This window comes from Aphelocoma coerulescens, chromosome 1 (genome assembly GCF_041296385.1).
Source record: "Aphelocoma coerulescens isolate FSJ_1873_10779 chromosome 1, UR_Acoe_1.0, whole genome shotgun sequence".
NCBI lineage: Eukaryota > Metazoa > Chordata > Aves > Passeriformes > Corvidae > Aphelocoma > Aphelocoma coerulescens.
In genome coordinates, this window is record NC_091013.1 from 80,055,849 (window position 1) to 80,127,246 (window position 71,398).

The following is a 71,398-nucleotide window of genomic DNA, read 5'->3' on the forward strand; positions in this document are numbered from 1 at the left end:
AGAATAAATAGTTATAAATATTCAGACTGTTGTAAAAAAAAAAAAAAACCAAAAAAAACAACCAAACACCTAAGAATGCTAGAAAAATGTACCAGTTTTACTCCTGCTTTACCACCAGGCCACAGCTATGCTCCCTGTCAGATACGTGGTTTTGAGGTCTCTAGGATTCTGCTTCTACAAATCCACAGACTTTTTCTAATTACTAAGTCATCTCATTCATACATTTGAGAGCCCCTTCAGCTGTCTGAAACGTGCATCTGATAGGTAGTCACTGACCTTAGTCTGAAAGTTCTCCCATCCATGACAGTGAAATGAAAGCTGTATTTTATTTTCTTTGGTAATGTTCAAAAGTGGCAGCAGTGTACACTTGCCTAGTACAGATGAAGTAAGCAAACCACTCCTCCTCCCACCAGGAAATTACACTGTAGTGTCATTGTCGGATGGTGGCTGGAAAACTGCTGAAAAAGATACACACTCATGTTCAAGTGGTTTGCCTGCCCAGTTCACTGAGGAAGTGGGGATAACTTCCTGATCTCTGTAAGGATGCTTTACATCCCATGATAGCTCAGCCAAGCAAAGCCTTCACACAGTTCAACTGGGAAGTCAGTAAAGTTGCATGAGGTTGCATCCCTAAAGTGGAAGCTGGCAGAAACTGGTTTCAAGCACCGTTACAGAAATTTTCCTTTTCACAATTAACAATGAAATTTTTCTCATTAGGTGTAGGCACATTCTGCTCTTTTCTCTCAACAATTTCTCCTCCTGTGTATCTCCACCCATAAAATCTCATTGTTCAAGTAGCACAATATACCCTTAGCTGCTTAGTGTATTCATTTGTTGCTTGTTCACCATATGAAAAGTGTACTGCCATCCTGAGGTATGCTCCTGTCACACTTTCTTTCACTAATAGCATTAAAATCTACCCATTTCACTGACCCTTATGTACAGAGCCCTTAATGATAAAACATCTTTCTACATTCTGCCATTACACTTGGCTTGCAAGTTAGGGTTGTGCCACTACAAAATTACCTGGTGTGAACAGCCTGCTGGCATGTATGTACTCTATAAAAAATAAGTAAATAATCATGTCTTCTAATTTCATATGTTTCTCCTCAGTTTAATCTCATATTACAAGACAAAGTTGAAAAGAAACAAGGCACATATAAATTCATAAAAATATTATGTAGAAATAAAATAATCATGGGAAATGTCTTACTGAAATAGAGTCAAATTCTGTAGGGGTAAAAAAGACATTATAAGCCATAGAATAGGTCAGCTTTACACAGGTCCAACAGAAAAAAAACATCAATCACTATAAAAACAGTTGATCAAACATTAAACCAAATTTGCATCCTTAAGACCTCTAGTACAAACATGTGAACTTTGCTTTCATGTAACAATGCCCAAAGATTTAGCTTGGTGGGCATCTACAGAATTGTTTTATGATCAGCTGCAGTTTCTGATTGGGCACGCATGGTTCAGGGGCTTTTTGAAGCCTGGGGGCAGGTATGGCAAACCGTGGCAGAACTATCCAAAAGCCCAATCCTGATCTTGCAATTAATGTACATGCCCTCTGAGTTTTAGGTCAGATGTCCTAAGTGAAACTAGAATAGTAAGAAATGTTTATTTCTTCTGACTAACTATGATAATAAGGCAAGGAATTAATTGTATTAATTCTACAAATACTGGTGTCACCAAGGGCATGATGTAATTGCCCTTTAAAGATCTGGTGCTATTGCCTATATTAAGTGGAGAAAAAGCCACCCTTGCTTGCTAAAAACATTCACATTATTGAAGTTATTACTTTTTTTCCCCAGGATTTGGGAAGCTGTCATAATCCACAGTGCAACAGGCACAACAGCCAGTACAGGCTAATGTCCTGCTCTGACCTGGACAGAGAGCACATCCCTAGGGAAACACTGCTGCTTTCACTGTACACAAGAGATGAATTTCAGATAACTGTAAACTACAGAAAAACAGCTGTATCTCAACTGTGTAAAGCATACTGGGTTTGCTTTTCTTTTCCTCCTTGTCATGGTACAGCCATGGATCTGTTATTAGTGTGATGGAGTCAAACTCCTTCATCCTCTGCAGAACAATAACTGACAACTGCCCCCAGAGCAAGGCAGAGTAACAGCTGTCTGGGGCAAATTAATTCTGCCTTCAAAGGTGCTGCTCATTTTTAAGAAAGAAAAAAAGAAGATAAAACAAAAATAAACAAACACACACATCTCCCAAAAACATAGGCAAGTAGGGTAGTTTCCTCCTTCCATAAAAGTTTAAACTTGCATTATGTAAAAATGCAAACTTGATTTACAGTAAACTTCTGGGACACAAGATGAGGACTAGAGTGATTCTTCCTTCAACGTGCAATCTCCTGTTGTCACACATTAATAGAATGGATAATGAAAGATTAATACATACAAAAGCCTATTGTTCCTGACCTGTGATCAGCCATAGTCACCTGGCAGTGAAAATCGCCTCTGGAGAAAATGTAATGATGTCAATTAGATTTTAAAGGGCCAGGGTGCTGGGTGTGCCTCCAGGAGTGTTCCACTCCAGACCAGGTGCGTGTTTCCAGCCTCGCAACCATCTGCACTTGTTGCACTTGAGTTCACAGCAGGATCAGCTGGGCATGAGCCAACTGTATCCCTTCCAGATGGTGCTGAGCATTCCACAGTGGATGCTCAGCCTGCTGGACCAGACCTGAAGTGGTCTGGGACATCCCCCTCCCACATGAGCACCAAGGCCTCAGCACTCGCTGTTTCACCCTCTACAGCCACTTAACTCCTTAGTACAGAGATAGACTTTGGTTTACCCAAATAGGGTTTGGTTAAGCAACCACTCAGGCTAGTGAGCAGCTGCGTGAAAAACTTTTCTAAAGTCAGCAAGGCTTCTTTGTGACTCACTCCTCACTATCCCAGTGCTAACAGTCCTTATTTGGTTGTGCACTTTTTAATGGTTGGGTTGCTTTTCAATAGTGCCAAAGTCAAAACCCACCATATTGGAAAACTCATTGTAACTTGTTTGTGGGACTGCAACTCTACTCAAGGAAGGAAATTTTGGTGAAAGAAAACCTCAGTGGTATAAACAGGTTTACCAACAAAGTGATGGTATTGGCTTTTCACTCAGTTACTGGAAACCAGACAGGGTAATAGAAAGGGACCCATCCCACACCTGGAGCACCTGCCTGAGCAGCAAATAGCTTCCAGACATGAATCAGTGCTGGGAATCAGGAATCATTTGAATAGACACAATAACATAATCACACCTGAGAACTTCCAGGGAAGTGGTGTACAAATTTTCTTACCTCTGTTCGCATACATCTGGTTTCAGTCGTTTGCAATCCTCATGGCTGAATCTCAGCTCTAATACACATGAGATAAATCTAGCTTCTGCACAGGTCTTATATTGACTACATCCAAATTGAGTCTCACACTTTCTATACTAGAGCAGAACACCATGGAGGTAAGCCTGTAATTCCTCTGGAATTGCTTTACTGCATGTCAATTTACAACAAAATCTTCTATCAACTTTTGGTATTTCAGCACCATTGAATTTTTGTATAAATGTAGGATTTTGCAAATCAGCCTAAATGCAAACTTTTGGTTGATGTCATTTATACTCCCAGCACTTTTTCCAAAGACCTGTACAAGCCCATGAGGCTCAGCGCAGGTCAAGTCTGGCTGTGTCTATCCTGTCTTTCAAACCCTGGTCTCCATAATCACCAAAGCTCAAATTTACCATGCTGTCCCAGCATGTACAGACCCTTGCAGATCATCAGGATGAGTCAGGAAGAGCTTCAGACTTTAACTTCTCAGTTTGGGTTACAGTCAGTGCAGACAGACCGAGTCCAGCATGCCTCCCATGCTGTCACAGCTTCTCTGCCTGTCCTTGCAGCACCACTACATGCTCAGTCTGTTTTACGTGGGACTCTGCTGCTCATTCACAGGGTTTTGCTGCAGGATTACAGGCAGTCTGAGTTTGTCTTAGTCCAAATGCTAAGTTAGGGGTTTCTTACAAGAAATAATGTGGTTTTGCGAAGACAAGATGTATGCAGTGTTCTAGTTTACATTTTGTTTCAGTCATTTAAAGACAGTGTTGAGACAGACGTACAAATGGATGTGGACAGTCAGCTACAAAAAGTGAGTTCACAAATGAAAGCTGACTGTGGGAGGTTATGTAACTTTTCCTACCCAGTAGGGTTTTGAATAACGCTGCAGTGAAATGCAGCTGACTGACCTCTGGCCCTCTTCCCTTCCCCATGTCCCGTGCATTGCTTATGGAAGACAGAAAGACTGCATACAACTAAACATTATTGCTTCTATTTAAATTGAATAAATTCAATTATTATGTAGCCATTTCTGAGAGAGCCACGTCTGTTAGCTAGAGGAAACAGACCTTATCACTGACCAAAGGACCAGAAAAATTAAAGAATTGAGGGTGTCTGAAGGTCACGCAGGTAAATAACATTTACAGGAAAGCCATTTCCCTTGTGGTTTGTTGCTCAAGATCATTATTGTAAAATAATCTCTGTATTATCTCTATATTTGCATCTTTTTCCCACCCAATGTCCCAATTAACCTGTTGTAAATACAAATTAGAGAAACAAAGCAAAGCAATTCTAGACACTGTGAGAAAATGATAAATCCACAAGTTGAGATGTGTTAAGTTTGATTGCTTAATTATTAGTGACATAGATGTGCTAGTTGTCATCACATTGTTTGTGCTGAATCTGAACATCTAATCCCTTCCTCGGGCCTTTCCTTCCCTAAAGCAGTGGGATCTTGCTGAGAAATAGCTCAATGCAGCTTGATCCAGCCAAACAGGAGAGAAGAACTGGCTTGTCTTTCTCCCGAGACAAGCTGACGCACTGCTGAGGGGCCCTGGCACGACCCCGGTGCCCAGGCAGGAATGACTGGAGGGTTTTACCGTCACACAGCCTGCAAAAATGATACGTAGCCCTGTATCACAGGTGCCATGGTACTTCTTTGAAGAGAGCCCCCTCAGGGCTAAAATCTATGGAAATGGACCACAGAAGCCAGGAAGGTTCTGAATCAGACTGCGCCTCGTGGGACTTAGCCTCGGAAATTGCAATGCAAAAAACACCATTTTACTCTGCAAAACTATTTGCTGTGTTTGAATTTTATTTTTAGTTGGCCAAATTGAATACCCAGATAACAGAACAAAACCAATCATGTGTCCTGCAGATCCTAAGAAAACAGGTTTATCCTGTTTGGTAGGACTTTAAATACAATATTGCATAATTCACAAGTGACCCAAACAAGACATTCCTCAGAAATTTTTGGCAATTCTTTTTTGCTTGATATTCACTGTGGTGGATAGAAAACAGCCAACAGCTAATCACCCATACAGCCACTTACTCAGTCCCCATGCACAGTGGGAGAGATTAGGAAGAGCAGGCAGTTTAATAAATGAAAGACTGGGTGGAGGTGGAGGGAAGTGTTGCACAGGCTCACCACCTGCTGCAAAGAGATTGATGTCCAACCAAATGCTAGGCAATAACTGCCTTGGAAGACAACCCTCACCCCACCTCCTTCTTCTTCTTCTGCTAGACCAGTTTTATTGCTGAGCATGACGTTATATCATATGGAATATTCCTTTGGAGAATTCAGGTGAATTGTGCTGGATATGTCTCTTCCCAGTTGCTTTCCCACCCAGCCTCTTCCATACACTGTGAGAACAAAGTGTGAGCAGAGAAAGTCTTCACACTGTGGGAACACTGTTCACCAATACCCAAAGCATGGAGGTGTTATCAACAACTGGTTAAGCCATAAATCCAAATGCAGCACCATACAGACTGCTATGAATAAATCTAGTCCATCCCAGATAGATCTGTAACACTCACAAAGATATTTGATCAGCTCTCGACTTGTATGAACTCTGCTGTCTGCATTAATATTGGGCAGAATTCAGCTGAGCCTTCTGCCCAAGTCAAATGACCAAGACAGAATGATCATTCACTACTGAATCATTCAGTTCTACTTCACTTTTTCATCCTCATCTTGTCCAAAGGAAGCTCTGGTATTACTTCTTACAGAAGTATTTTTCTCTAGAACTCGAAAGGTCTGGTTTCTGTTAATGAGTTCCACATAAGACAGTTTCATGAAGCATCCTTGATCGCAGCAGGGTTACTCTCCTCAAAAATGTCACAGTGTAAACTTTTTCAGGGCAGTGTTGTGAGTTTTCTTAACAGAATTTACATCATGGAATACTTTTATCTTCACCATGTGGCTACAGCAACTTTTATTGTTAAATGTCTCTACAGTGTTACTTCTGATCTCCTTGATCATTGTCTACACAGGCCATATTCTCCAACATAGGCACAGGTTCTCTGCCGAATATGAGATATATTACTATGATTTTTGTGCAGAAAATTATTTTTCCTAACCCGTAATATTTTTTACCATTCAAGATCAAGACAAAACAATAAAGTCTGCAAAATTCACACAGCTAAATCTAAAGAAACACAATCTGTTCCTTTTTGGTATTGATCTTACTAGAATTAGATTGATTCATTCTGATTTTGAGCCCAAATAAATTAAAATGCTTTTCACTGAATTTTTTTTATTTCAATTCAAGCCGAATGTTCTTCAAAATCTTCTCTCTTTTTTGGGGAAGAAAAAAAGAAAAAAAGAGACCAGAGTTGGCAAACTTCCAGCAGAAAATTAAATACAACATAGAGCTTGTCCTTTTTCATCACGCTCTTATGTTTAAAGTCTCCTTTTTAGTTTTGCTCATGGCACAGTAAAAGATATATGTGAGTTTCTCAAGAGTACATCAGTTCTGAAGCCCTTCAGATTCCTCTTGTGTCTGTGAGGAAATAACCAGTCCCACACACTGGAGTCATGGAGTTCAAAGTGTTTGAAACACATCCTCATCTCCTGCAACCCAGACCCTGGTCCAGATCCAACTCTACTACCACAGTCAGACATAAAGGCAGCTGTTGAGGAAGAAAAAGATGAACCTGCTCCTAGCAATAAAATATTTGGATTTTTTTCATCAAGCCTTAACATTTGGACATGGATAGATTTTCTGTAAGGTATAAAAACATACAGAAATGATTACAAGTTGATAACTGGGCTGTTTTCAATACTAGGTTACAGCATCATTCCTTTAGCAACTGTTTCGGACATTGCTGTGTAGTACTTGCCTGCATAATTCAGCAATGTCAGGTAGAGATCATCTCTCTGAAATTCAATTCTCATCACATCAGTCAGAAGTGCATCAGAAATAAGCTAATTACCTACAAATGCTTCAATACATGTTCAGATATACCCATAAAATCTGTCCTAGTGTGAGAAATATCTATGTTCTTTCCTTAGTTATGCACCTTTCCTTTCAGATTAGAGGTAATAGGGTCACAAAACTGTGCACCCTGAAGTAAAAATCACAAACCAGCCCGTGGACTTGTGTTTCCAGGCCTCAAAAACTATCCAGTTGAACTTAGTGGGGTGAAGCTGAGACCAGTGTTGGTATCAGGGAGCCAGGGAGGTTATGGCTGCCCTGCTCTGTCAGTGCTTCAATGCACCTCTATCACATTGCACTGGTACAGCCGGAGGTCTAAGATAGCTCCATACTTGATAGGGAACGCTCCTCTCTTTTCCCTGAGAGCTTTCACCTGTTCTTGTAAGCTATGACTAGTTCTAGAGGACACTTTTAAAGAGCTGTTTTCTGATCTCTGTAAAAACCGCAGAAACCTCTTAAAGTTTACTGCACTGGGCAGTGCTGCTCGCGCTCCCTAGGTAATGGCAGTGGTTTCAGTGAGACAGTGCTCACATCCATCTCCTCCCTGCCTCTACCTCGACTGATACAGGCAGGCAGCCAAAGGGCTGTTGCAAAATGCTTTTGTGTATAAGGAACATGGGAAAAGCGCAGTGTGAAGTGATTACACAGTAACTGTACCGATAAAGTTACAGAAAGTGAACTTCCCTATGACCCTGTGGTTTCACTACTGGAATAATATGAAAAGAGCCAGAAAAGCTGGCTGCTAGCTGTGATGTGACATCAACAGGGAAGTTACAGGAAAGATTTGTTTAACATGCTTTTATTTACTTCTTAGAGCAGTGATGACATTACACTAACACCAAAAAGTGAGTCACACATGTAATTGCTGCTAGGAGCTATCAGGATCTATATAAGGGGTTTTAGCTCTGGTCTTGGGAGACAGAAGCTCAAACCCTTTCTGCTGCAGCAAGGCTCCTCAGCGAGATGGGCACCATGTACTACCTCCTGCTTTGTGCTGCCATCTTCCTACCTGAGGCTCCTGCTTTTCCAGTACAACTGAGACCAGAATCATGGACCAGCAAAGACCTTCAGAAAGTAAAGGTATGTTACATGCAGGAAACACAACTACATTATTAATAATCTGATTTTTGATTCAGTTTCTACATTCCTTTCCTATCTGTGTGTATTATCCTTGTCTTACATTACCACAACAGTTTTGGCAGAGGTGATATAAAACAGTTTAAACTCGCTAAGTAGCTTAGACATCCTAAGACTAACTTTAAAAAGAGACCACATTCCAACTGGTAAATAAAGGGGAACACATAATTTTTAAAATATCTCAAAAATTTTACGTGTACTGTGTTTGAAGGCTGTAGATTTGAATGCTCAATAAATTGTGGTAACTTTAAAGGATTTATTACTTCCAGTGTTTCATTGCCATCACAATTCTTTTTATATATGCTGGTCTATACTACTGAGAGAGCAGAATTTGGTAAATTGAAATGGAAAGATACAACTAAAACTAGACATGACTGCAGGGTGTTGAAACAATTCAACTAAGTGTAAAATGCAATTGCCAAAACATCACAGATACATGTATTAATTTTTATTTTTCCTCTCTTCTTCTAGGCATATCTTGATAAATTCTTTCCGATTTTTACAAAAACACAAAACCTAAGCATAGAAGAAAGGATCAAAGAAATGCAGAGGTTTTTCCACCTGACTGTAACTGGAAAATTAGACACAGAGACAGAAAAAATAATGAATCTTCCCAGATGTGGTTTGCCCGATGTAGCAGAATACCAAACATTTCCTGGAACTCCAAAATGGAGAAAGACACATTTAACTTACAAGTAAGTGATGTTTCAGGTTTTATGGAGAAGGGAATTGCTTTGTATTTAACTAGATTGGTTTCCTTCACGCCCTAAATGATACTAACGTGTTTTTCTTTGCTGACAGGATTGTCAGTTATACATCTGATCTACCCAGAACGAAAGTGGATGATGCAATTAAAAGGGCCTTGATGGTATGGAGTGATGTGACTCCACTGCGCTTCCAAAGAGTCTACACGAGGCAGGCAGACATTGAGATTGGATTTGCACGTCGTGGTGAGAATACATGTCATTTTTAGAATACAGTGGTCCATATTTTACTCAAAGCATGTATTTTTATAGCCATAGCTTTAAGAAAGAAAAAAGAGTTTGGAATTAAATCAAAGTCTACATATATTTTATCCTCTTTATATCATGTCACCAAATTTGTATGTTATGATTCAGTTTTACTTGTATAAAACCATTAGAAAAATCTTTTCCAAGTCACAGCTGTGAAATGAAGGGAGAACTCAGCTCCAGAATGAGACACTTAAATTTAGATGTTCAAGGCTCTTTTTGCCTTGATAAATAGTGCAAACTACTGGGAAGAACTCTGTAGAGCAAATCAGCAGGTTCTGAAGATCCAGCCTCCACAAGCTGGATTCAGCCAGGTTAAGGCAGGTTTACTTAGGCCTAGATCTAGTTTGGTTCCCACACTAAACAGCCTTTGGCAGCTGGGTTGCATTATGTTTGGCCATAGAGAGTGTATTTTGGTTGATTTGCTTCTAGAAGGAATTGCATGCTGCAGCCCAAGACTGCACCAAGGTGCAGGTCAAAGCATGGTAAGTGGGGATGACCAGAAGAGTCACTTCAGAAGTCTGTCTGTGATCGGGAGTAGTCTATGGATGTAGCCCTACCTTCAGCTTGTGCCTGGCATCTACACTGACTCAGCTTAGACAAACTAAATGCCTACTTTAAGGTTATCTGACTTGTTCATTAGATCCATTGGCCATGTTTACCATTATGCCTTTTCCTGGTCTTAAAATCAAGAGTCAAATGGTTAGAAGGGAAAAAGAGGGATTTTACATGAGAAAATAATGGTATTTCTTTTAAGGATCCTTAGGTACACTACGTCCAGGTCACATGCACCAAAATGCACACTGCAATGCACACCCACAAAAGATCTGGTATAATATTACAGGTCTTACTAATTAGCATATTTATCAAAGATTCTTCAGTGAGAGGCTTGAATGAGTCTCCTTCCTCAAGGAGCCTTCTACTGGATGGTTCTATCTTAGTTTATAGAATGTGTTCTGGAGAGGACCTTGGGGTCTGGGGCACATTACTCTCTACCTACAAAGCTTCTAAAATGTTTAGTTTTCTAGCTGAACAAACAAGTCTTAGAATGTAGGCAAAAAGCACTAAGAATACAGAAGCTGTAAACAGGTATAACAGGGGTATAAAAGAAAAGGCAAAAAATCATCATGGCATCAACTAGAGCTCCATTGACTGTAGGTGAAGATCAGACACCTGGCTTGCAAGCAGATGACTACAAGTGAACACTGAAATATTCAAAGCCTATGTGTCACTGATGGGAAGAACATTATGTTGCCATAAAGAGGTGACTTCATGTCCCAGTCAAAGTGAGAAATGATCCTGCAAGCTGGAATGGGTTTTAATGCCATGTCACACACTAGAATTAGGTCTCTTCTGGCTGTGTTAGTCGTGCCCTAAGGACCATCCACATGGTCTGGGGGAAAGGACACAGGACGGCATCTGGGTTCCCAACTACTCATCAATCAAGTCAGAGACTCACTATGAGGGAGGGGGAAATTTTCAAAGTTGGTACAGCTCTGATCCAGCTCTTGCACTCGAGGTAGGAAACAGTAATATTTCACCTGCACTGTGATGGAAGTAGACCATACCTCAAGGCTGGGGATAAATGAACTTACCTCTTCAGAAACATGGTTATCTATTTCAAATCACTGTCTCGCACTAAAATCAATGTAAGTGAGAATGTCGACAAGTAATATTGCCCAGCACTTTTCAAAATGGAAAGCATTCCGATGTTAACAACAATGTTGCCAAGCATTAAGTATTTATTCTGAAATAATCCCTGATTGCTGCCTCAGAACCACGCTTCTGACAAAAACTCAGGAAAAAAGTATTCAGCTCTTTCCAAAACATGCAGCAGCTTGAACTATCAAATACAAGATTCGAACTTAAGACATGAATTTGGAGTGTTCCCTAAGCCTCACTTCTCATTTTCACAACCTTGCTGCCATTGTAAGATTTTTTTTAAGGATTGGCAACCAGCAAAACTAGCACAAACCAGCAACATGCTTCAATTTGCTGAATTTAAATATGACAACTAATATCATCTGATGACATTGTTTTATTTCAAATGCAGAGCATGGTGATGGGTATCCTTTTGATGGAAGAGGTAACACGCTGGCCCATGCGTTTGCACCCGGAGGAGGCATTGGTGGAGATGCTCATTTTGATGATGATGAAAAATGGTCAGATATCAATCAAGGTAAAACTCACATGTGCATATGAAAGAGAAAGGCCAGTACTGTACATGTTGGAAGAACACAGCTACAGAAGTGCTTTCAATAACTCTTCATGCTTCAGTACCATTTCAGTATTAACATTTCTGTTCTTTTCAACTACCTTTTTAAATACTTGTCCTTCATTGCCATGAACAGCTACATAATGCCTGTTCTGTCCATATTTAAAGCACATTTTGCAGGCTAAACAAGGACTATGAGCCCTGTTTTCTATATAAATTTTGAAAAGATAAATTGTCTTGCTTCCAGGTATAAGGTTGACTAAAAGCAGAGTCAGGAAGAGACTCTGGGTCTCTAGATGCATATACAAGGAATCAGCAGGTTTTTTATAAAATATTATAGTTATATAAGAAAGTTCTACAATAATGGATCAAAAGCCTAGGGTTTCATTCCAAGATGAATTGAAATATACAAATTTTCCTGCTATTTCAATTCATTGTATTTTTAAAATAAATGCCATACCTTTAACATACATTTCTGTGCTTCTATGTTGCAGATGTCAATTTGTTCCTTGTTGCTGCTCATGAATTTGGCCATTCTTTGGGACTTGCTCATTCAAATGTCCGTGGAGCTCTGATGTATCCTCTCTATTCATATCAGAACCCACAAACCTTCAGACTTCCGGAAGACGACAGGCGAGGAATTCAGAAGTTATATGGTAAACTCACGATGAAATTTTATTTTTCAAGACAAAACCTACTGGGGTACAGGTTTCACTCTCCCTGATTGCAAGGGCCTCATCATATTACGAGAAAGAGAGGGAAGAAACTTGGGAAAAGCACACTCCTGCATACTCTGTCCCCTCACTATGTTTCCTGCAGCCTGTACCCACTGCAACCAAGGGGTGACAAACCAGCAGTGCACTGTCCTTACATACATCTGCATGCTGCCAAGCAAATCCTGTGGCCCTTGCTCTGTAAATGAGCTGTTTCAGTGAGTGGGGCTACTGGCAGGAAAGGAGAGGTACTGTGCCACTCACCAAATTCAGTAAAGGCAGAAACTCCTCAGAAGCACGGCAGCATAACTAGAATTGACCCCACAGAACAAATTTTGTCAGGTTGCTTTTCTTTAGGCACCGCCTTCCTCAGGGCATGCTAGAGAAACACTAGGAATAAAACATAGTTGTCTGCATTGTCAATTTTCAGTAGGGTCTCTATGTTTTTTGCTTCTTTTCCACAGGGAAAAAACGTTGAACTTTTGAAGGAAGTAGTTAATGAAGACCAAAGAATTCACATCTCATTGTTTTGTTGTTCCAAAACAATTTTAATCCTCTCACTAAACAAGATGGTAAACTCCTGGGCTGCACCTTCTCTCCCTGAATTTTTATATTGACTTATTTGCACTTTACACAGTTTCACCAAACAATAATAAAAAAAAAAAAAGTATACTCTGTTTTCTAATGTTTTCTTTTTTTCTTCTGGCATTTCACTGGGGGATTAAATTACTCCTGCATGCATGATAAACAGTCAGACAAGTATCTTTGTGAATAGATTTATAGGCACCTAAAAAGCCTGTGTGCATTTACTGGTGCAAGAACAAACCCAGCTCCTGGCTTGCTTCCAGTCCCCATGCGTATCTGGCACTTCGCAGTATTGACTCCTCAGAATCAGTGTGTTTCCCGTACAGCTCACACATAGAGGAGGTCTCCACAGTGCTTCCATCAGTGTGAGCTGGGATGTTTTCCCAAAGGCAAAAGCTTTTCATCATCATGTCCTCCCTGGCTTCCCAGAGAAGCAAGTTGGAGAAGTAGTGGACTGGGATTCCCATTGTCCTATGTGATACTCAAACACTCTTGGGTATTTTAAAAAATTTAAAAATATATAAAAACAGAAACAAAAACAAAAACAAAAACCAACCAACCAGAAAACCAATAAAAACCAAACCGCTCTTCCCCCCCGGATTCTCCCAAGGATATTCAAAATCTCCAAAATCAGCAAGGTAGAAGGTGTATTTATTAATAGCTTCCGACAGATGGCTCCCTGCGCACAGAGATGCGGAGCACCAGCACCAGCTCAGTGTCACGGCCAGCATCTTCATCGTCTCCTAAACCAGTGTTACCCGCTACAAGGAACGACCTTAACTCAGCCCCCAGAGGAGAGACAGCACAGCAGGGAACGTGGTGCTCACGCAGCGCAACTCGGAGAACACGCACAACAACTCTGAGAGCAAATAAATCAACATTGTGACCAGTGACTATTAAACTGATACAATGAAGACTTACAACAAATTTGGTTTAACATGCTCTGGTCAGATCTGTTGTTATCTTAACCCTTCATGCCTCGCATTGGGTGCCAAAAAGGACTGACACTGTTTAACCCGGCAGGTAACTAAACACCACACTGCTGCTCACTCCCTCTGCCCTCCTCAGTGGGATGGGGGAGAGAAATGGGGGAAAAAAGTAAAATTGGTGGGTGGAGACAAAGATAGTTTAATAAGACAGAAAAGGAAGGGGAAATAACAAACAACAACAACAATAATAGTTAGAATATAAAAAACAAATGATGCACAATGCAATTGCTCACAACCCGCTGACCAATGCTCAGACAGTGCCCAAGTAGAAACCCCTGGACAGCTTTCCCCTTAGTTTATATATTGAGCACGACATCCTGTGGTATGGAATATCCCTCTGGCTAGTTTGGGTCCCAGCTGGGTCTCCTTCCAGCTTCTTATGCCCCCCAGCCTTCTCACTGGTGGGGTGGTGTGAGAAGCTGAAAAGTCTACTTAATGTAAAGGCTGGTGAGCAACAACTAAAGCATCAGTGTGACATCAACGTTATTTTGAAAACACTCCCATCAGTTACCAGCCATTTCTTCCACACAAAGCTCAAAGATGAAGTAGCTGGTGCTAAGTGGATATTATTCTGAGGGCACAGGTGTCTTGAGGTATGAGAAAAACCTGAAGCCCCAGAATGGACGGTCAGATCCAATCTGTATTAAAGGCTATGAAGAATATTAAGAAGGGGTCTATGGTCTGTGAGGATGCTTGATCAACTTGGGTTGACCTGAGGGGTCCTGGAAAGATGCAATGTTGACAAAAGTACCCTGTTCCCTTGGCCAAAGTCCTCACAGGGAACAAAGCACAAAACAGAGACATGCCATGCTCTTTATCAAGCTCAAGTCACTTGCTAATGCTGCATAAAGAGAAAACAGACATAGAAGACAGGCTTCATGAGAGGAAAGGCTGTGCAGAAAGAGCCACTCCTAAGGCCACGTGGAATAATCCATGCACAATGCTGGAGGAGGCACTGTGACAAATGAAGCCAGGAAAACAAATGCTTGACTGAAAGTAGCAGATTTGTTTTCTAGTGTACAATTAATATCCATATGAAGTGAGATGAATGGGATAAAACCCAGATGTGTATTCCTAGGAATACTGTCCTGAAAATGGGACACATATGGGAGGCAGCTTGCTGTGACCACATGAGGTGACTGGCCTGCAGTAGGGCCAGCACAGGTGTCAGTGAGGCCCTTGTGTCTCGAAGGATACCTCTCAAGAGAGGCAGCAGTGCCAAGTTAGCATCTCCACAGCAAGTGAAATAAAATAAAAGCCAGGAATTTTGTCCTCAGAGACAGCAAAGGTACCACTGATGAGGCTGCCAGCACCATTTTACTTCTTGTTGAGCTTCTATTGCATTTCCATTCCTATACAGGATCTCCTCTTTGGGAAAAACTGCTGCCACTGGCACACCTAACCCCTCTTTGCAGGCGTGAGCTGTGCAGTATCTGTCTCCATCTAGTGGCACAGCTCGGCAAGCCGCACCCCGCTGTAAAGCGCGTCTTACTCGTCGGCAAGCACGCAGCTGAGGAGGTACTGCGTACACGCCATCGTTAGGGGAAATTAGGGACAAGATTTAGCAAGGGTGCTGCTACCTCTTCCTTCTCCACTTTATCTCACTGCATCCTGTGTCAGTTTTTACATGCTCCTTCTAAGCACCTTACGTTATTCACACAGCATCTTGTCTCTCCTTTTCCATACACAAGAAGAAATGGATAATAACAACACTTTTTTTGCTGGGGATTTGAATTTTTATTTGCTTTTACTACTGTTCTTTTAAATAAAGGTATACTTAAATGCATCTTTGCTGTTCCAGGTAGTACAACGAGCAGAAAATGAATTCTCTAATGTGTTAACATTTCTTTTGACCATGCACATATAAAGGATAAGCTCTACTCCTGTTTTAAGAAAGTCAGAGTTACTATCTAGAAAAGCTAATATGGGGACTTACCCAGTCATTTAGGTACCCTGAGCCCACTGCATCAACACAGAGTGATATTCTGAGAGGGCAAAGTCAAACCTGCAATATCTGGTATTAACAGGGGAATAAGATTCCAGAAGAATAAAATTAATTATATCAGCAGCCTTAACAATGCATATTAAAGCTGTCACACATAAAAAGTTCACAGATATGGGAAAGACCTGATGAGCTGCAAAAGTGTAAGTATGCCCTGTCCCAGTAATGTCCTCTTGACTTTTTCTTCACAGTGTTAACTGCAAATTTAGTTCCAAATCTTTAATCTTCAAATTTAAAGCATTTAAAGATGACTTTTTCTTTTTTTGCTTTTATAAAATTATATCTTCAACAAAACCTGCCTCAAACAAGATGCTCTTAATGGCATGAGTACAGTGTTTTCAGTTTCAGCAATGCCAATATGAAGTAGCTCCATTGATGTCAATGGAATTATTTTGGGTTTATCTATTAAAAATGTTAGCAAAGGGCTAGAGAAAATATTCTCTGTTTTAACTATTTTTACAGCAGGAACCACCACAAGACAGAGAACCGATAAACATTGTTTGTCGGAGAAGGCTGAGGAAAAGTATTAGGGGGTGAAAATTGTTCGTTTTCTGTCAGCCCTGAAAATAAAGTTTACAGACAATAAAACAAGAATCATAGAGAAAAGCAGCAGACTGCTCAGGTATATAGAAAAGTATGGAAGTCTATCCACATCAGGAAAACAAAAAACATTAGTGGTCTTCTACTTGGCCAGGTGAAGTGACCTGACAGAGCTGCTATACTGAGTGTAGTGAGAGAGTCAGTTTTTCTTGCATCACAAAAAGCAACACACTCCCAATTAAATGTTGTGGAAGGTTTTAAATGAAGGATGTACATTTTTACATAGCAAACAATTCAGTTGTGGAATTCATTAACACAGGGTATTCAATGACAGTGGTGACCCAAATTCATAAATGGAGTTTGGAGTTTAGATACATTTATGTAGCCTAACAGCTCCTAAACATGAGGGCATGGTGGCAAATGCTGAACACCAAAGGAAGAATCCATCTAAATGTATTCAGTTGTGCTAACATTGCAGGACTTGCTGTAGGGAAAAGGAAGCACCTTGTCTACAAAGGCAGGATAAGGATTGCATCTAACATTTTAGTGACTGCCTCACACTAGAAGATCACATGGATCTACTTATCTAGCAAGAATTTAAGGTCTTTTCAGAATCACTGTCCCACCACCAAGGCACACCACCCTATTCTAAAGGCCATAATGAGGCTGAAAGGGATCTGTGGTACTACTGTGGGCTTTCTCTAGATGAAGTCTTGCCTCAAAGCAGAGATATCTAGGAGCAAAGTAAGGTGGTGCCAGAAAACCAGTTTGCATTCAACACCAATCTACAAAGTTCAGGCATGAGTTACAGAATACAGTGTGAGTAGAAATACTCACAGGAATGCCAAAAGCATGGGAATGCCAAAACCATTTGTCCATTCCCTTAACTGCTGTTTGTGCAAAAATTCGGAAGATAAAATTAAATCTCTAATGTTCAGTATCTTTTATTTTCAATTACAGGAGAGTGCCATGGTAGTGTTCCTGACTGCAGACAACTTTTGACAAATAATTCACTCTGAGTTCAACCAGTACTCTGAGATCAATGGTCCCCCAACATAAAAGCAATTTGTTCATTACAAAAATGAGATTTGGAAAAGATCAAAAACATTCTTGTCATTTGTGATTGGACATAGGATCAGGAACAGCCTGAACCTGTACTGTCTCATCTTTCCTTGAAGGCAGTCATTCTCGTTATAATCACAGTATTTATGACTAGCAGAGCCTTTCTTTCTCGCGATGATTACAACAACAACAACAACAACTCCTAGGAGTTAAGGATGAAATTGAAAAATATTGCACAATACATTAAGAAACTGCCTAGTGTTACTTTAATGCTCCCAATGATGCTCTATTTTTAAATATTTGGGGGAATATGCAGTAAGAACTGAGATTGCTTCGAAGTAGAGAAGTATACAGTAATGGTGCTTTTTTTGCTGATTGCACTTATCAGAAACATTTTTGCCTCAAAATTCTTTTAATATGTTCTAGGGGTTCCAAATATGGATGGAAGGAGCAGTAAAAGAGGTGGGAAAGAATAATAATGTGCTGAAGAATTGTTTTAATTTTTTCTCTCTGCTTATACTATTTTCTTCATTCCTACCTCCAGTGCAAGAAATAGGAATGAGGATTGATTCTTTGCATAAAAAGATTTAAGCTTTTACCTCCTGGGAATGAAAAGTCAGGTAATAACTTGAACAGAAGTCAAAATGCTGGCACTACTCTAATATTGGCACAATATTCTTTCAAGTGTGCCTTAGCTTTGCAAATAAAACTCAACCACTTAGAGTTCTCCTTGAGACAATTTTCCAAACCATTAGGTGATTATCCAGTCCTGATGCAAAAAGACCCAATTTTAATTTAGCAGTGAGTAGAATACTTTATGATAATGAGAAATACGATTAAAGAAGAAATCACTTCCCTTGCTCACATTCGCTGTGGCTATGAAGCATTACGTTTGTATCATATCATTATCAGGCTACTTCCATAATTCCAACATCTCAGGGTTCATACACATTGCAAATCACCATCAAGATGATGAACAAATAACAGTCAGTGCTTTCAATAAGCTATTTGCTCCCACTATATGATGTGTACAGCACAGAAATGTGGGTATGGGACTCTTTGTACACACTCCATATATATAAAGTGAGGAATGGGACCACCTGTTTGGAAGTGTCTGCCAACTATGCAGATCTAAGCTGCTTGCCAGGGCAGTTCAATCATTTTTCCATGTTCTCTCATACAACCTTTAGAAAAGCCCATGCAAATTACACCCCCCATTATATTGCCCATCTTCATATTCTGGTTTAACACTGGGTTTCAACAAAAATGTGCTTAGGAATCCAGCATATCTATCACTTAAAGCACTAATCCTAACCTTTGCACGCTGTCATCCTGAAATTTTTATTGCCCTGTTATCTCTTAGCTCTAATTTCTGTTGTAAATCTTTCAGTTGTTAGCTGTGTTTTCATTATGTTTACATGGTATCTAAAATTATTGGCCCTCAGTTCTGTTTGTTTGGCCTCCTTGTTATTACGGAAGAGGAAGCAGTAAAAAATAATATTTACCCATCTCCCACAAATTAATTACATGCTAGAAGTAGTATCTTGGCACTAGTTTATTTAGCAACCTAAAAAATCACCTAGCAAGAACTTTACTGTGAATACCCTGAAAGAACTTGATCAGACCAAACCCACTGTTTTTAAAAGGATCCTGTGTCTAGAGTATTTTTGTCAACCGGACTGACATTCCTCCAGGCACCTGTAGCTTCTGAACTTCACATGTAAAATGTTGACACTATTTCTATTTGAATAAAATATATTACAGTGCAATCTACTTATCCATTCTGAGAATACCAGTTTTTTCACATCTTCAATCCCATTTATCACTCATGAGATCAAAGTTTTCTTTTACCAAGCAAACGATGCAAAGAACCTTCATAAAAGTAAACAGAAGTTCTATAAATCAAGGCTTAAAAGCCTCAATGCATTTTTTATTTCAAGCAGTAATTTAAAGAGTTGAAGCAGACACATCATCTGGTAATTTGTACTATGAGAGAGGTACAAACAGTGAAAGTTACCTTATTCCCTGTTGGCACTTTATTTCTAGGCTATGTCTATAAAGCACAGAAAAAAGTACCATTTTTGTAATTACTTCAAATTTAATTTCAGGTATCAGATGATGTAAATTGTGCATTCACAAGCTGACGTGCATCATTCACAGTCACAGATGCTTCAAAGTGTACCTTCTTCAGCATGGGCCACAATCTCTTCCATAATCACAGCCATAGACATTTTGAGATATGTTCTGGTGGGGACTTGGCCATGTCCACAGGTGCTTCGGGGTGTCCTGCTCTTGAATGAATTCATCCACAGGTCACAGCCCCTTCAATTCGTGTTCCCACTGGAGTTCCAGCCTGTCCAGCACAGCAATACAGACAACAGTGATGCCCTAGCCATCTGCCAGCCCAGATGCATTTCCCTTGCTGTCATCAAACTGTTCCCAGGCTCAGCAGAGTCAGATGATAAGCAGCACAATACTACAGCAAGCAGCAAAAGTAAAAAGTAGCCATTAATGAGCACTGGGCTCCAATATACAGTCAGGCAAACAAGCACAGGGGCCTGTCAATCAACAGCTAAATAGCAAGAAGAGCTATGAATTCAATCCACTGAATTTCATTTCATTTCCAATTAAATCTGTCATTATCTCAAACCTTCAAGCTCCCCAATAGGTGCCAAAAAGGACTGTTGCCATTTAACCTCAGGATTCCCAGGAATTTGTGTCAGCAAATGACTTAAATTAAAAAATGAGATTAAGAGAAGATGGATGTACAGGCAATCACAGGGAGAAGTTCAGATATTGGGAAAAGCTATCTCAAAGTACCAAGAATTACTGATGGAAAATAGTCTCTTGTGATACTGGTTTTTGCCTTCTTGAGTTCTGCAGCACATTTTTTCAGTTCAGGACCAAAGTCTGTTATTTCACCCTCGTTGGTTCAAGAGGATGTGTTTTCCAGCTACTTTGTGTAATTGTTCCAGTATTGGCCCATGTGTGCCAATATCGTGGTGCTCACAAGCAGCAGTGCATCAAAACCCCAAACAAGTTTGCAGCTCACAAACTGTTAATTCCCCTAAAGGTGACCCAGTCCACCAAACAAAATGATGGCAAGGCCAAACTAATTCCAGTATAAATATTTCCTCTCACTATTAGGGCAGATTTAAGCAGAAACAGAAGCAGAATCCTCTGGAATCTAAAACATTCACAAAATGAAGACTCACATTCCAGCATATTGCAGCAGTGACCTAGTTTGCATGCCTTTTCATAGCAGCCAACAGACATATCTGCAGTCTTTGCTTAAAAGACATCAGTCATAATTACTATCTGGAAATAGGATCAGTTAAAGTGGATGAAAGCATTTTAAGACCATCAATAGTGAGAGCATGGAACTCTATGACAGACAAAATTTACAGATTTTTCAGCTGCTAAGCCACAAACAGTATTTCTTGCTTTCAGAAAGAGTTTGGTTTGTGTTTTATATATCAGGACTGGTTCACTTGTCTCAACTGTTTTTCCTCAACAGAAATAAGAACAAAAAACAACCTATATGCAACCTACTAGAAAATCCATCTTATTTCAGGATACTCAATAACATTAAAATTTTAAAAATTAGGAAAAAAAGGAATAAAACTTGGCAGCCCTGTCACTGAAGTAGACTGCTCAATGCTGCCTTCCTTGCAATGCACTGTCACATAGTACTAGGTTCTGAATGAACATAGTCTAAAGTTAAGAATTCTTTGCAGCTGATCTAGAAAGCTTGGCTATTTAAAAATAAAAACAATTACATCTTATACTAATCAACAAACACTTTTAAAGGAAGCAAAAGGATTGCAAAGCAAGCTTATTAGATAGGACTGTGAACAATGGATTGGTCGTACAAAAGAATTATATAAGGATTGTTTTCAAATAGAAAAAGAGAAGTTTGAACAGTAGAGACAGGGATGGTAGTGAAGATCAGATAGAGCAAGCCAGGCTTGACAGACAAAACCTCAACTTGGGAATTTTTGAGGGCTTTAACTGTGGAGTTTTAATGTAGCTGTTCTTTAAAAGAAATTTTGTATGTTTCTGGGCCTTCCATCAGCCCTGGCTCCCCCTGTGCTGAGGTGGCCATGTCACAGTGAGCAGAATGTTGGTAGTGGCTGTGACAAGGGCCAACGTCCTTGAGTCAGTGGGATGAGGCAGGAGGCCAAGTTCAGCCTGTGGCACATGGACTCCATGCAGACCTCAGGATGGGGTCATTTCAAGTCCACAGCTGGGATGCTCTCTTCTCTGTCTCTGTAAATTTTCACCTAAGGCTGTTAAAGGAAAGCATTTCACCATCTTACATTTTTTCTCTTAGAAAACACTTGCTGGGCATGGAATTTCCTATAGATTCATCTGAAGATGAATACGGCTGCCATTCTGGATTTATTAATTGCAATATTACCACATAGTGCATGAAATCCAGGGCAGACTTTATTAAATAGTTAAATAGCTTTCCTCCAATATTTCATTACACAGATTTTAATCCTCCTCCAATTCTCAGAAACTCATAAATCTAAGTCAATGACAACAAGACAATACTGGTGCCTTATAAAAATATCTTGGTAACTTCCCAAAGTCATGGTAGAACCTAAATTTTGACAAAGCATGTAAGACAATTTTTTATGATTCAGGTGTCTCTGCAGTAGATTATGTCCTGAGAGCTGGAAAAGCACTATTTTAATTCCTTCTTAGTTGAATCTTATTTGCCATCTTTCTTTGATTATTTTTATTTGAATAAAAAGAATAACATCAATATTTGAATAAGAGAGACTGGTAATCAGATAATACAGTGCAACTAATGCACAGGAAGAGAATACTGTCTAGAGGAGGCTCATAGACTTACACTGGGAATTTAAACATCTGTGGTACTCTTTCCTTGCCCTCTTCTATGATTTTTGAAGGCACACTTCGCCCAGAAATGTCAATGCATAGAAAAGAAGTGCATAAAAGTCACATTTTTCAAAGCCAAATGCGACATCTTCATGTTACTCAAAGTGTTGAGAAAAGAGATGAAACACAGAAGGACTGTTGTAAAAAGATCTGTCAGATAAATATTAGTCAAGTTTCCAAAACACACTCTGAAATAGCTTTTTACTTTTTTAGTTGCAAGGGCATGCCAGCTTGTGAGATGGCACATACTACAGCTCCTAGTGAGCTTAAGCTAACAAATGCACCACACCTAATCAGACTGGCTTCAGGATTTTTGTTATCAGGATCAGTGCAAATAGAGGCCAGAAGCAGTAGCAGGGAGACTTCATCATATTCAACTAAGAGCATCCATCCCAAAGCAAAGAGTTTATCTGGCCACTCTGTCAGTGCAGTGCACCCATCTGCATTATCCAGCTCCTCTGGACTCTGAAAAGATCAGCCAAAGCTGCTTGCCCCACTTATTTTTAAATAACATCATCACTTAATATTACTTTGTTAGCAGTTATTATAATAATAAGTATTCTTATTATATCTACTGTTTCCTCAACCTATGTGTTTGCTCAAGAAATGAAAAGTAGAAATCCTCCCCAACCCAATATCAACACAATAGTCAGCTGGGAAAAAAAGGACAATTATTGCTTTCCAGAATATACTAGAAACAGAAATAAAAAGAAAGCATATTTTTTATTGAATTGTCGAATTGTCTTCTGCAGACTCTTCTAGTCCCTATCTGAAAGCTTTTTTTTCTTTTTTTTTTACTCAGTAAATGGCCTTGATGTCATTAATTTTCTAGTAGGTTTGCAATGAGGCCAAATCAGTTTCTCTGGAACCAGCATCTCTTCAAATGGAAGTTTTATTTGGAATCTTACTTAACTCTGGAACATTTTTTTTCACAAAAATTAACACAGCAATATCTTCATAACAGACATGGATGAATGTGTAATGGAAACAAGGAGGGCACTAGGATCCTCCTCCTTCCCAAACACAAGAGAAGAAGAAACCAAAAAATTTTAAAAAGTCAGTGAGCACAAGCCAGCCCCAGCCCCAGTACAATACAAGAGAGGTAAATACTCCTTGCAACAGCAGCAGTCATGCATGACCTGCAAAGGCCAGAATTAGGGCTCAGGCTCTTTTGAGCTGATGAAACTCAAATAATGCAAGGCCAAACCAACAGATTGGTAAGAAAGTCAGGATGGTTGTAGCAATGGACACCGTAAGGTGCTGAGGCTTCATGTGGGCACTGATTTTTAACAAAATATGGCTCATCCCGGTTGTGTCAATATAATTTAGAACTTAATTCCTTACTTTAAAAAAAAAAATTGCATGAAGAAACCCAGGTTTGCTAATGGCCTGGATGAAGGAGATTAACACTTTGGTCAACCTGTGTTCTTACCTCTCCTTTTACAAAGCTCAAGTGTTAACTCTGCATTGCTAAGAAGCAAGGATTAAAGCTGCCCTTGCTAGTACTTCAGCAAAACGTGTTGCATGTTCCTGTCTTTCCCTGACTGAAACACTTTGCTGTAAGATAGCACTGTTGCTCTAACTCTGATGAGTAAGAATATAAAAATTACATGAGATGTGAAGCAAGGTGTCATCTATTGTGTTTGGAATAAAGCATTTTGGGGTGGAGAATAAAACTAATTTAAAAGTGGGATCTGTAAGGCTGGGAGCGACTGCTCTGGTTGTAACCTAAATTAATGTTCCTTAAGAGAGTAAGACAGCCCATCAAGTATGTCAGCTAGGAGAGATGATGGATTACAGAAGTGAACTTCCATGGTACAACAATGGGTTACTAACTGACGAGATGTATAGAAAATGACAGTGCTCATAAAACTTTTAATGAGCAAATACCGAGTCCACAGTTTTGAACACTAACTGGAATTGGTACTTCGGGTTCCCAGGTTTGCCTTTGTAGGTCTTTCCTGAGGATCAGGTTTCACATGAATAAAAACAGCTTTCCTTCTTCCAACTCAATGTTTCTGGTTTTTCATTGATCGTTCTTGTGTGTTAACCCTATGCTGGACCTGTTTTGTTTCACCTTCACCATCTCCCCAAAGCCATTTTAACTTCTCATGGATAAAAAGGATCTGAGATGTTTATGCTTAGGATCCATGAATTTTGACAATTCTGTTGTGAGGCTTTAATTTGTAGTCCTTGTGTGAATGTCCTAGCAGTTACACATCCACCTCAACAACATAAGAACAACTCTTACCACTCAAGGACATTCCTCTAGGAGGTCAGATTGTACCTTTGAAAGAACTGCCTTCAGGCAATTCCTGTCAGAGTGCTCTGGCAAGCCTTAACCGGCAATAACAAGCTCTGACCAACTTCACCTGTGACCTCCATCCACATGTCTATGCCCATTCATCCATCAGCTCAATTTCAGCTCTTGCCTGAGCCTTCAGTCCCTGCTTGAGCTGCAGCATAGCTGTGCCTGTCCCCAGCTGCCCTGATTTAGAGACTGGTTTTGCTAAAGGGACTCCAGACTGACAAAGGTGGTAGCATGTCCCCTGGAATGATATTAGACTTACTACAGCCTTGTTTCTAAGCCCTGTCCTGCCCTTCTTTCCCAACTGGACTGCCTGGATCAGGCTCATCACCTTGTCCGAGGCTACTGGTGGACTCAGTCTCTAGCACCACCCTGCCCTGCTCAGGTCCTGTGGAACTGCACCAGGTGAGCTCCTGTGGTTACCCTCAGCACCTATTCTTGCTGCTCCCTGGATATCATACAAAACTGGGGGGGGGGGGGGGGGGGGGAATCCTCTCACCAATCTTATCTTTATGTGGGAATCTATATGGGAAATCATAATTTACACCATGTACCAAAAGTGCATGATTAGTCCTGCTAAATTTTCCCAGAATGTTTCTTTCTCAGTGTAGGAACAACTTCCAGCCACCCCAATATTTTGCCAGAAATTTGCCTCCCACAGAATAACAAACACCAAATGAAACAAGTCCATACCAAAGCAATCAACACAAGAACTTCCAACACCTCTGCCTTTACACAGCAAAGAGCCTGTGCAATTGTGCAACGTGCCTCAGTGCCTGCTAACTCATCACTTCTAGGTTAGCTACACACCTATCTCCCACAGCCCCATGACTGCTCTTTGTTCCATGTATCTTAATTACTCTTTTCCTGCAGATATGCAAGTTGAGCAATGTTAATTAGGATGTTCCCAAATAAGTTGTTTCCCGGCTGGTTAAGCCTGATGTTCACTGGAGTTGTGCAAGAGCTGAACGACTTAGATATGTTAAAGATACAGATAGATCTTATATAGAGAGAGATCCTCTAAATATATATAAATTTTAAAAAATGCCTTTTTTTTCTCACTATAAGTTTTGCCTCTGTAATCAAACAGAGGCCCTTATACTCAGTAACATACAGATTACTAGTATTTCTAACCTTTTCTGGAATTAGGCCAGCTGAAGATATTACTCCTACAGCATAAAGAAAAGCTTTGGAGCATCATCTCAGAAAATTCATAGTAAAAACGTGCATACTGATCCCTGGGTACCTCAGTCATGGAAACCACACAGGAAGCTCTGCAGAACGAAGGCATAAGAAAATGCTGGAAATATAATGCATGCACCTATTTTCACTGATTGCAGACTGTGGGACCTAATTAGACTTAAAAAAGAATAAAATATTTATTCACCATTTTAGTTCACTACTCGCTTACTGAGACTTACAGAATAAATGTGAGTCTGCCAGTATGGAAGTGAGCTAGGTTTCACACAGTACCCGAGCAGAGTTTCACAACCTGCCTGTGAGCTCTCAGGTGAGGCACCTCACCCTCTCTGGCTCGGATACGTGGCTTAACATGGGAACACCATTGTGATGCAGTGACTATAAATGTAGTAGTACACGTGAAATATTCTACTGCAACTTTGCTGCTGATCCTTAATTATCCACATTAAAAAGAGTTTTCTCTAACTTATTGGAAAGTAATTTGAATCAATGTGTAGTTTTCTTTCCTTTGATGAATATTTATCAGGTTGTCTTCACTCTTAAGAACACATTAACACTTATGTTATTAACATTTACTTTTCACTTGAAAAATAAATACCCAACACCAATTTTATGTTAGAAGTACCCATGGGAAATCTCAAAGAACTGAATATGTTTGCTCCCTTTCACTTTTCCCTATCACCTTCGTAGTCAGTTTCACAATTTTCTAAAAGTACATCGGGAAACTTCAGGATGCCTCCACGGCATTAGCGCCGGTGACTTAAGAGCCTACAACAACCAGAGGCTGTGTGACAATCAGCAGCACGCACACGGACTGGGCAGTGGCACCTCGGGAAGGCGTGTGCAGTGAACCCAGGTGTTGGTTAGGTGGATGTTATTAACAAGGAGGATAAATCCACGCAGTTGAGGCTCTGCTGGCAGATGTTGAACGGTATTTGGAAAACAGATCGCCAGACATCGCCAGACATCACCAGCCGTGAGCGCTGTTCGCAGGCGGCGCTCCTGGAGCTCGGCCCCGTTTCCACAGGTGCTCACAGACGGACGGAGCGCCGCTCGGGTGTCACGTCTGTGGCACCTGGTGAAGCACGGACATCTCTCCGTTTACTAGTCTCCCCTTACGGGTACCGCAACCCTTTGCGGCCCAGCCTGACCAAAAACGGCGGGACAAGGGACAGAGAAAGAGGAGCCCACCTCTCCGCGCCCACCCCCGGCCCGGCCTCCGCCCCGCGGGCCCGCCCCGGCCCGCCCCTCGCTCGGCAGCGCGCAAACCGCGCGGGCGAGCTCCGGCGGCTCCTCCGTGGCCATGCGGTTCCTCGGCGGTGCGTCCGGCGCTCCGTGGGCGCTGCTGCTGCTGCTGCTGCTGGCCCGCGGCTCCCGTGAGTAGCGCCCGCCGGGGGCCGGGCCGGGCCGGGCGGAGGCGCTGGCCCTGCGCCCCTCGCAGCCGCCCTGCCTGGCCGCTGCCGCCACAACTCCGCCGGGCCGGCCCAGGCCTCGTCCCGCCGCTGGTGGCCGGAGCGGGGCCGGAGCTGCGCCCTGACTGCCCCCGAGCGCCCCGGGAAGCGGCAGCGGGATGGGACGGGACGGGACGGCGGTCGCCGACGCTCTGCTCCGGAGCGGGAGCCGCGGTCGCACGACCGGCGTGTCTGGGTGCTGTGACAGAAACGGGGAGGAGGGGTTAATATTCGGGATGGTTTTTAAGTAGAAACAACAATTACAGAAGGACCCTCGAGGAGCGTTTGGGTTGGGGGTGCGCACGCCCGGAGGGATGCGCGCCCGGCGCGGCCCCGCCCCCGGCAGGCGTCCGGCCGGAGCGGCGCGGGGGAGCCCGGGGTGCCCGCTGCCCCCGGCAGGGCCGGGCCGGGAAGGGAAGGGCCGCTCCCTGCCCCTGCTGGGTGCTGCCCTCTGGGGCTGTCCTTGGGCTGAGGGGCTTCTAATGGAGGCTTCGAGCTCGTGGTGGCGGTGCGGGTGGGACACGCTGTGCTTTGTCGCGTTTCTGTCAGGCCCTCGCAGCGGTGCCCCTTTGTAGTTGCCGGTTCTAGCAAATGCACAGCCTCGTGCCCGGGCTCAGAACGCCACAGTCAGGGGATCAGCGTTGACAGGCACTGAAATAAACCGAGAAGCATACAGGTCTGAGCTGCGGGAGTTGCATTTTCAAAAGACTGAAGTGCCCTATACAGTGCCACACAATTTTCCAAAGTAAAGAAGCCAAAAGATCATGGGTACCAGAACGAACCTGCTGTAAATACTGTTGAGGAATCTCAGTCAGTCCAGCAGTGTTAATATGCGGTTGTTTAATCTGGTGAAGTTGTAATATAAATTCATACCAAAAAAATAGAATGAGGAATGTAAACAGCTTTATAATTGCCCTTCCAAAAAGAAGGGCAAGGTTTTTTTTAAAAGGAGTTAACAGGTAACCACATCTTGCTTTGCTAAGATCTTACGGCCTCTGTTTAGCAACAATAGCCTGTCATTTAATGTGATATAAGATTGCACTGATCTGTCTTCTGTCATGCTGCTTCCTGAGTGCATGTGCGGATTTCACTCAGAGTACAGTCAGTGCTGTGTCCTGGGGCAGGGGTGATTTCGTGTAACTCCTGACACTCAAATGTAGTCCTTTCTCTGTATGTGAATTGGTTGTCTAGAGCTCAGTTATGATACGTTGGAAGAAGTTGTGCCCTTTTAAGGCTCAGTTTAATGTATCTGTTGAAATAGCTTCCTCCCCCCCCCTCCCCCCCCGTCCATTTAGAAACTTCCAGAAAGTACTGCTGGGATTTGTGTTGATTTCAGCAGAAGTTTGTCATTGTCTAATCAACACTACAGGAGGGAGTGTGATGCCCATCTCTGATATGCAGAAAGTGAAAGTGGCAGTACATGTGTCCTCACTCTGGTTAAGATTTTTGTACAGACTGGTTATTTCATTATAATGCTGCTCTTTTGCTCTGCTGGTCAGTTTATTTCTATGCGTCAGTCAACTCAGTGGAAGAAACATCACCAAAATAATATGGTTTAGAAAAAAATCCTTCTCACTATTATGTAAAATCCATCTGGCTTCCTGGTACCTGAGTAATGGGAATCCCTCTCCCTGTCAGGAAGTGGCTTCCACCCTCTTCCTGCTGTGTTGAGAAAAGATAGCTAGCAACATCTTCCAAGAGCTTACTTGTATACAAAACTACTCACACTAAAAAAATCAGGAGCAGCAGCAGCCTCCAGGCCTGAAAACAGGCATAGTATTTTGATTTGTGTATCATCTTCTCTTAGATTCCTGGGTGGCAGCAAAAGGTGGTGTAGTTTTTCAGTCTTAAATTGATGGGGATTGAGAATTGGTTACATGGTCTGTGTTGTTTCCATCCATGCAGTGGTGCTTATGCTTACCTTTGCAAGACTGTGGAGTAGTTTCACAATGTTAAGGCATGAGGACTCCTTTGAAATGTTGCTGAAATAATCCTGCCTGACCTCTCTCTCAGGATGACCTAACTTCTTGGTGGGTCAAGAACATCAGTTCAAAAACAGGCACCTAAAGACCTTGTTGAATCAAAAGAAAAATAAAAGTTTCCAGAAAGCAAGGACTTGAAATTATAGTTTGTCAAAATTGCCTGGCAGGTGTTACAATAGATTTGAGGTCAGGGGCTTGCTTTTATTTCAGTCTCTAGAATTCTAATTTTATTCGTTTCAACTGAAAGGAGTGAGTATGCTGATGGTGGAGACTACCTAGGGGATGGTTATATTCATGTTGCTGCTCTAACATCTCTGCTTTAACCATGCACCTCCAGCAACTCATCTGGATTGCTTAGAGATTACTGAGCAAGTGGGTGATCTTTCTGATGGACTGCACATTGTCAGTGCTTCTGTACTTTTGTGCTTTTAAACCAACAAAAGCGGAATGACTTGGGCATAAAACTCCCCTCTGTGCCTGCTATGCATCAAGCTTGAAAAGAGAACATACCCAGAGAAAATTTTATATATGACTTTTGACATGTCCCCAAAATGAATGTGTAAAGCTGTGCTTAGTAAAAATGAAGGTTTATACACCAACATCTTCCTGCAGTGTAAGGTTTAGCTACACTAGACATAAAGTGTGTGAGTCCTTCGAAATGTGTTCATTTTTTTTGTAAAGGTTGGAGTGAGCAAATTGACCTTTGTTGCATGCGGGTAGTTGAATGAGTATTGCCATTCATTTGTGTAGGGTTCTTCTACCAGGGTTCAGCTATGGAGAATAGTAATTAGGTATGTGTCTGAGCTGGAGATGACAGATTCCAAACATGAATATTATCCACTGTGTTGATTTTTGCAGGATTTGGTAAAATCAAGTCCAGTTAACGTCCTATCGTGTTGATTTTTAGAAAGTATCAGAGCTATCCCTATCACTCACCCTGGATGTATTTGTATATAACACAAGCACAAATCTTCAGTTTCTGCCACTTGGGAAAGCCCAATTCCAGCTATAAAGCTGGAAGAACTGGACTGATACTGCCCTTTCAAAAGTTTGCTTATCCAAATTGTCTCCAACTCATGAAGTTTGATGACTAGAGCAACAAAAACACAAGAGGCCCTGAAAGCACTCGACATGCCAGACTCAACAGGGGCTTTCACAGGAAGCATGCTTGCCTTCAGATACACCCAGCCAGCCACAGTTCTGTGGTTTTTTAGCTGCATCTATGCCTGATCTTAAACAGAGCAAAACAGGGCTGTCAGACAAAAATCGTGTTGATCCCCCTTCCCTGTCGTTTTCCAGTGTGTGGTGCTCTGATCCAGTTTTAAGTTGGGTATATCCTCATGCTGGTTCTGTTTCATCATGAAAAATGAAAACAAGAGATCCTTTCTTTCCTTCCCCTCTCTTCTGGGTCACAGGGAGAGTAAGCCTCAGCACAGAGTTTCTCTGCTCAGGATTCACAGGCCTAGTGTTGCAGCTGATGCTGTGGCTCCAAGAGCTGTGCTTCTGCTCGTGCACAGGATGCTGCAGCTGGCTGCCGCCTCTCTCCCCCCTTCCTTCCTGTACCAACACATGCGTGTCTACACCTGGCTCAGTGTGCATTTCTAACCCTTGCACTTCTGCTTCCTGGAGAAGGCCAGGACCCCTCCCTGTTTTGCTTTGGGACAATTGAACTGTGAAGCCTGTGGTCTGGAATAAGAGGTTCTTCTACTTGTCAAAGCCATCACTGCATAAAACCTGGGGTGCTTTTCCCTTTGCTTAACCCGGGAGTCCTTTCTGCCTCCCTGTTTGAAGTCTCCTGCTTGTCTCTGCAGTGATACATGCAGCTTCAAATTTAAAGGCAGAGTCTCAGGATAGAGAACACTGGGAATATTTTAAAATTTCCTTATATCTCCCTAACCCATTCACTGCCACATGTTCCCATGGGGCATATGCTTCTGCAAAACCCCACTTAAGGAGTATTTGTATTCTGAAGCCAATGTGTGTTATTCAGATTAAGAAACTTAGCAACGTTTGGGCATTTTTTAGAAGGAAGAATTAAAAGTTGTATCTTTTAAGCTAGATAAGGTCCTCAGCATGTTTCAAGGTGTGCAGGCCAAGCTGATCTGAACTAAACTAATACAGTCCTGCTTTCACTTCCACCTCTGTTTCCTGCCCCTTTCTTTCATCTATTTATATAGGGAGCCCTTTCTGCTAGTTAAAATATTTCTGTGCAGAAAAAAACATTCTGTGTTGTTGAAGGGGGAGGTAATGTCAGTTTTGTGTTGGCTTAGCTTTTCCAATCAGATCATTATGTAATGTGGGGGAACTTGCTGTGATGTAGAACAGTTTTTGCAGGATTGGGTCCTCTCTGGGGAAGCTTAGTTTAGCAGTGTCCCATCCTTTGTTTGTTTGTTTTCCCTAAGTTCCCTAATTAAACAGCATAATATACCTTGCAGTGCTGCCCTCGGTCTTGATATTGCAGGGGTGAGGTACAATGAGTTATTTTGCCATTTGTATTTGCAAACTTTATCATTTTGAGACCTTGGCTAAGGTTTTGTAACCACTAAGAAAATGCCCTATTTCTGTGATACTCGGTTCCGGTTATTTTCTTGTCTTTCACACGATACTAGGTGATCAAAACTAAATTGTGCTTGGCAAAGGCAGAATCCACAACTGATCCTCTTCTATTCATGTGAATGCCAGCCTGTTGATTCTCTGTGGTTTATCTTTAAATTTTACCACTTTGTTCAAGGTATGATACTTTTCGGTCCCATTCCCCATCTGCCAAATGCTCAGTGGATGCATTAACATGCCCTTAGTCACAAACTGAATAATGCAACTTCTTAGTGGAGCTAATTGTGTTTTCATGTTGTCCATGTAGTGCCAGAGCAAGCGCCTATCTGCCTGCAAAGGCTTGGCAAGCAAAGCTAAAGACTTAAGTGAGAAATTCTTGCTCTTCTGTTGCAGGTGACACAGGTCAGGTGTTACTACTGAAGGAAAGTGCGTGATTTTTTGCCTCTTTTAGTCCCATCTTCTTTTTTCTCATCTCATTTGCCTCTTTTAGTTTTCATCTCAAGGAAGGTGAAAACTTGGGATGGAGATGATAGGGAAGATAAAACAGAGGATGGGAGGAGTTTTGGTTCATTTGGTGGTTGGGTAGTATAAATAGGTGTCAGTTTTAATGCACTCAGAGCAGGCTGTTGTGCTAACGTGCTTTTATATCATCATCATAACTATCCCCTGTCCATGGTAAATTAGTCATTTATATGCCCAAAGCGAATGGCAGATGCTGTACTTTCTTTTTTTCTTCTTCCACCTAAAACTATCTTCTTATTCCTGTTTTTTTTTTCTTTTAATTTAGGAAATGAAGGCACAAACAGCACTGCATCCTTTACTACGATTCCAGGCAGTAGGTTGCCAGGTAATACTTTTGACATTTCTGTTGCTGTTCCTCAGTAGCATTGAGAAGAGCGGTACATATTATTGTATGTCTTAAACCATCCTGTAATAATTTGCCCTTTATTTTATTTTATTGAATTGTGAGCAGCTGTAGGGCAGGAGGGAGGTACTCTGATTGTCCCATCTATTCTGGGACAACTAAAGATTTTTAAGGGGAACAGTAGAACACAAATCAATTCTCATGTCCTTGGGTACCCCAGAGCAACATTGAGAGGAGAAATAAAATGGGAAAATATTGTGTATAGAAATAGAAACATCTGGCAACATCAATTAACAGTTAAAAGGAGAACCAAGAAGTCTGCTGGATTAGAATTCAGTGATCTTCAGATAAAGGCAATGCATTTTTTCGTTTGAGTCATTTTTGCCCTGTACTACTTCAGTCATCTCATTTGCTGTTGGCTGACAGTACTCTGCTTGTTGACTCACTCTGTCTTGTGTTAATTGCAATACTGACTCACACCCAAATTCCAGGCAGTAGATATGGCTTCTTTTTACCTGTATGAACATGCAGTCCACATCCAGAGCTGTCCCAGGGTTGTAGAAGTAAGCACTTAGAACCTGGGGAAAGCACAAAGATATGTTCTGGTTACAGTATTGGGCCTGTGTGGAAAAGATTTAACCCCAGGCATATCCATGGCTTATGCTGGGATAAAAGCATATCCAAGAAAGAATGTGTTTGTAATTGTACAATCAGAGACCCTTTCTCAAAGGCACTTAAATCTGCAACTTAATGTCCCAGTTATGTCAGTATAAGGGCTGAGTGTGCAGTACACAGTGTGGGGCGCTGCTTGGCTGTGATTATACCAAAGAAAGAGCAAAGTAATTGCCTCTCTGATTTCACCCCTGCCCTCCCATTTTTTGGTAGGTGGTATGAAGATGTAAATTTGGTGCATTTGTTTTTAACCTGAGCTTGCTCATAACATGTATTCAATTGCAAAGAGTTACAGACTAAACTCTTCCAGTGGTAAGAACAGCAGATCCATTCAAAGGAAATAGGTATAGGTCTGTTTCTTGACTGCAGTAGCTGTGTTGCTCTCCTCTTAAATCTCTGAGGTTATGTGCTTTGTTTTTCAGCCATGCTGAAAAGCAGCAGAGCTGCTGCAAGGCACACAACCCTGCCAGTGTGGGAGTGTGCTGTAAAAGATCACTTACTGCAGAGAAAAGAATGATCATAGAATGGGCATTCACAACAGTGCAGAATGAAGGGAGAAAAACATGAGCAGTGACACTCCCAGGAACAGCCCAGTAGATCTTTGCCAGGAGGAAGAGACACTTAATCTATATGGAGAAATACAGAAGAGGGATGCAGCAATGAGGACAGAAGTGAGAGTGGGAGAGTACCTGAGAAACCTAGGAGTAGCATGAGGAGGAAGGAGGGCCAAGAAAAAGAGATCTGGAAAGGTAGAAGTGAAACAAAGGAGAGAAAGGCAAAACCACTAAGACTGGTTTACATTTTATGTGTGGAAACAGGTACATTCTTAGGACCCTTTTTGTGTAGAGAACAGTATGCAGTAAAATGTTTCACAGAGTATCTGTCTGCCCCTATTTGACTACAGTATATTTCTAGCATCATCCCAGTTTGCAACAGAGAGGCAACAAAATGAAAGAAGAGATCGAGGGACAGAAAATGTAACTGAAGTAGAAGAATAAATACTGCAAAACCACCCCCCCAAAGTGCATAAGTAGGTTAAGAAAGTTAGTGACAGTATGGCTATTTACAGCAAATGGGATAAAACATGACATAGACATGGAAGAGAACAAACAGGACATTGAAGGAATCACATGCAGACCACTTGGGCACTGCTGTGCATACAGTGTTAACCATATTCTTGCTGCACTGAGATCTGGAAACATTTTGCAGAAGGATAAAAACCATCTGCCTTGGTGTGGGCTACTCTGCTGTATTCCCAACTGTAGTCTCCAGACACAGATACCCTGAGGAAAGTACTGTGTTGTGGGTATACTTTCATTATAGTATAATAAAGTTAAAATGAATAATATTGATTTTCTTGTTTTGGTTTTTTTTTTCCTTGAAGACAATAGCAGTTCATCCACTGTCACTGCATCATCCACACAATCTACAGCAACATCTACAGGAGGTATGTGTCTGTTCATTACTATGAACCTAGAAGTTAGCTCCAAACCTAACCCTGATCATACCAAATTTTAAAGAACAGGCCATCAAAAGTGAGTATTTGAGACAGGTGTTATCATTGTAGGGCTGGGAAGCAACATGTAAAACAACTCTGTAAAGAAGCTATATTGTTTTTCAAATTTAGGTACCATATTTCATCAGTAATTACATTTGTGATGCCATTTAAACACAGGAATCAAAATAAAACTTCAAGGAAGTTTTCTTCTTCAAGGAAGAATTGCAAGAAGTTGGGTTTTTATGTTCACTCTTTGTCTAAGCAAACTTCTTCCATTTTCATGAAGTAAAGATGAATAGGTTGTTGTGCAAACAGTGCGGATCTGTTTAATGTTATTTCGCAAAAACCAGATTTGGGGTATAACAAAATCCTGGGAGCTTGGATTTCAAGAATAGGACTCCATTTCCTTTTACATAAGACTCATAGAATCACAGGATCCTCAAGGTTGGAAGAGACCTTCAAGATCATCTGTCCAGTTGTCAACCACCATAATCACCCATAAACAATATCCCCATGTGCCACATTCAGGCTTCTGTTGGACACTGCCAGAGGTGGTGACTCCACCACCTCCCTGGGCAACTTATTCCAGTGCCTGACCACTCTTTCAGTGAACTTTTTTTTTCTAATATCCCCTGGCACAACTTGAGGCCATTTCCTGTTGTCCTTCTATTTGACCCATGGCAGAAGAGACTGGCCCCCACTTCACTAGAACCTCATGGCACTTAATACCATAGAAAATAATCCTTTGAGAGCTCATAGCACAAAATAGTGCCATTTAAGGCAGTGTCAGTCAAGTGGAACAGTTTGTCACGGGTACATTTGCATTGTTCTAGCACTACCATACTTCCTTCACAACCTGGCAGAAGAACTGTAAGTAAGAATTATTTCCCAAGGCAGCAGTGTTGCATTCATGATGCTCCATCATAAGTCACATGTTAATAAAACACATCTTTGTAGAAAGAACAAATAGCTGTATTGGATCAACTACTAGAGTTTGAAAACAGTTATTTAACCTGGGACACAAACAGTTCATCCACTTATATTTGCAGTGTTCCAGCTGTTGGCTATGTCACTATGAGATTATTAAATAAGGGAGTTAAAAATTTCATCTTCTAGAAGAACTTGTAGATTTCACTGCATTAGTAGGGACTGGATAAGAGCTAATGTCATGCAGTTGTTCAGGCTGTGATGCACAGATAGAGTATTGTATCTGAGAGAAGCTAGTTCTAGAAACTGGGACACCTTTGTGCTAAGAGCCATGGGAAAGCAGGGCAGGAACTTTGTGTCTACTTAAGATGCCTTGTGTATTTGTGGAGTTTTTTGCTGATCATAAAGTCCCAGCTACGTCATTTCATTTCCAATACAACTCCTATATTCTAATTTCCAGATAAGCTCTGAGCTACCACACTCAGAAGTTGCTTGTTTTTTTCATTTAAGTGTAAAATGCTCACTAGGAGAAAAAAAAAACCCTCACCTTTGCAAAAACCTTCCTTTTGATAGCAAGCAAGTGATGCAGTGTCTCATTCTGTTGCCTACAGTTTAGCAGTTCAAGCATGTCTAACTTGGAAAGTGCAGAGGTTGCTGTAATCTCCTTGTTGCCTTGTTCCCCATAGCCTGTAAAGCCATTGTTAACCACAGTGTTTCACCCACCCTGTGCTCCTTCTGTCTTCTGCTCCAGCCCTTGCAGGTTTCTTGGAAAGGTCTGAGTTTTACTAGTTTTGGATAATAACAGTAAAAAGAAGCCTGAGCCCTTTACTGTTAGGTACAGCATAAACCTAACAGATAGCTGTGCCTTGCTTCACAGGGTTTGGTGATTCCCATCCTTCTGTCTTTTTTTGTTCCCCTTAGAAACCTAGATTTTAATACAGTGTTCATGGATTTTGATTATCTGTCTCAACTTCTTCAGTATAAAGACTATTGGGTATATGTACTTAATTGTGCCTAAAGTCTTTGCCATTATTTTTTGGGGGGAGAGGAAGGAAGCTCTTTGTGAAGAAAGCAAAAGTCTGTTTCATTCAATCATTTTCCATGCAGAGGAAAGTATTTATTTTACGAAAAGCATTCCATAATAATTTTGCATGTTAGCACAGTGCTTATGCAATTTGAGTTTTGTGCTCATTTTTGTTGAGTTAAAACACGAAGGGAGTAGTAGCACATGCTGCTAAGAATTCTTATCTGTATGCTATATATATTTTTTTTTAATTGATGGATACAGCATAGCTATTTAGTGCTCAAACACAGGTTGCAAACCATGTAAAATACTTGTGTCTTTTAAAAACAAAGCATCATAAACCTGAACTATATTACTGGCATGCATCCTTTTCAAGTAATAAAAATTAACTCCGGCAGTCAGGATTTGTTAAGTGTGTTCGATGAAGCCCAGCTGGTCTTTTGGGGGCAAAGTAATTAGGGAAATAAAAGATAAAAGGACAGATGTTGCTAGCAAATATTCTTTCATCTTCACTTTGTTTGTAAAATAGTACAGGTCAGATTTTTCAAAGATGGAGAAGAACAGATTTGTGCCTTTTTCATGTCAGCTTCCCAAAATGTCCAGCTGCTTCAGATAGCCTCCTGCTGATGCTTTGAAATGACTGATGCTAAATACATCATGAGAGATAGGTCTAGAGATTAGACAGATTTTACTGTTAGAGTTACATCACCAAGGGCTGTAATCTTGATTAAGTAAAAAAAATAGGATTGCTACTAGAAAGGAGATGGGAGAAAAGTAATGTGTGAATGTGCTGAAATTCCTCGTAGATGTTTGGGGTTTTTTCCATCATGACTCAGGTTTTCTGTAGGGCAATTTAATACCCATGGTATAAGTACCAACTTTGTGTGACATCATTTTATAATGTTACACATCTAACAATTAGCCATTGTATTGCTCAGAAACAGAAGGCTCTTTGACACTCAGAAATCCCAGCTCAAAAACAGCCCACAGAAAACTGCTTGACACTTGCATCCAGATTTGTCTTTCTTTGGTATCACTTACATTAGCAGTGTGGCTATGAGGTGTGGTTTCACATCATGTAACTGTAGGTAGTTTCCATGTAGACATTTCCTTGCTTACTTCCTACAGTGAGGAACCATTTGATATTTATGGATCATTGTGCCTTTGGGGAGTTTTACCTGTCAGTATTAAAATGTGCCCTGAATTTTATCTGATGTATTTTACACATGCTTCATAGAGGAACTGAATTTTCGTAACTGTAACAAGGTAAGCAAATGAATGTAGTGTTCCAATTGTTCCACCTCAGTGAATGCTCATTTCAAAGGATTTCCTGGGTTTATGACACAATACAATTATAACATTAAAGAACAGGAAAACAAATAGCATTTACAAAGGAGACTGTGTTTTGCTGTTTCAGTAGTTTTAATACTGCATGTCTCAGAAGTGTTGTGTAGGCTAGTTCCTTTCTGCATGTTTACATTGTTATATTGTTGCATTTCTTGAAGTTTTTGGTGCTTATATCAGTACTGGCAGCTATGATAAATCATAGCAAAGACACAGTTTTGTATGTAGTTTCTCATGTTTTACGCAACACAAAAATATTATTCTACAGAAGCATTTTAGATGCTGTATAAAAGGCAGAGATTGAATATCAAGGTTACTCTGGAATTGAGATGAAACTGTTCTTCAATTATTCTAATTTTAGACAGTTTCAAGTAAACATGGATATAATTAGATATTTTAATTTCCATATTGAAAAGCTTTTGAGGTATTTAAAATGAGCCCAGCTTGTATGAGACTATAGAAATAATACAGAAGTAGACTGCTGCAAAGGAGCTGTTTATTTCCAGAATTCTTTCATACATAAAAGCTATTTGCATCCTACTGTCTGCTTAGAGAAATGTTAGTTGCATAACAGACTCATGTTTCTTGTTAGTTCCTTCTTAGAAAAATAAGTAATTGTTTTAAAATTGTTCTATCTGGCTGCCTTCCCTGAAGGTTCTAAGGATTTTGCTGTAAATATCAATCTCTATTATTTTTGAGTTTTGTATTGTGGTATTTTTGTTCTGAACAATTCACTAGTGTTTTCTGAGGAGGGAAGGGGAAGTGTTAGGTAAAAATAAAGTAAAAGACACTGCATGTCAATGAAACTTGTGAACAGAGTTCCAGTCTTTGTTTCAATCTTGGCAAGATGGCTCACTGCTAAATAAATTACTTAAGCCAGTACATTTACTTTAGTCGAACTTCTATCATGTTCTATCCTTAAGCTTCACATAAATACAGAATTCTCTGTGGCAAGTTTTCATGTATATGGAACCCTAGTAATGCTAGTGTTTCATTCAAAAGCAAATGAAATATTAAATCATTACTAAAATTGGCAGGAGGGGCAGGCGGGGGCATTTTCATGCAAAATCTGTTCTTACCAGAAGAGCTTTGTTGTTGGAAAAAGCAGGTGCTTCACATAGAAAGTAACTCTTGATCCAGAACTTTATTGCATTTTAACATACTGTAAGTTAGGGATGATTCTATGGAATTGGGTAGTGTTAGCCAAAAAATAAAAAGCTTACTCTTCTAAAAGTTAGGATATATTATTCAGGTTTTCTTTACAGCCTTTCCTTCAAAAAATTCTTGACCTTAAGGCCCAGAAATCAGAAGTTAGGTCTTCCCAAAGGAAAGTCTGTATGCAAGCCTGGATACCGTGCAGTGGCATTTTCAGTGTCACTCTCTTGTTCTGTTTGGGCATGATAAATTCTGTCTTACTCAATGAGTGTGCAGTTGCTTATTTTTATGTATTTTTCTGTGTGGTATCACCAATAAAAATTTCCCAGGTATGTCCACCACCACTACTCATCTGACCAGTACCAGTCAGCCCAACACCACCACCATGTCTGTGATCTGGACAACTCAGCCCACCAAAAGCAGCCAGACAGTAACAGCCACCACAGCTTCACCAGTCACATGGCCACAAGCCAATATTACAGTGGTGACCACTTCTAAGACTCCTTCCACTTCTGTAACAGGTGAGTTCACAGTTCAGGAAGCTCATAAAGGCTTGGATGCACGTTCACATGGGTTGTAGAACAGTGAGTTTTGCAGCAGTGTAACAAAAAGAAGAAAGGTATTTGCATGCTGGAAAACCAAACTAAAGTGGGGTGTCATTACTAAGCTGGGTACAAGAATGTTGCTCTGAGCACTCTGCTTACTTAAATAAGGATGTACTTAACCTGTGACACCTGACAGATTTAGGGGGAGAAAAAAAGTGCAAATGGTCAGGTCCAGCAGCTACCAGCAAGGAGATCAGCAAGATAAAGGAGAAGGGCTTGATTTTGACTATTTTGAATACAACTTCTGTGTTTGTTCAGCTCTCCTTTTTGCAGTTTATTTGAACTCGTGCCTAATACTTTCTTTTTAACTGCTGACCTGTATCTCAAAATATGTCACTGGCTTGGTAAAAAGACTTGAGTTCTGTTACCAGTGTAATGAATATTACCCTAACGGAGAATTGAGCATGAGTGTGCATGAGTCCCCCCTTATATGAAAGTTGTCAAATACAGTTTAACTGTGCCTGTTAATACAGAAATAGCGAGTGCAGAATTCAGTATTTCCTTGCACCTGGCTGTGTTCCCATCACTTTATGCTTGTACCTCTAAACACATCAGGAGTGCTCATGTGTCAGTGAAGCATAGTTGGGTAGGTGGAGCTGTCACCAGCAGAACTTGTTTTTGACCATGTAACAATCTGTGTGTAGCAAGTACAAATAGAACTGGTCACAGACTGGGTCTTTAGGTGGGAGTTTGTAGCAGATGTTACCAGTTCTAGCAGCAGAACAGCTATGGCTTATCTGAGGTCATGTTGTCTGTGTCAGTGTTTGTGTTGGGCTGCAGAGCTGATCTCACTTGGGACAGTGAGGGTACAATTGCATGAGACAAGGTAAAGCAATCCCAACAGCTTATTGCCACCAACTGTTCTGCTCCCACCATGTAACTACACTGACTGACTTGGTGGCTGTTGGACCCCTCTTGCAAGGTGACTCAGTAGGCTCATCTGACTAAAAGCAACTTCCTTTTATGCTTGGGTTAATTTCAGGCCAGCTTAGTGGGTTAAATTGGCTCATGGAGCATATGAAAAACACTAGAATTGGCCTGTGAAGGGCAGGAACTCCCTGTGTAGAAGGAGAGGAGAGGAGAGAAAAGGCAGAGGAAAAAGGGTGGTGGAGAGAAGGAGTAGTCTGTCTTTCAGAGACAGCAAGCAGTTGGATCAGCTGTGCCCATGTCACCAGAATATGGCACTTAGAGCCCTAGGTTTCCACGTGCTTGACTTGTATCTTGTCAGTTGATCTGTGTTAAATTTGTCTAATTGGGTCTTTAAGTGATACATCAGTTGGGGGGGGAGGGACAGGGTGTAGAGTAGTCCCTCAAAGCACAATTTTTCAGGTTCTGTAAAATGTGCCTTTTGTTTTCTTCTTTTCAGCTACATCAAAATCGGATGCTGTCATAGCCAATACCTCCAGATTTGATGTGGGCAGTTTTGTAGGTGGCATTGTGCTGACTCTTGGAGTCCTAGTAATTCTCTACATTGGATGCAAAACTTACCACTCTAGAAGAGGCATTCAGTACAGAACCATGTAAGTTCCCAAGGGATTGTCCCTTTTCCATTTATTACTTTCTTGAGGGGAACAAGGAGAAACAAATGGTCAGAATGAACTCTGATACATTTGTTTAATGTATGTTACATTAATATCATTAAGAGATTTCATCTTGATGTTTTGTCTTTCACCACTTCTGCCATTCCTCATTAGTATTGTGCCATTCTTCTGTGCGTTTTTTTCTCTGATCTATTATATAAAATAACTGTTATTTTTAAAAGGATCCTCATCTTTTAGCTAGTCCATGAATAGTTAACATTATACTGAAACTTTTTCTGCCGATTTCTCCTTTTTTTTGCAAGATTTCTCCTTTCTCCTAGACTCTGTTTGTTCATTCTTTGGTGTTTTCTTCCCCCTTGCCATTAATTTATAGTGAATTCTAATCAAAATTGTACCATCTCACTTGCTGTTCATACTCAGCTCTACTCAGTTTTCTACCAGGCTTCAGAACTCACCCACATTTAGTTTAGGAACCAGGTTGCTTTTCTTTTCCTCTTCAGTATCATCCATCTCAGTCAAGAAGCTTGTTTTAAGTGAGGTGGTATCATGAGACCTGTTGGGATACTGGTGTTCAGGCCTTGTTTTCTTTCCATCTTGATTCCTGCTTACTGGTCATGGAATTAAACCAGTCCCTACTGCACATTTACCCCCAGTGGCATCTGTAAATGGGTATTGTAAAATTCACATCAACAGTAGCTTCAAAAAAGGGAACCTGCTGCTGAGCTTGTGCAGTGGCTTTGATGAACTGTTACTGCTGCTTATAGGTAAGACAGGATGAACTGGCCTGAGCAACAGCTGATGTAAGAACACATGAATGGAGCATGAAAGACAAGATGTGAATGAGGCCAGTGAAAAGCTGGAGGAGTGTTGACAAAATGGAGCTGTTGAGCTAGCTTCAGGCTTGGCTCAGAGAGGACTGTAACTCCCAGATCAATATGCCCTTATCCCTTCCTAGCAAGGTGGCTTCTGCTGACAAAATAACCTTCTCAGCAGCTGTTGGTGGCTCTTTCTCACGTTGACTGTTGCTTGTAGTGCAGAACATTAATTACTGTGTTTCTTTTACAGTGATGAACACGATGCCATCATTTAAAGAGACTTCAGTGAAGACAGTGTTGGAGACCCACCCTGTCACAGCTGTTGTAACTTCTGAGAGAGTTTCTTTCATAAAGATGATCACAGTCTCTGAACCTGTCTTGAGTGTTATCCTGCAAAATGTTGAGAAGCTTTTTAAACATCCTAATTTTTTATATTTGCTTTCATAAGAGGAGCTCAGCAGTTTGTAGAGACAGTATTTTCTTTTTCCAGTACTAGTAACCAGATTTAAAGAAAATCACATATTGAGTCATTTTAAGGTGCACACAAGCACAAAGCTCTCTGAAATAGCTAATTACTAGCACAGACAATTGCATCAGTGCAATTCTAAGTAAGTTTGGGCAGTTTTTTCTAAAGTTTTGTATTAAATTGTATTTATTTTGAAGTTTGATGTGAACTTTAGTTTAGAAATTTTGGATTTTGAATTACTCAGTTAATTTTTGATAGGCTATGAAGGAGGTGTGGTTAGATAACTGTATAGAAGGTGATAATAAGTACTTTAAATGTCAGTCATTAGCTCACCAGTGACCTGCAGATACTTTCCTTAATAGGCTGTATAAGGAGGGCAGCTGCAGGAAGCATGGACAGAATGGAAATATCCATCCCTTTTCTCTAAAAGCTTCTTTTTTTCTAGCATGTCCTAATGAAGCTTGTGCAATTCAAGCTTTAATAAAAATGGAAAAAAGAAATTTTGCCATCATAAATACAAGAAGATTCTAAAATTGGCTTTTAAGTTGAAGGTAGCAATCACTTGGCTCTTGGTTTTTCTTATTACAAAGCTGTCTGCAGTGTTTTAGCAGCATTTGATAATCATTCAAAGCTATATAGAGACAGCATTTTAGAAGACTATAAACTGCGTTTTCACAGCTGTTTTCAGAACTTGGTCCTGCTGCACAGATGTACAGAGGTCTGGTCAAAAACCCAGCTGAAGGCACTCTGAGCAGACCTTCAGCTGAAGGCCAAAATGCCCTGGGGGTCCTGTGCAGGATGGCTGGTGCTGCTCCCATGTCACTGCTGCAGGCACACTCAGGTAAATCTGCTGACTTCAGTAGATGGGCTCCTGACTTACACTGCTGTAAGGAAAACTAGAACAAGGATCAGGAAACACAGGCCTGCATCTCTGTAAGTCACTGAATGATTGTTCAGTCTTGCTCAGGCTTCACCTGTAGACCCATCCCCCAAGAGGGTTGGTGTGATGGGGTTTGACTGTCCTGGTCACTGCTGGCACCAGGCCCTCATGGTGGGCACAGAGGAAACGCTGACCGGTGAGGAAGGTCACAGTGGGAACTGCACATAGGTCTGTTGGGGGCTGGGGAACAACTCATCAGGGAAAATGTAACTACTCTGGAACAGACTATTTTGTTAAGCAATAGTTTATTCTGACATGCAATGTTAAAAGTTGCCATATGGGTTTTTTTCCTTTTTCACATGGAGTAGTAAAACTGTTGTTTGCAAGGCACAGCCAACTTGAGCAAACCATAGCTAATGAGTCATCTTGCTAGCACCAGCTACTCACCTGAGAAGGGGGTAACGGGGCTGTTTCATTTTTTTAGTGCATTTGAGGGTCAGGGGGGGAGAGAGTGATTTGAAGTAACTTTTTTTTTTTTTTGTATTGTTTGGTGGAATATTACTGGATTTGACTTGAAGAGTTATGGAGACAATTCTTTCATAGAACTGTAATTCCTTAATTTGTAGAAATTAAGATAATTAAGTGCAACTCAGTTACTGGGATTGCCTTACCTCTACTGTACAGACAAATAAAATTAAATCTTTGGAGTTACTACATCAATTTCAGTTGAATTTTTAATTTATTAGCTGGTTCTGTAATTCCTACAGTCATAAGCATTGGATAAGAAGTGTTCACTATGTATACTTTCAAATGCTAGAATACCAGACCCTAGGTCATTTTTGCCCAGTTTAATAATTTCTAATTTATTCTGTAATCTCATTACTACAGTAAAGCAAAAGTATGTGTTTAAGACTTCAGACATGTCAGTGCAAACATAAAACCTGACCTCCTTTCAGGTGTTTGGAATCTAGATAAAGGAAAGGGCAGTGCAGATGATAAATTTTATTTTTATCTTTGCTTTCCAGCAGTAAGTGAAATCTCAGCTCTGTTACTCATGTATAAAGAGAGGTGGTGCTATGGTCATTTAGCCCTTCCTTAACTGAGTTTACTAATACTGTAAAGATGATTCAGTTGTTTCTAGTCTGTCCCCTCAGGACTGTGTGTCGGTTCTCTTTTCAGTGCTGATGGCTGAGCACTGCAGTTCCTAGTTCTGTCTGCCTTAGGAGCCCCTCTGGTGACACATCAGGGAACTGCATTTGCAGGGTCGTGTTTTAAGCCCAGCACCAGCATTCGATTCATTTATTACAGCTCATTCACACAACCGCTATGCAAACCTTTTATCCTTCATATTCATGGCTTTGTGCTTCATGTTAAGTGTTTTTCATTTAATACTACAGTCAGTCACTGACTACAGAACATGGCCACCTTAGGTCAGCTATCATAAATGTTACTTTTGCCCTTCAAACACGTTAAGATTAATCTTATAGTCATCTCAGGGCTGCAGTATTCTGCCTTCATCCCATAGGCCTTTCCTTTTTATGCAGCTCTCCTTTAGCCTGTATTCAGTACCAAATCATAGCACTTCCAGCTTAATTGGTTTGATGGGCCTTGGCACCAAAGGCTTCACAGCAGTCTGGAAATGCTGCAGTGCTGTATTTGTGTTTTTATTTTTAAAAAGCCTCAAACTGTTAAAGCAAGATCATGTTGCTGTGATAATATTCAGTAACTTGAATATTATCCTTTTCTAAGTATTTCATACCTTTCTTCTTTGTTCAGTGCTCTTACATACTTGTGCCACTCTATTTTTGCCTTGAAAAGTTACATAGCATTCTTAACATGCTTCATTGAAAAAGATGTAAGGAACAACATGACAGTATGCCAAAAGCAAAGTGGAAGGGCATCAGAGACTGGAAGGTGTGTAGATAACTCAAGAGGTTAAGAATTTAGGTGTGATATGGAACCAGAGGGAACGAGAATGGACCTGTGGAGAAAGTAAATACATTTTCTAGACAACACTGAAGGAGTGCCAAGTGGTGGTCCTCACAGCTGCAGTGGTATTTTCAAAAAATGTTTGTGCTCCAGCTGGGAATACTGCTGTGCTCCAAATGCAGGATGTATGCAATACCCCAGAGACTCTTACGCTTGAAGGGTCCCGTGACAGCAGCGAGGAAGCTGGGCTGGAGCATCAGTAAACACGGCGATCACATGTTCCACTAGAGACAGAAATGCAGGACTGGTGCTTTAGTAATGTCTCAGGAAGTTGATTGTGCAGCAGTAACCTCTGGAGCAAGAGTGACAACAGTTATACTTGAAGTAGTTCAACAGAATAGAGAGCACCTTCCATGTCCAGAATATATCAGCTGCCTGAATTCACATACCTGAGGTGGGATATTCAGAAAACTGAATTTGCAAGTTCAGAGCATCTGCAACATTAAACATGACACTGCACACCCCAGGCTCACTAGACTACAACTGCCACAGCGCAGAATTCAAGGCTGATGAACACGCTATTTACAATTTTCATGTGCCTCTCTTCCGGTGTCCTGTAAGGCATACACCAAAGAATCAAGTTCTGAAAGCAGAGTACTGTGGAGATACTACACAACCACTAACTCTTTCAGGCACAAAAAGTAGCAATATAAAGATTTTTCTTCTGTATCAGGCTAATGGGGTTCCTGGGTGTTTCCTACATGGCAATTCATTTTGGCATGTAAAAGCAGTGCTCTGTTATGACTGGTGGCAGTCTGATCACTTGTGGGCACTAGAACTACATGCTGTCTTCAGTTTGAAGAGCACTGGGCTTCCTGGTCAATGCTTAAAAGCAAACAGAAGAGAGATGTGCATTCAGTCAAAAAAAAAGTACTCAGAAAAAAAAATCAGGAAATTGCTAATCAGAATAAAGTTGCATGGCAGTGGCTTCACAAAATAGACAGCTGCTACTTGGGAATCCTCTGTATCTTGCAGTATCTCAAACTAGTATCAGAGACCACACCTGCTGCAGGCTAGATGCATTGCAGATGTGATACATTTCACTCCAGCAAAGAAATTGCTCATTTACAGCAGCTGGGAATACTGCTTTCTGTCTTCATCCCACAGCAAGTCTGACCACTGAACTCCAATGATAGCCAAGTTCACATCCTCCACACCCTCAAAGCCTTGCAAACACATGCTGTCAGCTCGTGACAAGCCATGGGCCTGAAACACTGATGTCCAAGAACTCAAGCTGCTCAGTCAGCAGAGCTGCACAGGATACTGGGGGTAGGGGGGCTGTTTATTGTTGTTTAATCCAGTCAAAGCTCTGGAAAACGCTTTCAAAGAAGGAAGTGGATGCAAAATGAAGTGTGGGCATGGTCAGCTGGTTCACAAGTGACAGAAGTCACTTGATCCTCTCCCAGTGAACACTAAACAGACTGTTATCCGTGGTTTAACCTTTCGCCAGGGTTGTTTGCAATGTGCTAGAGACAAACTTGACTAGAGCTTTCTTGGAATAGTACTGAGGAGAGCATAAGTGCTCACATGCAGAGCATTGTCATCAGGGCGCCCAGTCATTATATTGGGGCATAGCAGAAAGTCATAACCTACATCAGCCTTCCTGCCAAAACTAGGTCACAGAGTTTAACCCACTAGTTTCTATATCTTCCACTTCTCAAAGCAATTCAGGTGCCTAGTACAGAGAGCCAGTGCTGTTTGAAGCTGCTATTTGAAGGGATATTCAAACACTCAGTGACAGGCTGACTGGTATTCTGCAGGTCCTGAGGGAGATACACACAGGCATCACAAATGACACTGAGCACTCTTTAAAGCCCTGTATAGCCTCTCATCTGATCTATACATAGTTAACTGCGGTGCCTGAAAAACTCTCACCCCATACAGATCTAAAGAAAAATGCATTGCTTAAGAAGTCTGCCTGCTACTATGTATTTTCCTATCCTCTTCCCTGTTCAGAAACAACGTGTACCTGCTCGCAATTCCGCATTCTTCAGCTGAGCCTGACCTCGCCAGCTCCCCCTGCAGGCTCATCTGAATCTGTAGAAAGTACACTTTGTTCTAATACTACTCTTTCTGGCCTGGAACAAATTAATCAAATTTCAAGTCCTGAGCTTTCTTACTTAAGAAACTTTCACAACCTTTGACAACTTTATAAGTTGCTACACAAGAGAAAAAAGTTTTTAGAGACATTTCAAAACCAGAAAAGCAAAAGCACATTAATCAAAGCTGTTTAAAACTACATGCTAGGTTTGAAATGTTTACATTCTTAGTAACAAAAATAAAGGGAAGATATGTACATGTAATGAAGTTCAACAAAAGTCTGCATTTAAAAGAATTACAGCAAGCCCAATCTACAGGTAGAGAATCCAGCTCTGGCCTGAAGACTGGGATATCCACACTCAGGCGGTAAGTGTGGGCAACTGTGGACTGAAGATGACTTTAAATTAGTGAAACAAACTGACTCCACCACTGCAGTACCTGATGCCATACCTGGCACTGTTCTTCCACTGTCTGACATGAAATCCTTGCAAACTACCTATGAACACCTCTCCTTGTAGGTATTCACCATGCAAGTCCAGGGATAAAAAGCTGTAAAGGGTAAAGAATCAACCAGTAAGGGAATCGGAGCTCCCAAACTCCCAGCTTACAAAACAAGATCTAGACTTCAGAGGCACCTGGGAGATCCTGTTATTGAACTGCACAATCCCTGTGACGTTCCAAACACAGACAAGTAGCTTTTACATTTAATCCCTAGCACAAAGACTGTATAGCTACCCTCTGTCTCATCTTTAAGGTTATGAGGACCAGGATTTCTGTCATTTGAAAATCAGTTCAGAAGGAAGTATCAGATGCTGTTGGGGTTTGGGGGTGGGGCTACTGTTTGTTTTTAAAAAAAGAGGAAATCACCAAACAGTACAGAAGTTCACTTCCCTGTTCAAAAATGAAAGAAAGACAAATGGAATTAAGTGTTATTGCACTTTTGCAGGCAAACAACCCCAAACTTTTGTCAGGAAAAGACAGCATTCTAGTCACTGCCATCTACAGAGAAAAGTCAACAATGGCAACAGAGTAAACAAGCCCAAATTTGAGAAGTAGAAATATTTTAATTCAGTCTTCATAAAAACCATTAGTAATATACATTACACAAGTTATCAAGACATGAAAAAAACTTTAAAGTCCTGCTGTTCCTGCAACAGTAGCCTCTTTTCTCCTTAAGTCAAGAAGAAAGCCAAAACAGAAGTAGCTGAAGTTAATTAACATTAACTATTAATAACAGCAATCTTAGTACATTTCCTCACATCCACGTGGAGGAAACTCATGAGAAGAGTTATGCCAAGCTCCATTTTAGGAACTTAAACAAAAACTTCTTTGAATAAAAGTGACACTAGTGAAACTACCTTCCCTACTCCAAAAGGAACACCACAAAAACCTCACCCTAATACTGAGTTAGTTTTATGAACAGAGAGAGTCTTTGGCACCAAAGGCCTCCTACACATAATCATACACACATCAGAATGATGATACAATTTACTATCACAAAACTTTGTAGGTAGTTGATTAATCCTCTTCTGTACCACAATCTTCCATTGTTAAGATACTGCTGGCTTAAGCTTCAGCAGTTGGAGGACGGCAGGAAAAAAGACATTTTGCAAATTTCCCTCTTCACGAAAGAAATGTCCGGACTGTACCCTTTATTGTCCCCCTGCAAATAGGGCATTTCCTCAGGGATGGTGCACATTCTTTGCACACCACTAAGTGACCACATGGAATAAAAACAATAGAAACTTCTCTGTCCATGCAAACTTTACATGTTCTTTCCTCTTGCAGTCTTCTTAACTGTTCTTCCATAGGTAAACCTGGAAAAAAGAGTTAACTTTTTGTCAGCCTGAATATAGGTGAATATATCAAAATATATTTAGAGTGTAGCCATGCCCTTTCTCGGTTCTATTTCCCTATCTGTATTGACAAAATACAGATGGCAGAACATTTTCAGAGCTCAAAAAGTGCCATGCAAGGAACTAGTCTGTACTTTCCAGTTTTCTGAGATGCTGGACAGCCCAGGGGCTGGAGGCCAACCTGTGTTCACATTTTAGCAAATGCTGTTCTTCTCTTGGTTGGATATCAGAAGCACAGACCACAGCCTGACGGGTGGAAGTGAGCTATATCCAGGCTTGTACACTTTTCTACAGTCTATTAACAGATTAAACCACAGGACCAGAACAAACTCAATCTCATGTCTGACAAGTTTTTATCTACACAGCTGTTGGTCAAGCTAGATCTCAGGACACCTATAGCCCACTCTGGAAAAACAGAGATGATACCTGTTCTGAAATGCTAACCAACTATTCATTCTCCAGTCTTTACCAAATGCCTGAATGAGAGCTTGTATCAGGATCAAGTCCAGTATGTGCTGCTTGAATTGTTGAGCTCCAGAAAGCTCTACATCCTATGATGTGCAAAAGCACGAGTAAGGCACAGGATGCAGCTTATACTTGCTAGACTTGCTTGCAAGTATGCACATGCACTTTACTTTTGGTTAACTTTTTCAGTTCATCTTATGAAAGCAGAATTAGAGAGAGGGTAAAGCACCAAACCTATTTCTTAACCAAAGTAATTTTCTTTTATATGCTAGCTGTTTGTTCCACAATAGTCTTTAAGATAAGAAGTTAGAATTTAAGGTACCTGAAACATCTTCTGTGGGAACATACTTGATGGTCTTCTCCACTAGAATAAAAGAAAAAAAACCCTTATCATTTGACTAATCTATCTTCAAACAGCATCAGTTTGTTTCTTTTTCTTTAGATTGCTGTGAGAGCACTGGTTAAACTTCTATAAAAGGATATTCTTTAAAAACAAAAGGAAACCAGACAGACATACCAAATAAATCTCTGTAGAGCACAGGGTCACAATCTCGTAGACAGTTCCTGAAGATGCTGGCTGCATCATTTCCTTTCACTAAAATTGTATCTATCAGTTCCCTTGCCTGCAATGCTGTCTGAGTCTTCTGCTTAATAACATCATGCTCAAGTTCTGTTATCACTTTAGCTGATAGTAAACTCCCAAGGATTGGGAGTACACACGTTAAACGTTGGAATAAAGCCATTCGATTCTTCCGGATTAAGGACAAATCATCTGGAATGTAAGGGGGAATTAGATAAAATAATTAGGAATACACTACTCCAAGTTGCACTTCTGTTTAACAGCAATTGATACATTCTTTAAACTCTCCTTGAAATATTTACTTATCACACATCATTAACAAAACCCTCAGCAAGTTTTAGTGGTATTCACATAACAAACAGACTTAAGGAAACCACATACAAGCAGCTTCTGAGCCAAAGCCTGTTCACCAAGGAAACTTCCTGCTCTCATCTCTAGGTTAAATGATCAGAGGGGACCTTGTCTAACTCCACACTAGCAAGACTTACACTCTCTGGACAGCAGCAAAGATTGCACCTCTATGTAACACCAACGCTAATTCATCTCAAGAGGTTAACTTTTGTCAGTGCTAGGCTGTAGATAAAAGAAAGCTCTTCTAAGAAGTGTCCAACACAATTAAGTACAAGAAAATCAGAAGTACAGCACAACCAGACTCTGGAGACTTTTTTAATACTCTACCACAAATAAGAACAAAAAAATTTCCAGTAGGATTTAATGCTGAATCCATAAATGGTTTCTTGATAGAAATGCAACTAGGAAAGAAGCAGCCTTAATTCAATTTATAATAGAAATAATTCATTATGCTTCACAGACTCAAAATCAGAAGGATCTTTAGGCTTCAAAACCTGGATGGCATTGAAGCAACAGGAAATGTTAAAGACACATCAAATAAACACTTAAATTGATGACATACATGGGCTGAGTCAGACAGAAAAGCAGATCTTTGGCCATCTTACAGAATCTGAATCTGTAGAAGTTTATGGCCCCCTCTAGAAGGTGGATATGGTGGCTTACTGATTCAAGCAGCTTAAAGAGCAGGCAAATTTGGATAAAAATTAGTAGAGTGTACCAAGTGTCTTATTTACAGCAATATAATGGCACGCAAATGAAGAAAAAAAAAGGGCTTTGGAAAGAAAAGGTCATTCTGAACCCTTGGCCTCTGCTATGAAACATTTCTCCTAAAAGGGAATGAGTCAATTCTCAGACTTCTAGTTCCATACAGATATCCTGACAATGCTTTTAGAGAAGCTGCTCCTAACAGCAATTAAACAAAATCACTTAGTGCATAAAAACAAACATTAAAAGGATACATATTACTAACCACTGCAGATTTCACTTTTACTTATGCCTGATGCCTACCTGATGCCACTTCCTCCAACTGTTTTTCTTTCTCTTCTTCAATCTTCTCATCTTCAGCAGTGAGCAGATCAGACACAAGATCATTAACAGTCTTGTAGTTTTCTCCAGTGGCCAAGATTTTACTTTGCACTGTTTGCTTTATTAGCCTTCTACTGAATCCCATCTCCAAGGCAGCTTTAACCACAGGTGTGTTCATCATGATTGCATCTTCTGAATGGCTCTCTCCAGGTTCAAAACGAATAACTAATCAGAAAGGGAAATCCTCATGTACAACAGGAAGAATAAAATATCCATACAACCCCAGAAGTCAGACATATCAACATTACCTACACACATGAATACTAAGCAGTAAAAAGTTTCAACTGTTTAAGAGAATTTTTTAAAGTCATTTTAAAAATAGAAGCCAGTCACTTAGTCATGGATTAAATCCAAAATAAACATCAATCTATGTCAGACCTTCGTTAAAACCTAGCTTAATCCAGAGAAACCTCTGAGAATTCCATTGTGTTTTAGCAGCTTTTTTTTATACTTAGTTATTTCTAACTTCAGCCTTGAAACATGTCCTGGGGGTGTGCCAGGGGTGGGGGAGGGAAGTCAGAGTTTATAGTACAAACAATTGCTCTATTCCAGCTCTTGATCAGTATTTTGCATTTAATTTAGTAAACACTGGACACGTGGGATTCTGACTCATTGTCCTCAGTCAGCAGGGACTAGGGCAGCATAAACTCCTCCCAGAGGGTGAAGGGGTTTTTCCACTGTAACCAGAATCCAGCCTAGAAAGAATTCATTGGATCAGCTTGTCCTACCTTCTTCCTTAACTACTGCTGCTCAACTCAGAGCATTTACCTAGCTACATGCCTAGAGACGGAATTGCGTAACTGCACAGTCATGACACCCTCTAGCAACTGTTCCACCAAGCTCAACACTTGCTTTGCTGAACCCAACCCTGAAATTAAAAACTACAAAAACAGCAACCAAGCACTCAAACCCAAAAATGTCAGTATGAGCTGCTAGCATGAAAATAAGGAAAATGAAAAGATCTCTTGGAGGTGTTTCCTTGGAGTTTGTCTACACAACATCAAAATTATTTAACTTTTAGGAAACAAATCTAAGAATTCACTATCCAAAGCTAACTTGCTTAGCAATCATTAAGTGTGCAAAATGCTGAGGAAGTTTAAAAACATGCTTTAATATACATACTTGGAGGATCAAGGTTTTCATCTACAGGCGGATCAGAGGTTGACAAGAGCTGTGGAACACAAGAGAAGTACGTCAGGATCGAAGTATTGCTCTTCCCTCTATGTACCTTTCTAACACATTGTTCATCACCAATCCTGCTAAGCTTTCTATCCACTAAATATTTCACCTGCAGTTACATAAGTCTTCAAATTTGTGCAACTATATATCAACATAAAGCTGGTGGCTGACCACTTCCAGGAAGAGGAGTTTGGCTACTCTTGCCATAGGAATTACGAATAGAAATAATTCACATCGTCCATGACTGATTTCTGAAATAATAATTACTGATCTGCAATATTCAGTGTATAATCAGAACTTCCCTCTGCTAACATAAAGGAGCTCACTGTCCTCACTAGGACTTTTCCATAAGTAATCTGTGGAGGTTAAACTCTACTAGTCCAAGACTAGCCATGGTTCAGCATTAGTTTCTTTTATGTGTTCATGAAGAGCATTTATGATGTCAGAAACCCAGGAGAAACATATGCAGAAATGAGGCAGAAGAATGGACTGAACTCAAAAAAAGAACATAGCACTGTTAAACAAGGGAAAACCAAAGTTACAGGACAGTAAAAGTTTACCTGTTCAAGGAGATGGGGGAATCTGGCCTGAATTTGACTTACAAACTCTCTTCCTTTTACACGAAGCAGATACTCACATCTGAAACATTGACAAAAGTGTATCAAATCATACTTTCTACTTGCCAAAGGAAAAAAAAAAAAACCAAAGAAGAATGAACAAGTTTAAACCCAGTGTAACTTAAATACATTTCTCTTCCTTCAGAAGAGAAAGAATACTCCTAACTGGAAGCTTGGTGCAGCCTAGTGTCCGGTGACACTTAGATAAAGTTCTCCCATGACACCCAGCTGTCAGCTGGCTTATGTATATAAATGCAGCAGCTTTACATTCTGCTACCACTTGTAATCAAAATGGCATGTCATGAGAAATGATTCTGTGTCAGAATCACTACAAAGTGCAGCGATAAACTGTTTCTATCTTGCACCTCACCATTTTTATCTTCTACTCAAATCATTCAAAAGAAAGAATCTAACAAAATTTAACACCATTATCAAAGCCAGATCTGCTTCACTAACATAGGTTTATCTCTTATGTACATTTACTGACAGGCTTAACATGGTAAGGAACAACAGTGACATTAACCCTACATACATCATATAGTCCAGCAGTAGCTGATAAATTGCCCATGAAACCTTAGTTGGAGATCTACAATGAGAAGAACTATTATTAGCTTTCCTGAAATTAAGTGGAGCTATTTCTGTAATGGAGGTGGTGATTTCCACAGGCATAGATAGCAATTAGGTATGAAATTGCCATTTAATTATAGGTGACACTAAAATGTCATTTCTGTCATTCCTCCAGTAGAGAAATACTAAAGAGCCACTGAAACCTTCACAAGCCTTTCCACATGTAGGAAACTAAACCCCACAAGCAGAACATCTGGTTCAAGAGCATTCAGCATGGGCACAAAACTAGAACCAGTGAGTTAAACATTCCTTCTACTTCATTTCTCAGCAGCCCTTGCTCTCCTCAGTCAGCTTCCTGACTGCATCTCCTAGAGAGAAGAGTATGCTCATTAACAATGCAGTCTCGCTGTTAGTGATCTGGGGGTGCACACAGCTTTTAATAATGAAGGGGAAAGCATTATATGCCATGGTTAATGAAGAAATGTTTTAATTATGCCCACCTACGCCCTTCAGCTTTTAGACATGCATGCAATACACCCAAATGAAAGAGTGAACCTGTACATCAATAAAGTTCAACAAAACTATTAAGTGCAGTACATATCTGCCAAAATTAGAACATTTAGGAATATGAATAAATTATGATAAAGATTTTGCAATTTACCTTGGAAACCACTTTGCATGCTCAATCCATGGATCATCTCCAGATTCCCAGCACCTTAACCCACCATCACAGCAAAAACACTTCACATCATCATTGCGACCTTAAAAAAAGAAAACCAAGGTAAAATATCTAGCAAATACTGAGACAACTTACTTGAAAGTAAATGTTGGACATAGCAGTATGAATAAAACTGGAGAAGTCTGGGTTTCTTACCTACATAGTAAAAGCCAGCATCTGCAAGCTGTTCAGGCTGAACTGGAATTCTGGTTGGCCAATTTATGAATGTTTTAACACGTGCTTCATGGGTTTGCATGCTCACATTTGAAACATTGAAACTCTGCTGGTCACGGATAAGGTTTTCCACAAAAGGGCAGTTGGGATAGTGTCTCCGATGCTCTGACACAGCATTGTCTTTTGGTTCCCAATTACACAGCTGACCACCACAGGTAAAACAAGCAACTTTGTCTGCTGTCCCCAAATAATAAAGTCCAGCCTTTGCCAGATCAGTGGGTGAGAGAAATGTCAGTGGCCATGAGTGAAAGGTGCGTAGCCTAGCATCTTCTGTCCTCATAGAAGGATTGTGAAGCTTAGGGCTCAAGAATGAAAGGTCTTCAACTGCCCTTGTAGTTACTGGGTCTTGAGGAAAACTGGAAAAAGAGCCACTGAAATATCCAACCTGTTCTAAACTTGGAGAAAGTGCTATGGAATGTAGAGATGGTGAGAGACTGCTTGCAACTGAAGGTGAAAAGGCCGAACGAGATGACAGTCCAAGGTTGCTAACTGAAAGCACACTTTGAACAAAACTGCAGCTAGGATACAGCTGCTTATGTTTTTCCATAGCATTATCTCCTGGTTGCCAGTTCTCCAATGTTAAGCCACAACTGAAGCACTTAACTTTATCTTGCACACCTGTGTAATAAAACCCAGCCCGGGCAAGGCTCCGCTCTGATACCGGTGTGTTCATGGGGAAAGTAGAGAACGTTGACATTCTGTAGAGTTCACAGGACAGGTCATACTTCAGTTCACCACACAGAGCACTCTGCCTCATGATGCTAGCCAAGAAAGGGCTATCTTCCACTATGTTCATAATGGACTGTTTTGGGAAAAATGGGACAAGTCTTCCTCTGGGAGGTAGTTGTGTGCATTAAAGGCAATTTGGAATAACCCCTGTCTGTACAAAAGCAATAAATACTTTAAAGTGTAACTTCAAATGTGCAATGAATAGAACTGACCTCATGATTTAACAGCCTTTAAACATTTGAGAAGTTCTTGTTTCTTAGTTTAGCAACTGCTTTCAGTGCAAAAGCTGCCCAATCCCATTTTAACAATTGAAGAAAGTATGTTGAAAAGGAATTTCCCTTGAATCATATAAGAATCACATGTTTTATTTGTTCTGTATATCTGGGAGAGCAGTAACAATTTGTCAGGCTCGTGGAGGTGGGATCAAAAGAGGAAAAATCTCAAATGGGTTTATCAAAATCCTTTGTCAGTAGAGAAACTAAATTGGGGGGCAACTAAAACAACACTGTTCTTATCCAGAACATATGTTAAGTGATTTAAGGACAAGATTTCACCCTAGACATCTGATAAATATGTAGCTTATACACACAGAAAGATTTCAGTTTGTAAAACCTCAATAGGAGGCTGAAAAGAAGGGTTTATCAAGTTCAAAGGGCACACAAAAAATAGAGACCCTGAACTGACATTACTAAACTAATCTCGTATATTTGCTACTACTGGACTCCAAAAAAAAACCCTCTCAATTTCTGCATATTGTTGTAACAAGTTGTTAGACTAAAGAAGTTAGTTTATGCTCAACTTCACATGTATAGAACATTCAGCTATTAGAGAAACAAATCTATACACTGTCTCAGACAAGGATGAACTCTATTAACAAACCAGGATAGCCCCAGGCTTGTCTACAAGTGAGCACTGAATTAACAGAGCATTTCAGTTTTAGCCTGGTGCCTTAGTTACAAGTACAGAGTTATCGAATTTAACATAAATTAATTGCCTTGTGTTGAGACATTCTGATGCTTTATACTGTTGAATTAAGTTTTTTCTGTATGCCATGTTTATGGCATACAGAAGCAAACAGAACTCTCAGGTTAGTTTCTTTATTTCTGCCTTAGTTTCTTTATTTCTGCACAGAACTACCTCCCAGAGTTAAGACTGAAGTCCCTTCTAAGGTGCCTACGTCTCCATATTGACACTGACTGTTCTCAAGAAGAAATTGTAAGTATCTGTAGTTTCAATCCTTCAGTTTTTTGGGGCAGAACAAAACCTGTAAAGAAGAAAAAGAGGAGTGTTTGAAAATACACAAGATGAGGTACATGCAATGTCTGTGCAAACAGCAATTACACAAATTGAAACAACATAAGCTTTTTCACAATTATAGAATGTTAAGGGTTGGAAGGGACCTTAAAGATAATCTAGTCCTAATCCCCGCTGCCATGGGCATGGACACCTTCCAGCAGACCAGGTTGCTCAGAGCCACATCCAACCTGGCCTTGAACATTGCCATGACAGGGGTGTCCACAACCTCCCTCGGCAAGCTGTTCCAGTGTCTCACCACTCTCACAGTAAAGAATTCCTTCCTAATATCTAACACAAATATCCTCTTTCAGTTTGTACCCATTACTCCTTGTCCTATCACTACAGTTCTTGTCAGAGTCCCTCTCTGGCTTTCCAGCAGATCCCCTTCAGATACTGGCAGGTTGCTATGAGGTCTCCATGCAATCTTCTCTTCTACAGGCTGAACAGTCCCAAGTTTCTCTGCCTGTCTAATGTCACGTAGAAAGTTTCAGGGAGTCAACTCTACACACTGTGATATGGAGTGGATTTTACACACTTCGTTTCCCTGTTATTGACGCATATGCAAAACTGTTTAACCCACAAGCAGAATTTTTTGGCAGACAGATTAATCCGGATACTTGATCACAAGCTGTGTAACTAAAGGTGAGATCCTGTACTGAAGAAGTTGCATCCATTTAAATTGGTTTAAGCTTGCAGATTCTCAAACAATGAAGACCCAGTTTTATAACACTGACTTAAAGAGTACTGGATTGTCTTATTTAGGTAAATCCAACTATACTTGAAGCATAGGACATTAGCAAAACTGACCTTCCCCAACAATTCAGCTAAGGGCAAACACAAAGTTCAAAGGGTTTTTATATATGTAGCTATGAATAAATATAAAATTACATATTTATTAGTCTGGTCTGGAGGATCGGTTTTTTAAAGGTTTTTCCAGGGAAGACTCAGTCACGATGACACAGCACTGCAGAAACAACCCACTGCGCTAAGGCACCAGATCTTGAGCACCAGACCCCGCCTGGCCGGGCCTAAGCGCGCTCCCAACCCCGGCAGCGACAGCCCCACGATCCACGTCCCCCCGCGGTCACCTCGGGCCTCGCTCTCTGCTCCCTCTCCTCCCGCGGGCCCGAGCGCCGCTCCCCGAGCCGGTTCCAGCGGGGCAGCCGCGCTCCCCTCCAGTGCCGGCGGCCACGGCCTGGGGCCGCACAGCCCCTCCAGCCCCCGCCGGCGCCGCCGCACCGGGCACGGGCACCGAGCACGGGCACCGAGCACGGAGCACAGGCATCCCCTGCCCCCTGACGGCAGCGCCCTCCCGACAGGGCCCCGGCCCGCTCCCGCTCCCACCCCCTCACCCCACCCCATACTCACGGCCGCCGAGCGGGGCCCCGCAGCGGCCCCCAGCAAGGCCCAGCCTATATGCGGCGCCTGGCAGGCCGCGGGGGGAGAGGAGCTCCCGCCCGCAGCGCCCCGCCCGGGAAACTCCGGCTCGGCACTCCCCGGGAGCTCCCGGCGGGCGCAGGCACCGCCTGACGGGGCGGGCACAGCCCCGCCCTTCGCGGGCCAGCAGCGCCGTCGTGCGGGAGCCGGGAGCGGGAGCAGGAGCAGCGCTGCGGGGCTGTGCGGGCCCTCGGGGCCGGGGCTCCGCCCCTTCGAGGCGCTGCGCTGCGGGGGCGGGTGGCCCGTCAGCAGGGACCTTGGGTACTTTCCTCTGCCAGCGGGGAAAACCCGAGTGTGCTTCCCGGGCGGGAATTTCCAGCCCACGGGCAGCCGGGAAGGGGGGCGGCCGGAGGGGCGGCGCCGCTGCAGGCAGCCTAGGCCGCCGACCCCGTCCTGGCCCGTTCTGGGGCGGGCGAGGCCCGGCGGGTGCCGGCACCGCGCTCCCACGGCACGGGCCGCGCACGCAGCTCCGCTCCCCTGGACGGGCGGCGAGGGCCGAGCTCTCCGCAAACCCCGCGGTTTCACCGTTGACACCAGCGTACAACACAGTTGCTCGGCCGCATTTCCTAATATAGGCAGCTGCAGAGAGGAAACATCATGACCGATGAAAGACTTTGGTCACTGAAAGTCACGGGGGAAGAACAAGAGGAAGACAAAATAAGACCATAAATTTCCACGGTGGGGTTTAAGACAGTATCTCTGCATATCGAAATCTGAAAAAGTTCCACAGCACCTACCAGAACGCTGACCAAAAGCTCAAAATGTCCCAGCACAGTCATGGTCTGGCATTTCCTATGAACAAACACCAGACAAGAGATTTTAAAAAGCCCCCGTTTTGTGATGACAGATTGGTAGTAGGGTGTTTACACAACTGAGAACTGAAGAGTAAAAATAAAGGAAGTGTAACAGCATTATGACACTAGTGGGTAATTTTCTGTGTCAGAATTCCAGTAAGATGAGTTTGCAAGAGACTCATTCATATATTTTCTAAAACTTTTTCAAATTTCCTGCCATATGTGATGACATTTATCATATGTAACAATACTATGTCAAATTTGAACTGCGGCGGCAACATCTAGTACAGCAGAGCTTCTACTGTAACACTATTTAACATCACATAATGATAGACAGAGAAACATTGGCTTTGCAGCAGTTGCAGAAAAAAAGAAAGTTAAAAACTTCTTTTTAAATTTTAAAATGGTTGTCAGATCCCTGACATTGTTTTAAGGAAGCTTACTGACACGGGGAAGAGAAGGTTCAAAAATGGAGCCAGCCCTTCAAATACCTGATGTGAAGAGTGATGAGGTGTGGTATTTAGAGTTTTGTTTGACATAGGGAACTGTTCAGTGTCACACAAGGAACTGAGCTCTCTATTTGTGTGAGGCTTTAATTGCAAGTGCTTAAAGATTTACTTTGACTGGTTATCCCCAGTTTCAGAACTTCAAGCAGGACTCCCCAGATGTAGTTGTATTGATCTATTGTAACAGATTATTGACTTTTTACCGCACATTCTTCCAAGACTAGTTAACCCAGTGTTCCTCCTTAACTCTCCTGCGTCCCTCCCTCCCTCCCTTATGCCTCTCCACCCCCAGCCACTATCTGCTCTTGCCCCTCTCTACCCTTGGCCTCCTGCTAATCTGGCAATATAAACTGCTATTTCCTCCCCTCCCAGGCCTCAAGGCAGCCAGTTTCAGGTTCACCCTTTGTGCTTGACAGCCTCATGTCGCAATGGGGGAAGGGAGGGGGAGAAAATAAAAAGCAGGCTAAAATGCTTGTGATAGCAGAAAAAGAGGTGTAGCTGCCCTGAGCTGTCAGGCTTTTGCTGCTTGCTTTGCCTCATTCAGTGTAGCAGCAGCCCCTCATTCCCAGTAATTTCTTCGCTTTTCAGAGAAAGAGGTAAGAGGGAACTTTCCCCACTTAGTTGCAATGATGGATAGTCCTTTACCCAAAGGACATGAAGTAAGAATGCAACTTAAAGAGTTCTTCTTAGAACTGAAATTCCTGAGGAACAGTGCATTATCATTAGCGTTCTGTGTCTGGCTTCAGCCTGGGGCCAGGGTAACTCTCCAGAGGCAGAGTAAGAGGACAGAAGTGGTGCTTAAGCCCTACCCAAGCTAAATGCTTTGGCTTTGGTTCCCAGGCCGTGAGACTGAGAACTAGGACTGTTTCTTATTCCAGCCCTTTCACCAACTGCAGCAACCTTCTAAGGTCACAGTCTTGACCTAAAAACCAGTGAGGGGCAAACAAGGCACTCTGCTTTGCCAACTCTTAGCTCTGGACAGAGGGGGAGAAGGCAGCATTCAGATAAAGCTGTCCTCAACCAAAGGAAACCGCAGAGGTCAAAGTGCTAATAAAAGTGCCACTGCCACATTACCAGTGTTTATGAAAATAAACCTCATGGTATTGTTGACTGAAATAGCAAAGGTGAGAGACCAAACTTCTGGAGTGGAAGGCAGTGACCCTTCAGCATGAGTGTTTTATCACACCAAGTAACACAGCCAGCCCTTGAAGTACCTGATGTAACTGCAAGTCCAGAAGTCTTCTCTGAAAGGCCTGCTGAATGTCAGTCTCCTCACGCTGCCATCCTTCTCTGATGCATTCTCCAGTTTACCACCTTCCACAACATTAAAACATTTGGCTTTAGTGGTGCCTCTGTAACACACCTCTAAACATCTATGAAGAGGAGAGATGGAGGAAACACACATTGTTATTTGCCTTTCCGTTGCTACTGACTCCTGTACCCACTTTCCCACAAATCTAAACCCCCCTGTAAAATCTGTATGAAAAATAAAACCAGTTATTACTGATTTTATCACTGGTATTTTTCAGCTTTCCAAAGGTATCAAATGTCTCCATGGAACATGACCTGCTTATTCTGAACTCCATAGTGTTGGCTTCACTGTAAGCATCAACCCCCATTCGAGCAGTGAAGAGGTTTCGTCTTATAAACTGACCTAAGATGGTGATAGGGTTCCACAAAAGCTTTGGAAGGAATTTCTCAACTCCTTCAGGACATAAGGGGAAGATAATGATGAGAGAAATATGAAAAAAAAAGAATATTAAGGAAAACTTGGGAAAAGCCAATTTGAGGCAAAAAATACCAGCTGTAGATAAAAGTTGCATTATCTATTCAATTTACAAATGAAGCCAAGTCCCAAGAGCAGAGTAGTTCTGACATCCTGTAAACATGAGATCAGACAAGCTATGTTTTGATAATCTATGTGGGTGCAAACTGCCCACTGCGTTTTGACTAAACACAGAAACTTTTATTATTTTTTTTTGTAAATTTAGTCACAGGTTTGTTCGCTTTTGCCCAGGGGGAGGGGAATTGAAGTTTTTCTTTTCAAAAACTGTCTTCACTGGGAGAGGCCTGATGAGCTTAGCATCCACAGATTGGGATTAGCCAGAAGATGCACAGGAGATAAGAGAACACTAAGGAACACTAACTGCTGGTTCAACCAGAGATACCTAGGAACAGATCGATAAGAGAACCAAAGATCAAGGACCAGATTAGCATCAAAGGCAAAGGGATCAATAACCAATAGGAGATGGAATACTAAGAGTTGTGTAATTTAAGACCAATGAACGTGAATTTCTTTGGAGTTTTTATGTATAAATATGGGAAAAGTCTGGTAAAGAACCATGTGTGATGGAATGATTTTCACTGCACATCCCAGTTATGTGTGGATGAAATAATTTCTGTTGCACATGCTGGCCAGAATAAAGTAATGCCTTGATTCTCTAACACTGAAAAGATGTTGTTGGAGAGTTTCTGTTTTTCCCATAGTTTCAGTGACAAGGGCACCTACATCTACACCAGCAATAATGATTACTTTATTTCTTTTTTTTAAATGAAACTTTTTAAATTGCATTTGGGCATGTAGCAAAAAAAAAAAAAAAAAATCCCAAGGGACAAATACAATATTTAGATATTAAGGGCATCCATGACTCATTGTGATAACCCTAAATGTTCAAGAAAAAAAAAAAAATCTTGCTGCTCCCTTTCTGAAGGTCAGTACATTCACAGTCTGCAAAGTTTCCATTCCCTTTGCACACAGACAAGAGTTTTCTTTTCCACATCCTCCTACGCAAAGGATCACGAGTACAAAAGTTTAGGTTTACCTAAATCAGTTGTGGGCTTTCTCACATTTAGTGCTCAGATAAATTCTCCCATTAGCCATGAATAGTCTCAAGAACTTATCAAAGCCACACTGAGTAAGTTGAGGCTTTTAAATCAGTCAGAAACTCTCACTAATATTTACTTGGAAGATAAAAAATAATCAGAATGAGCTGCAAGAAGATCTTGGTAGATGTTGAGTTCAATTATCTGTTTAGATTGGAGAATCTGCTCACTTTTCTAAGTGTTTTTGTCTGCTTCTAGGAATACCGTTTTGTTCTCCTGGTGGTATAACAAACATACATTCAGCAGGAGATAGGAGCATGAAGAATGCCAAAGCAGAGATAACTGGACTAAAATAAACCGCATTCAGGTGGAAAAAGGACCACCTATATATCAAGGAAATCAAAGGGTTCTATTCAACTGCTTCAAATTGTGTCAATTCAGAGCTCCACATTCCTGTTTTTTTTTTCCAAAGGAGTTGTCTTTCTAAACAGCAGGTTGTCTGCTTTGACTCCAAGTTAGTTCCTGCTGTCAGAGTAATTTCTCTAGATCTGATTTCTCTCATTTATTCCTCATCATCTCTCAGCAGATTTTAAAACCTTCCTAAGGTGTTTAATTTGCTTTAGTTGTACTAGCTGTTGCTATTCATGTTCTTGGAGAATTTTTTTATGTCAGTACTCCTTCAACTGAAAGAGAATCAGGTGTGGCACTGTTTAATTTCCTGAGGATTACACTGGAGGTCTTCTACCACGACTGCTGCTAGGCTCAGGAAGATAATTTGTCAATCATTCTAAATGTGATTCCATCACACTTTACCTAGAAAATGTGTGATTGCCTTGACAAAGAGTTCTTTTTAAAAAGCCAAATGCCTCAGAAATTAAATCATCCACTCAGAGGCTACAGATACAAGATGAAGTTTCCCAAAGTATCTACATCACAGTTTCAAGTGGCACATAAACACATGGGAACACACTAACTTCTACAAACCCACATACAAAGGGGAGCTTAAGCCTTCTGTTGCAACATGCAAAATAAGGCCCTAAATCTGTAAGCAAAACCAGAAATCTGATCTCTGTGCCTGAGTTCCCAATGCAGCTTGTGGGGAACCGATTTGTGATTTACAGCAAGACCAAAAAACCCCAAGCCCCTGCATGCAAACTGAACAAGTCATAAATCAGCTCTGCTTGAACAACGATGGCACAAGCAGTTGTAGCAGACACAGGGTTAAATGACAGGAGTGGGGGCTGCTTAGGTTCATCCTGGTGCCAAATGGTACTAAAACTGCAGCCTGAGAGAAGCTGAGCTTTCCATTTTTGTATTCTACTGCACAGTACCATGTTTCTTAAGATTATTTTGAGAAATAAGAGGAATCATAGTTGTACTGAAAATGCTTTCACTTTCACTTCTTACTACTTACAGGAATAAATAAATTAAAAGTAATGTAGCATGCACTACTGAAAAAAAAAGTTTTAGACTTTACTCTAAATTGTAATATTTTCATTAGAATATATTAGAGGGAAAACAGTAGAAACAGAAGAAGAGTGATGAGTCTTTGATAAGGGGTTAAGCTAGTGTTTTTTGGCTAGTAGCTACAAATTGATTATTAACCTACATATCAGTACCCACTGGATACATGAACAGGAAGGGCATTCGTGTGAGGAACAACAAGTGCCAATTGAGTGAATATAAATGTCTATTTATGGTGAAGTTAGAACACTGGGTTTCTAGAAGCTGCAATTTGCTGTCAAATTTTGACAGATTTGCTGTTAAATTGTTCAAAGAATTGAAAAACTATTGGGATGGAGTGGACAGACAGTTACATTCTTATACAAAAAAATGATTGCGTGAATGAGATGCCAAAATCAGGCTAAAATGACACTAGATGTCATGCTGAATACTCACTTGGTTTTTTTAGTGGACTAGCAAGAAAAATTGTTCTGTTCCTGGTATACTTATTCAGAAGGACCACCTCAGATTCAGAAAAAAAAGAATATACTGACAGGGCTTAATTTAGCATCAACCAGTGGCTGCACTGACCTAAAATCCATCTATCTCAGTACCAGCCAGTACCAGACATTCCTGGTATCAGATAATCTCTTTATGTAATGAAAACCATCTCAACTTCTATTACAATAATCTGGGCCTATTATCTGAAGTTCAGTGTTACTAATTGTGATAATCCAAAAAGTCACTCCAGTCCTTATGAACACAGATTTCTGGGGAAAAAGAAGTTTGCATGCAAATTGAAACATTCTACATTCTTGAGTCAGGAATTCAGAGTGGCCGCGAGCACAGCTGCCTTGGGAAGCAGGAGTTAAATGCTGTGTTCATTACTCCACAGTGCTGCTGAGACAGAGGGTACAGTAGCCTTGGGGAAGCAAAGGGTCCTTTGTTCTCTGTTGAGTTATTTCAGCAGAGAAAGACCTTTTTCAGTTGAAAAAGCACTGTCCTAAAGATCACAAAGATCAAAGAATGTGAAGGGCCCAAGTAAGATTGTCCCATCCTTCCACTGTGCAAGAGTCTAGAAACAAAGCACCCCATTCCTGACACACAAGACAATATGAGCATGTTTTGAACAAAAAGAAAAACCTGATAAAATGTGCTTGTACAGCATATGGAAAATTAAGCCCCAGCCTCTGAGGCTTTAAGTCACTACTTTAAAAAACATTAATGTCATAAGTTGACATGAGATGGATTTTATCCTGCTCTGAGGATAAAGCACATATTTAAAACAGACTAGACCACCAGTTTTGAGACACAAGGTGCTGTGCTTCCTTCAGGCTCTGCAATAGTGGAGATTAAATTACCATCTAAGCACTGGCACAGAAGAAGTCTCAATATCAAATGTGTTGAAGCCTTAAACACACAGCGTGATTTCTAGCACCACCTGCACATTGAGAAGTACAAATGCAAGGGTCTGAATAAAGTGCCAGTGTCTTGAGGCTTGATACTGGCCTCTTGCCACTTCCTTATGACTTCCTTAGTTTGATTTTAAAGAAAAGTAACTTTTATCCTATCTCAAAGCTCTTCCTAATACAGTTTTGAATGTATTTCTAACTAGGAGCATGGTTTGTGTCTGAACTTTGTCAAACACATACTGCAGGTCTCCAGAACACTGTCTCCTTCACTTGGCCACACAGTTACAAGTGCAAAATAAGCTACTGTGGGAACATTTCCAAAATTAAGCAGGTTATCTTCCACTGAAAGTATATACAAGAGTTTGGCATTGGCCCAGGACTGTAGGAGTTTCTGTTTTTTGTGGTTTTGTTTTTCTTACTTGGAAACAATAGTGGTATTCATGCCTAGGCAGTTCATGAGGTTACAGCTTCTGAGGCTGCGTTTCTCGAAACGCAGCAATTGCTATAAAAGATGCAGCATACTTCCGTGTTACCACAGTGATTTCCCTTCTGCTGGCTCCTATGGAGTAATTAAAAAATTTATTTTAGAGTGGAACTTTGCACGTTCATATGAAGCTGCTCAATCCTGCATCCAGATATGTAGTCCTGTGGGCCAAGACTTTGTATACTGAAATACATATACTTAGTGATTGTGAGCACTGTTCTTTTGTTTCTGTCCTTTCAAATCTCTTTCCCCCTCCAGTCAGCTCCACTCTACCCAATGCTAATCTCCTGCACACAGAAAATGAGCACATTTATACAATATCCTGTTTGTCAAACGTTGTTTTGTCCCTTTAGTTATTACACACAAGTACTCTTCAGCTGACAAGTTGTCAGCTGCATTGTTTGCAGGTTGTCAGGCCTCCCACATTACAGTGTACTTGCCCAGCCTCAGAGAGAAAGACTATGGCTTTTTCATAGACAAAGATAAGGGAAAAAATTCATTGTAAACCAATTTCTTCTGTTCAATAAATAACTGAACAAAAACCAAGTCTCTGCAAAGCAATGCATGTTTGTCTTCTGTAACATAACACTATGGCAGGCACTGCAGTGAGCTATAGAAGGCAGGCATGCTGTAGCAACTCTGAAAACAAAAGAGCTGCTGACCAACAAAACTCTCAGGAAACACCAAAAAAGGGTGCAGAATCTGAATGTCAGGCAAGGGAGGGACAAAGGTTACAATGATGCAGTTGGCAAGAGAGGATCATCTAGTAAAATATATAAGGGCTATAGAATAGATATTAATATCTGAGCTGGTCAATCTTTCTAGTCAAATGAAAAGAAAACATGCCTTTAGGATGTGTTTTTGTGTTAAATCCTAAAATAGACATTTTAAATGGATTACATGCACCACCCCAAAGTGCCTTTTTCTGTCTGTTGAGTGCTGAGGAGAGTGTTAAGGAACTAGGGAGGCTGTTCCAAGGTCTCACATTTTTGTAACATCATTAGGAGGCAAACATAAATAAAATCAGAAGACAAGGCAAAAGGATAAATGAGTCAATGATTGTTCCAGATATACATGTTTTTTAGTGCATGGTTTATATAGCAAAGGTAGGAACGCAACAGCTGATCTCATGAACCAGACCCGTGCTCTTCTGCCATTTCTAGGAATCACAGAAAATACAAGAAATTCTATAGCAGGAAATTATTAGTAACCACAGCAGCTCTTCAAATACTTTTTTCTTATTGTTTCTGTCCATTTTTCACTTTTGTTTCATCAAGGACAGGATTTGATTAAAAAATGCAGAGAAACAAAACTAAAATTCTTCCTTTTAGGGCAGGAGAACAGAACACAAGTTAGGGGGTTTTTATTTCTTTTTTAAAGCAGTGTTTTGGGGTGGGGTTTTTTTAGAAACTAATCAGGAAAGGGTCATTGTTTTACTGGTGCAATTACACATAATGAGATATGGCAATAACACATTCCTAGGCAGACACTATCTGTAGGTGTCCATTTGGCAGGCCTCAGCTCAGGAGACATCAGCCCAGGAGGCTTAGTTTGGGTAGCCACATGCACTGGTTCCAAATAGCCTTTTCTGAGCAGTGAGCACCTTCTCTTGGGTTGGGCTAATCCTCCCTGCAGCTAAGGGCACTGTCCCCACTGCTACATCTGAACTTGAAAATCCAGGTACTCACCAGCCATGGCAGCTCCATTTCACATTAGCAGCAGTTTGGCCATCTCATCCTCATTCTGTAGGTAAAACAAAATGCAGGAGGTGACTGCTGTTGGGGCAACCAGAGGGAAGAGAGGGCATAGGGATGAACAGCTCATCAGGAGGGTGGTCCTGCAGAAGAGCACAGCAGTGCATTTCACACGTCAGGATTTTGGAAAGCTGAGCAGTCCACAGGCAAGTTCAAGCACATAGAAAGTTTTGACATACTTATGAAGTATGGCATGGGGCCAGATTTCACAAACAAGTAGTCAAGATAATCAAAATTATCTGGCTGCTCCCACCAAGGGCTGTGTTTTCCAGAGTATGATCTATCATACAGTGTGATGGTGACATTTTCTTGCCAAAGAGGCTTCAGTGGAATCCTCAGTGAGGTTTCAGATCAATTTCTGGTAAGCAAACTTTCCAGAGGGCAGGATATTTGACAGCATTACCCTCAAAGTTTGTGGGAATCATCTTTGAGTCTGGAAGGATGTGAGAGTTCATGGACTGAATGTGGATCTCTCCAGCTCATGGAGCCAAGGACTCAGGGGAGCAATGCACACCACTTCTGCATAGCTGGAGTGTTTCTATGGTGAATATCTGCTATTGTAACAGAAGGATATTCAGCAGGCAAAGGCCATCCCTGAGGTTCCTTGGGTTAGCTACAGTCATCCTAAGTGCTACAGGCCACACACCTCAATGGAAAGCTGTTGTGAAGAGAGGGAAGCAATACAGCCAGACTTGCCTCCCCCTTGGCATTCCCCATCACCTCCTGCACCCAGCCACAGTGGTACCCACAAGGCCTCCCCCATCTGTGCCCCAAAAGGGAGCTGCAAACAGTCTCCGTCCCTGAAAGAGAATTTACAGGACCTTATTGACTTGCAGCACAGTAGAAGCCAGGATTTAGGTAAATCTGTGTTTCCTGGGCAGCCTGTGAACTGGAAGAGATCCAGCCTGGGCAGAGCACAGGCACTGCCTGACTCAGTGTCACCCACATGCATTAGTGTGGTATCCAGTTCAAAGGACAACCTGGGCAGGTCATGTCCCTGCCACATGGCCACATTCCTGGAGCAGAAGATGGTTCTTGGGCTCTCCACACAGAATTTGATTAAAAGGCCTGTGCAAATCAGCAGGTCATAGGCTGTGACTTAGGCAATGAACCTCCAAGGCTGCTTCCTGTCACAGGAAGTTGATGAGGTAAAAATTCGTATAAAGAGGGAGAACAAAGTACAGCATTGTCTGCAAGGATTTAACCACCCGTGTGCCAAGTGCTGAGGACGCCTGGAGTTTTTTCATCATACCAGAGTTTAGAGGTACTATTGCACTTTTCTATACAGAGTTCTATTACAAGAATTCATAGAATCATAGAAAGGCTTAGGCTGAAGGGATCTTAAAGATTATTTACTTCCAGCCCTGCTGCCATGATCAAGGACACCTTCCACTAGACCACGTCGCTCACACCACTAACCCAGCTTTGAACGCTTCCAGGGATGGGTCATCCACAAGTTTTCTGGGCAACCTGTTTCAGTGTGTCACCACACTCACAGGAAAGAATTTCTTCCTAATATCCAATCTAAGCCCACCTTCTGTAGTCACATCACATGCTATAAAGGTTTTCCCTCAATGACTTTAACTTCAGAGAGTCCTCCCCTTCAGTCATTCTTGCCATTTTTTGAGTGTTGACTCTGAAAATTAGGACTAGGAAATATTCCTGGCATTTCAAATCCCAGTCCTTCTCATAGTGTGCCACTCCACACAGTTGGCTCTCTGCTGAATGCTGAGATTCAGCTCAACTACACATTAGTTTAAATGAAATTGAACCTGAAGAGAACTGGGTATCATAGATTAAACCTTGGGCATTTTCACCCTTTTTTTTTTTTTGTATCAGTTGGTTAACAGAAAAAGAAAATATTTCCCCACCAATTTTGCCTAGCAGTCAATTCTTCTCTGTCAACTCTTTTTGAAAACAAAAGTAGGGACCATGCTTCATTCACTTTTTCTCTAAAATTAACACGGAATCCGAAATGAATTAAATTATAATCAACATTAGAGAAAAAAGATTGGATTATCTAATCTCATCCTATGTAATTAGGCATGACAAGTCTTATCTCTCTTCCACTGGAAACATAGCAACAGGGTACAAAGCAGAGATCCAGGGTGCTAATTTGGTTTCCTGACCCTTGAATTTGCAGAGGTAATTTTTTAAAGAGGTGACTTGAGGATCACACAGTGCACAGACACTCTGCCTGACGCGGTGGGTGAGAAAATGCCAAAAAGGGCCTGGTGGTGTTTTAGCACCACCGGGTGGACAAATAAGGGAAAAAAAAGTTCATTTTTGAGACTCTGTTCATGGGTGTCCTGGCAGGCACTGGTCCCTACCTCGGAGCAGGAGCCCTGAGCAGTATCTCAGGAACTTCTCACACAGTTCTTCACGAGTTTAGGGGGTTTTGTTACACTGCACATGTTCCCAGAGTCTGGAATGCCATACCAGAAAACATTAGACTTGCAAATACAAACATAATATCTGTAATAAATATGACGATAATAGAAAACAAACACGATCTATGATTTTTAATTTCAGTATACTCAGAAATAGCTCAGGTACTGCTCAGACACTTCTCAGTGTTTTCTGCCAGTTTTGTTTCTCCCTTGAAATCAGTGCCCTGGTAGGTAAATGAGTGAGTTTCTTAAATCACAGAAAAAAACCCTGCCTAATGTAGTGTTTCAAAGTGTTTCTAACATCTTGACTGTTCTGTGGGCTTTTGGACAGTAATTGTTGTGGGTGGCTGGCCTTGGACAGCTTTTAATGCTGTTCACAGATGATATATAAAGACATGTAGCAGCTGTAGCTACATAAGAACTGCTTTCCCGGACACCAGATAAGATAGTTTGTTGAATTAAGTAAAAGTGCACTCACCCTCCCACTTGTATTCTATGTGCTTTACTGGCACTTCTGCCTAAAGCTTTGGCCAGCTCTGTGCCCTGTAACTGATCCATTATGGATCTGTTCTTTGGATTACACTGCAGCCCAGAGAGCCCTTTGTGTTACTCCACAAATGCACATGCTGTCTCTTTATGGGGCACTTACCTTTGGCTGACATAAGCCAGGGTGAAAGTAAAAGCACAGCCCACTCTGGCTTTCACAGCAGCGCAGCAGCAGGACCCCCACTCTGGCCCATGTCCCCCTCACCAAGCTGGTGGAAAGCAGCTGGAGATGGCTCCTTTCCAAGAGCCGTGATGATGCGGGAGGCAAGGAGAAGCAAAGCTCCCAAAATACGTCCTATAAAAAGGTAACACTTGGGTGACTGGGTGAGTATCCTTTGGGATACCTGACCGCACTGCTGTAGCCAACAGATCTGTCCTGGCAGCAGCTG

General features: G+C 41.3%; 3 protein-coding genes and 1 long non-coding RNA gene across 5 annotated transcripts; 3 read left to right on the forward strand and 1 right to left on the reverse strand.

Annotated features, from left to right (window-relative positions):
* The first annotated feature begins 8,122 nt into the window (after positions 1-8,122).
* MMP7 (matrix metallopeptidase 7) lies at positions 8,123-12,983 on the forward strand. The gene is made up of 6 exons (XM_069030779.1): positions 8,123-8,346; positions 8,875-9,098; positions 9,205-9,353; positions 11,467-11,592; positions 12,123-12,284; positions 12,806-12,983. The coding sequence occupies exons 1-6, from the start codon at positions 8,230-8,232 to the stop codon at positions 12,817-12,819; spliced, it is 792 nt and encodes a 263-aa protein (XP_068886880.1). The 5' UTR covers positions 8,123-8,229; the 3' UTR covers positions 12,820-12,983.
* Positions 12,984-24,764: 11,781 nt separating this feature from the next.
* Positions 24,765-26,400, forward strand: LOC138110119 (uncharacterized). The gene is made up of 2 exons (XR_011150792.1): positions 24,765-25,140; positions 25,885-26,400. It is a non-coding gene; the product is annotated as an uncharacterized lncRNA (long non-coding RNA).
* A 781-nt stretch (positions 26,401-27,181) lies between these two features.
* TMEM123 (transmembrane protein 123) lies at positions 27,182-44,427 on the forward strand. Its single transcript, XM_069014824.1, has 6 exons — positions 27,182-27,311; positions 32,709-32,768; positions 34,843-34,905; positions 39,736-39,927; positions 41,378-41,531; positions 42,618-44,427. The coding sequence occupies exons 1-6, from the start codon at positions 27,239-27,241 to the stop codon at positions 42,640-42,642; spliced, it is 567 nt and encodes a 188-aa protein (XP_068870925.1). The 5' UTR covers positions 27,182-27,238; the 3' UTR covers positions 42,643-44,427.
* Positions 44,428-48,786: 4,359 nt separating this feature from the next.
* LOC138110125 (inhibitor of apoptosis protein) lies at positions 48,787-58,961 on the reverse strand. 2 transcript variants are annotated; one of them, XM_069014844.1, is made up of 9 exons: positions 58,789-58,961; positions 55,318-57,388; positions 55,105-55,204; positions 53,820-53,898; positions 53,203-53,251; positions 52,003-52,245; positions 50,581-50,835; positions 50,386-50,427; positions 48,787-49,559 (listed from the first exon to the last, which is right to left on the reverse strand). In XM_069014844.1, the coding sequence occupies exons 2-9, from the start codon at positions 56,189-56,191 to the stop codon at positions 49,366-49,368; spliced, it is 1,836 nt and encodes a 611-aa protein (XP_068870945.1). In that variant the 5' UTR covers positions 56,192-57,388; positions 58,789-58,961; the 3' UTR covers positions 48,787-49,365. The 2 variants fall into 2 exon arrangements, with proteins under 2 accessions (XP_068870945.1, XP_068870954.1); XM_069014853.1 differs by having other exon boundaries at positions 56,014-57,388; positions 58,789-58,958.
* Between the last annotated feature and the right edge of the window lie 12,437 nt (positions 58,962-71,398).

Coding starts and splice junctions, on each gene's coding strand:
- MMP7 (XM_069030779.1), top strand. CDS start 8,230: ATGGGCACCATGTACTACCTCCTGCTTTGTGCTGCCATCTTCCTACCT. Junction 8,347..8,874: donor AAGACCTTCAGAAAGTAAAG/GTATGTTACATG, acceptor CTCTTCTTCTAG/GCATATCTTGATAAATTCTT. Junction 9,099..9,204: donor AAGACACATTTAACTTACAA/GTAAGTGATGTT, acceptor CTTTGCTGACAG/GATTGTCAGTTATACATCTG.
- TMEM123 (XM_069014824.1), top strand. CDS start 27,239: ATGCGGTTCCTCGGCGGTGCGTCCGGCGCTCCGTGGGCGCTGCTGCTG. Junction 32,769..34,842: donor TCCAGGCAGTAGGTTGCCAG/GTAATACTTTTG, acceptor TTTTCCTTGAAG/ACAATAGCAGTTCATCCACT. Junction 41,532..42,617: donor GGCATTCAGTACAGAACCAT/GTAAGTTCCCAA, acceptor TTTCTTTTACAG/TGATGAACACGATGCCATCA.
- LOC138110125 (XM_069014844.1), bottom strand. CDS start 56,191: ATGAACATAGTGGAAGATAGCCCTTTCTTGGCTAGCATCATGAGGCAG. Junction 55,205..55,317: donor TGCTGGCTTTTACTATGTAG/GTAAGAAACCCA, acceptor TCTTTTTTTAAG/GTCGCAATGATGATGTGAAG. Junction 50,428..50,580: donor GCTCTACAGAGATTTATTTG/GTATGTCTGTCT, acceptor CTTTTATTCTAG/TGGAGAAGACCATCAAGTAT.